Source organism: Thalia democratica, chromosome 3, assembly GCF_965202585.1.
Source record: "Thalia democratica chromosome 3, ktThaDemo2.hap1.1, whole genome shotgun sequence".
Lineage (NCBI taxonomy): Eukaryota > Metazoa > Chordata > Thaliacea > Salpida > Salpidae > Thalia > Thalia democratica.
In genome coordinates this window covers 230,034-302,122 of record NC_139167.1, presented here as the reverse complement: position 1 = coordinate 302,122, position 72,089 = coordinate 230,034, and the positions used below count along the sequence as shown (strand labels likewise).

General features: G+C 25.7%; 1 protein-coding gene across 2 annotated transcripts; it reads right to left on the bottom strand.

Annotated features, from left to right (window-relative positions):
• Nucleotides 1–15,566: 15,566 nt before the first annotated feature.
• LOC145831345 (uncharacterized) lies at nucleotides 15,567–40,984 on the bottom strand. Of its 2 annotated transcripts, XM_082938569.1 has the most exons (22): nucleotides 40,880–40,984; nucleotides 38,496–38,564; nucleotides 35,835–36,047; nucleotides 35,422–35,517; nucleotides 34,788–34,874; nucleotides 34,195–34,248; nucleotides 34,080–34,133; nucleotides 33,965–34,018; nucleotides 33,852–33,905; nucleotides 33,551–33,604; nucleotides 33,430–33,483; nucleotides 33,317–33,370; nucleotides 33,202–33,255; nucleotides 32,286–32,339; nucleotides 31,940–31,993; nucleotides 31,817–31,870; nucleotides 31,662–31,724; nucleotides 30,951–31,004; nucleotides 30,232–30,285; nucleotides 16,933–17,003; nucleotides 16,277–16,412; nucleotides 15,567–15,846 (listed from the first exon to the last, which is right to left on the bottom strand). In XM_082938569.1, exons 1-22 carry the CDS (start codon nucleotides 40,949–40,951, stop codon nucleotides 15,802–15,804), a joined length of 1,554 nt encoding a protein of 517 aa, XP_082794695.1. In that variant the 5' UTR covers nucleotides 40,952–40,984; the 3' UTR covers nucleotides 15,567–15,801. The 2 variants fall into 2 exon arrangements, with proteins under 2 accessions (XP_082794695.1, XP_082794696.1); XM_082938570.1 differs by lacking the exons at nucleotides 31,662–31,724; nucleotides 31,817–31,870; nucleotides 31,940–31,993; nucleotides 32,286–32,339.
• Nucleotides 40,985–72,089: the final 31,105 nt, after the last annotated feature.

The following is a 72,089-nucleotide window of genomic DNA, read 5'->3' as shown; positions in this document are numbered from 1 at the left end:
GTATTTCCTTTTTAAATTTGTTACTTCTATGTTCAAAATATTTATTTAACACTATATCCTTAGTAAGAAAACTTCGGTTAATTGATATTTGAAGCTTTTTGTATGGCTAACTTTTAAAAGCAAACTTTATGCCATATATACTTTGCAAAATTGAAAAAGTATATCACAAATACATTAACAACTTAGTGTTTTCCTTAAGGATTATTAATAGTATTGTTAGGTTACATTAAAAGTACAAATAAAATTAATATTTTTAATCTGTGAAGACAGTAGGTACATCTAAAAAAATTAGTAATTGAGATATTAAATTTCAATTGTGATTATGTAGCCAAGGAAATACAAAATCAGCTTAAAGGTAGATATATGTCTTATAATTCGTAATGAATTGAACATGTGAAAACTGATGTGTTAATTCACACTAACAGGTTTATTTCTTTTGTCAGAGTTTGGAACACTTTAAAAAGCTCCAAGTACAAAGTAAAGTGATTTTAAATTGCAAAAAGTTTTTGACAAGATTTGTATTTCTTGAAAGCTGTGATTTACTACAACTTAAATATTTTTAAGAACACATGTTGGTAAGGATTCTAAAATCAGTTCGGTTTGAGTTTAAAATTCTACTTGACGAGTTATGTTTCTTATACAGATGAAAAAACTGTGTGTAGTTGGTGTGTCAAATAAAAGGTTATTTTGTAGGGCAATGAGTTATTTGTGTTAGATTGATAAACTCTAGAATAGTTTAATATTGAAGATTTTTGTCAATATATTTAGTATTCTTGTACTATGAATAATATAGTACCAACCAACTTAAAGTGTTTGATAAAAAAAAGTTGTCAGACAAATAACAAAATCTGATATTACAAGTTGTTTCACAATTCAATATTCGGAGAGAAATAATGCCTTTCAAGTATACCACGCGACAAGTGATACTTTTAGTTTACTAACAATAGTTAATTGTTTCATGTTGTTTATGTAGAAGTATATAATCTTGAACATGTAATTTTAGTACTATGAAAGAGGCAAATAGAAAGTATTATATGAATTCTTGTAAACTATATGCAAGTGGACAATTGGGTATGTTGATAAAAGATGAACAAAATACGCATGCTTAACAATTTTAAAAGAACTGATTGAAAATGTCCGCATGTAGATATTACTTATTTCATATTATAATAAATTCAAAAATCACGATTTTGTAGACCGATATTATCTTACTATCTCGCTATGCGTTGTGTGTGAACAAGAGAAGATTGAAACTAGTTTCTCTGTTTAAAAAAAGAAACTTTTACATGAAGAATCATGGAACAAACTAGGTTTAAAATTGAGAAAACCAATTCTATTCAAAGGTACCCTGTTAGTTTAGCTACTGGTAAATTTAGTATATTTATATTTTTTATAAAAACTTGATAAATGTCGTTAACATTTCAATTTAGTTGTAATACCCTCTGCAAAAAAATAATGTTCCTAGTAAAAGATACTTTTGATTTGGACCATTACAAATTAGTTGCTCTAAGGTTTTGAACCAATTTAAGTTTTACAATCAGTTGAAGTGCTTCTTCAATAAATTAAATACCAAATTTGATTAAAATACCAAATTAAGAAATAGAAAAAAAATATCACTTAACAAAAGAAAGGCAACAAACCTGTTTTCACAACCAAACCATGTATTTAATAATTTAGAAAGCAATAACCATAAATGGTAACAATAGTATTCTCCATGACTTTTGAACATTTTTCAGAATTTAAACACAAACACTGATGAGAAAAACACTGTTTACGTGATAAAATTTAGAAAAATAAATTACTAAACTGGTTCAAACTACAATTTTGCTGTTATGTTGATTATCACCAATCGTTTTTATCCAAGTATATTGGATTCACTAAAGTACTTGTAAATCGTACTTGTTTACTGCTAGAAAACAAAAAATTACCCAAGCTTCATTCACAAATGGCACAAAGTAAATCACAAGTTTTAAAATCAAAATGTTGATTAAAGAAATAAAAGATTCCTACCGAGTCTAATCCACTAAAATGTAGCAGTTGGTTTTGTGAGCCAAACACTTAAAAGACAAAAATTATTATGCCCTCAAGTTTCAGACGATTGATATCAAGTAAGTTTACAAGTTTTAGTCAGAAATTTGAAGATAAAAAATTGTGTAAAATGCTGCAAACATTACACTAAGTATTAAACAAATGACAAGGTAGTAAGTTTACAGATCGAATTTTTTAACTGTAAACCACTAAAATAAAGTAAAAACTTAAGCAGAATTGTGCTGCTGATTTAAAAAGAAAAGTTTTATTTTATCTAGGCATTAACTAACGTACGAAAATACCTAGTAAGCGTTTTTACTTAAGCTACATAGCTTGTAAAAATAAAGCTACCAATAAAAATAGTACGAAGAAGATTATTCTAAATGCTCTTGTTTTATCTGCCCTTGAGCTAAATGACAAAGTATTTAAAACATTGATTAGTGAAATAAGAATCCTGCTGAGTGTAATCCACGGAAATGCAGCAGAATACAAGGAAAACATTAATTGTTTTATATGAAGTAAACAGAACAATGCGACTGTTTCAGAAAAAAATTCTAATGTTTCTTCACATATAGTTTTCCTGTTGATTGTATAAGAATACAATTGCGAAAAAACTGCTTTATAGTTAAATATACTCATGTTTATACTTCGCACAAAAAAGTTTTATTGTGAGTAACATTTCATACATGTGCTGTTGACTCAATAATAAAACAGTTGTTTTTGACCTGATTGATGAACAGACATGTTTTTAGTTTATCATAAGTTCGCTGAAAACTTTTGTCTGAAAGCGTTTAGAACTAAAGTTCATAAACTTGAAGATTTTCCAAACTATCGTTTGATTTTGAGAATGTTATATAAAATGGATAAAAAGGAAGTCTCTGTATGAGATTATTTGCTGAAAAGAAAATTCCTGTTACTTTTTGTTAAGCGTTAGTTAATATTTGTAAATAGAATAAGATATACAAAAATCTAATGTAGAAGTTGCGGTGGTCAAAGATCAGACAAACCATAAAATAAGGTTTATTAAAGTAATACATAAATGAAATTCTAAAGAATTATTTCAGTAAATAAAAAGTTGATATATTATATTGTTGATAGTTGATATATCTCAATTGAGAAGAAAGGAAAATTCTTTTATTCAGCAGAAAAATAAGGCACTAGAAAGATTTTCAGTTGCACCGTATAGAACAGGTTACCTGAAAATAAGTTCCATAGACAGAAGCGGGTAGAGGTAGCTTCAATGTGATGCTGAACTTAACTATTTTGTACCTTTCAAACCAAGTTGGCCAATTGAAACAGAATATATAAATTTAATGTTGTATATTATGGAGTGGAAAACGAGACAAATGATTACTTTTACGTCCTAACAGTGTATTTTAGCAGCACGATAATAAGCGAAGAAAGTTAAAGGAGGTGCTTCAGGTACCACAAGAGTTTTTGTTTGAAATTTTGTAATCATAGCATTGGAAAATCATGAGTAAACACTAGAAGTTCAATTTTTATGTTATTAGAAATCATTAGTAATAAAAAAATAATTGCAAATACAAAAATGCGTATATTTGAATACAGGACTTCAATATACTAGTTAAATCTTTAAAAGTATTTAATATATTTATGTTTGAACCACTACGGAGTAAATATTGTCCAAATTAAAATTAAAAAAGGTACAAAACTTCGGCAAGGAACTGTGCTACACCAAAGCATCGAGTTACAACAAGCCGTCCAAAACTAGCTGAATTTTTAAACTACGCAGTTTCGGCGGTGGTCGAAAGTTTCAAAGTGAGCAAATCGAACAAGCTTTTATAAGCCCAACAACTTTTAAAGAGCACATCAAATATGTTTAAAAATTCAGATACCTTTTTCACAATTAAAAGCTCCATGATGAAAGTTATAAAGAAGTATATAAGAATTTATAGCTAACAGATATAAAAAGTTCAGCTACAGACTTGGAACGGCAATATCCAGAGATCAAGGCTGTTCTGATGTTGTAGACATTAAATTGAACCACCAGTCTGAGCATTGTGCAACTAAAAGCGTAATTTTTCTCAGACGCAGAAGATTCAGATCGGAAGATGAGCTGACAAAAGCAGATTCATGCGCAAGGTACCAGGTCTTATTTTGATACCAAAGTAGCCGATTCAGCTACGTACAATCTGATCATGCTTTTATTTTGCACGATATTGTCTCTTCTCAGTGTTGCTAATATGTTGGTAGGTATTATCAGTACTAAAAAAGGAAAATGCTGTGTTTAAGCTTAAGAAACAGACAATTTGACTGAATAAAAACAGGACTTATAATTGAGTTTACAATTTATTCGAACTAAGGTGTAAAACGGTTTATTCTTATAGTTGTGTTTCATTGATTTAAAAATGTCACTATCAGAAAGATTGAAGATATTTAAGGACAGTGATGCGAACGAACGAATGAGGAGAATAGTCTCTGAAGAGATCGCAGGAACTAATGGTGCAATAGAAGGCATTAATGACCTGAATGTGGGAGAGGAAGACAAAAATGAGGAAAAGATTCAGCGTCCTGGACGGGGCCCGAGGTTTAGAGATGTGACAGCTCCTATGTTAGAGAAATTGAATGATAGTCTATTTACCAACTATAACTGGCTTTTTTGATAACAGAGTTCCTAATGAGCTTGACATTCGCTCTGTGGCTGATTATAGTGCAGATATGCAAAAGGAAGTTAACAGGAGGGTTAGTTCTCGAATTATTGACCAGTTTAATACAGAGAGAGCTGCTATGGGGTTGAGACCGCTGACTGTTGAATATCTAGAAATAGCTAATCTCAAGGGTATGGATAATTTCAATCTACCAGGCAAGCAGATAAATGATCTTGTGGTTGATAACTTTAAGATCAAAGACGTTGAGATCGTTAGAGCCGACGTTTATCGTGACGGAGGTATGAGGAAAACTAGTTTATTTAAGGCTAGCACAGTTCATGGCAAAGATCCACTCAAAGAAGTAATCGAATTAGGGACAGTGTCTGAATTATTAAAGCAAGATGAGCTAAAGGTAATTCATCATAATGACAACCCTCTGGTACTTTTGGTTCATAAAGATTATTTAACAGCGGGTGATGGCCAGGAAGATGATCCTGAGGTTGCTAAGGGTATCTCTGTGACATGGTGGAGAGAGTTAGAGCCATTTCTGTTAGAGTTAAATGATATTAAATTGACGAGTGACGAAAAGAAGTTATTTGATTTGTCAGATAAGGTTCCTTTGAGGCCATATACTTATAAGTTGATGAGGGAGAAGATAAAATGGAATCCGAGATTATTATTGCGAGACTATCCTTACGAGAACAGGAAAAGCTATATGTCATTCGGAAAAGGTATTGATTCTACATCCGATATATGGAGATTGAACTTCTCTGGTGAGTCAGCGAGGTTACCTAATGTGATTCTGTCAGATGTTCCTACAGACGTCGATGTTATGGATGAGTTTGAGGTCGAGTCTGACGAATCTGGGTTAGCTATTCAGAAAGCATATAGAGACGATAAGAGGCGTGACTCTGATTTAGTTGGTGTACTTAATGAAGTCGAACTCCAATACTTCAAATCTTCCAATTACAAGCTGAATTTAAGAAGAATGTTGATAAAACGTTTACCGGAGGAGCAATCTGTTCATGGAATGATGAAGTTAGAGGATCGGTTAAGGCATGTTGCGATAGTAGCTAGAGAGATTTTTCTAAGGTTGGACCTGTGGTGCCTGTCCTTCTTAAATTGTTGGGCATCGCCTATCATGAGGTCGGGAAGAAAGGTTGGTTTAATACTGCAATCAGAAGAGCGGGTGATATGTCTATTATAGTTAACGATTGCTTATTGTTTCATAAGACGGTTTCAGTCGTTTTAAATGCGATAGAGTTATATATCTGTTTTTCGTCTATTAAAAGAAGTGATTGGGCGGACAGGTTACTATCACTTTCGACTCTTTTTCTAATGGCTGATCCTATAATTAACACTGCTAAGCTGAAGAAGATCTTGACGGTTGGGAAACAGGGCTGTTTTTTAAGAGGTAGGAAAGCTGATGGAGTGCTATACCACAAATCTGATATGAAGGATTTTAACGTCAACATAAATATTGAAAGAGTTCTGAAGGGGGATGCGAAGGTGCCTATCCTGCTTTATAACAGATATCTTGATGAGGAAGTGTTGAAATTGCGAGAATCTTATGTTGCGGGTCCCAAATGGCAGAAAAAATTAACTGACGGGCTGCTAGATCTAATGATGGATATTGTCAATGAGGATGGCTTAGCATGCAACATGTGGAAGTACACTTTTTTGACTTCTGTCAATAGACTGTCGGGATTCGTAGCTTCGGATCAGTTGTCAGCTTATTTTGTTGCTAGTGATAAAGCGTATAGAATAGTTCCTCCAGAGCCCTTTAAAAAGAGATTATCTGAGACGTTTTATTCGGAGGCATTAAATGCATTCAAGGCCTTTCCCCCTGAGGATACTCCAAAGACGAAGGTGATAACTGATGAAGCAAGAAGAACAGCCTCTGCTTGGGAAGAAAGACAATCTGTAACTGTTAAGAAAAAAGCTCCTAGGATTCAGAAGGGGAAGTTGATTTTAGTAGACCAGAAAGTAGAGTTGAACACAGGAAAGAAAAATATCGCTCAAATGACCGCAAATAAGATGTTAAATGTTGATGTGACTGCCAATATAAATCCGAGAATTTCTTCGGGTTCGAGAATTGTTCCAGGTGGAAAGGAAAAAAGAACGGTCTATCCAGTTCCCTTCTGGTTTCAGGTGATTGAGTCTATTGGTAATCAAAGCTTTAATAGATATGTGAATCAAAGATTAAAAAGAGATGGTATTAATAGAAGCTATGGACAAGGGAAAGATTCAGCTCTCCCCCACGAAATTATAGGAGCTATTTTTTATGCTACAACACGGAACGTTCATATGATAGGGTTCGATACAACGGGATTTGATATCTCTCAGACTCCTTATAAGCTGTTAATTAGGAGAGCGTTTAGACAGGCAATTAAGGACTATTTCGAGGGTATCCCTAACGTTTTAAGTAATAAGAAGTTGAAAGATTTGACTCACGTAGAGACCATGTATATGGCATTTCAAGATAGTTTTCAAGCAACATACATTATTAGGACGCCGACTGGACACGTTGATGTTGTTCCGGAAGGGAACACTTCAGGGACGAAAAGAACAGCAGTTACTAATAATTTTGCCAATGTAGCCATACATAATGTAGTGTATGACACATTTTATCAAAAGATTTTGGAACGGAATAAGAAAGTAGTTGATAGAGTGACTTTTAAGGATAAATGGGTGACAGATATATTCGGTGACGATTCTAATGTGTACTTGGAGTATGAACAGTCAAAGATAGATGATAAGACGAAATACGATATTGCTGATTTGGCCGCGCAATCATATTCTGATGCTGTTAATGATGCCGGGTTTATATCGAATAAAATTAAAGGTAGAAATGGTTGGGGTTGCGCGGAATATATAAAGCTCAGTGTCTATAACGGTATGCTGCAACCTAATGCTCCAGGATCAGTCTTCGAAACTGAGAAGCAGCCTACTTTTTCATATGATATGACCATGAAAATTGCTATTATAAATGATGTTGTGAGCCTTGCTGTTAGTCGTGGATATGATTATAATATTCGAAACATTGATTAGTGAAATAAGAATCCTGCTGAGTGTAATCCACGGAAATGCAGCAGAACACAAGGAAAACATTAATTGTTTTATATGAAGTAAACAGAACAATGCGACTGTTTCAGAAATTCTTATGTTTCTTCACATATAGTTTTCCTGTTGATTGTATAAGAGTACAATTGTGAAAAACTGCTTTATAGTTAAATATACTCATGTTTATACTTCGTACAAAAAAGTTTTATTGCAAGTAACATTTCATAAATGTGCTGTTGACTCAATAATAAAACAGTTGTTTTTGACCTGATTGATGAACAGACATGTTTTTAGTTTATCATAAGTTCGCTGAAAACTTTTGTCTGAAAGCGTTTAGAACTAAAGTTCATAAACTTAAAGATTTTTCAAACTATCGTCTGATTTTGAGAATGTTATATAAAATGGATAAAAAGGAAGTCTCTGTATGAGATTATTTGCTGAAAAGAAAATTCATGGTGTTTAGGTTATTCAATAAGAGTTATAGTGTAAAATAGTATTTCCAAAAGCCAAATGCAAAAATTGCGGTAGTCTAAGATCAGACAAACCATAAAATAAGGTTTATTAAAGTAATACATAAATAAAATTCTAAAGAATTATTTCAGTAAAAAAGTTGATACATTTCTCAATTGAGAAGAAAGGAAAATTCTTTTATTCAGCAGAAAAATAAGGCACTAGAAATATTTTCAGTTGCACCGTATAGAACAGGTTACTTGAAAATGAGTTACATAAACAGAAGCGGGTAGAGGTAGCTTCAATGTGATGCTGAACTTAACTATTTTGTACCTTTCAAACCAAGTTGGCCAATTGAAACAGAATATATAAATTTAATGTTGTGTATTATGGAGTGGAAAACGAGACAAATGATTACTTTTACGTCCTAACAGTGTATTTTAGCAGCACGATAATAAGCGAAGAAAGTTGAAAGAGGTGCTTCAGGTACCACAAGATGTGCGTGATTTTAAGATCAAAATATCACTTGTTAGAGAAAGTATTGATAAACAGGAGAAAATATTTTTTTATGTAGATAAAAACATGCGACACTGAAAATACAAATGGCAAACATAAAAATGATAATAATAAATTCCATTTGTTTTAAAAAAGGACTTTTATAAACTAAATCTTAAGTTTATTAGAGTATCTGATAAAGATGTGTTTAAACTTATATGAAGTAAGAAAATATTCAATTTATAAAAAAAATAATAACAGATGAAGTTATGAGAGGCAATGTTATAGAAATATGGCTTCTACTTCACGTTGTGAACTTAAAGATGAAAAGTTAGATGACAGAATAACAATAAGATTCTTTTTGACTAGGGTTCACTTTACATTCTCAAATACATAAGGGCTCATCTTTAAATAAGACTTGACCTTAAATCAAAACTTGATATATGTTACTTTCAGAAGAGTGTCTTAAAGTAGCATATTGGTAAGTTAAATTATAATAAAAATTGAGTAAACATCGTCCGAGTGTGTTCAAAATCTTACAAAAGATTAAAAAGAAAATCTTCATGGCTTCTACAAAGATTGGACAACTTGTGAAGACTAAAAAAAAATTTAAAGAAGTAAAGTGACACTGGGTGCTTCCAATCAATATGAACGGAGATTTTACTCTTTTCAACAACACTTGAAATCAAGAATTTAAAACAGATGATGAAAAATAGTAGTTTAAGCTGGACGTTGCTTGGAAAAAGATTTGACTTGTTTCCAAACCGCTGTCAATCAACTTATAAGTTTATAATCTTGTAGTAACCTTGTAGTTGATGAGGGAAAATAAAATTATTCATTTTCTAACAACTTTAAATTGCCAGCGACAACAAATTTGAAAAGGAAATACAAAATTGCCTCCAAATCAAGGCTGTCTTTAGAATTACCAGTATAAAAGATCTCTGATATGTAAAGAATTTAGTGTTAAATAGAAGTAAAATCAATTATTGATGAGTTTATCAATAAATCTTCTCATGGACCTGACAATTTAGTTTTAACAGAAAACTCTTTAATTATTATCTTTGTAGTTTTGAAAGTTAACTAATAAGATAATAAGTAATAACAATTTCAATAATATATTTTTGACGAATTTGTGACTATGTGTTGATTTATTATACAGTTTACTCTCAGCTAATGTAAAGTTAACTACTATTTTGTTTCTTAAGTTACTACACTGTTGGTGTCTAAAAATTTTATGAGGTAAATGACAAGACTTTGTATCTTATGTAAACAACTTATCTTAGCCTACCAAAATACAAATGAAATATCGTTAAAAATATCCGCCAAATTTTGTCACATCTATAGTGTTACGTAATAATAGTTTTTGCACAATTTTGTTGTCTGTTGAAGATAAAAATCGCGTATGAATATTTCTTGCTACAGCTGGATTTAATAAAAATATTTGAAAGAAAATATCACAGGTTTTACTATTTGTTGAACGATAAAAAAATAGTCGGTTATAGAGTTGTACACCACATGCTTTTACAATCTATTACGAGCTAATAATTTATTTTTATAATCTTAAATTTTTAAGCTCAACAAATAAAACAAACGATTAAAAAAAGAAAAGGTAAATCAAACGGAAATTAACTGAATAATTTATTTACTTAAAAACTTGTTTAATAACATACAAATGAAAGTAGAGTCTAAGTCTAAAACTTTTAAAAAATAAAAAAAGTTGTAGAAAATATTTTTTAACCTAAAAATTAACTTTAAGCAACTCATAAAACGAAATCAACAATCTTTATAGCAAATATGAAAATACTTGAATCATGGGTAAATTACATATTTACTATTATTTTTTATACAATGATAAAGTTAAACTGAATTTTACAAAACAATCGTTTGTTAGTCTTTTGAGAACAAAGTTTAATTTTATATTAGTGGTTAAACAATTGAAGTTGTTAAAATAATATTATATGTATAAGTTAAAGAAGAAAAAAAAAACTTTTAATTTGTTATCAAAAAATAAGTCGTAAGAAACTTAGACATTATATTTTCAGCCCAAATGTTTGATTTTAATGCAAAACATTCTCAAACAAATTTTTCTGGATAATAAATTCGTTTAGAATTAGAGATTGTATTTATACAGTTAATTACCCAGACTAATTATTAAACAAGTACTTTAAATGTTTTTAAGTCAGAAAAAGCTAGATGTGTTTTTACAAAGCTTCCATTTTTAAATAAAAGGTTATAAAATTTGATAAGTAATAAGTTTATTTCAATAAAACTATCTATAAGAAAAAAGAGTGTTACAAATAGATCTTTTCTTCCTTTTTCATGATTTTTAAAGTTTACTCAATATTTTAATAAATTACAAAACTTTAAAGTAAAGCAATAAATTTTACTACTCAAAAATATTTTGTTATAAGTTTTAAACATGGTTTTGAAACCATTAAATCTAAGAATTATAAATTTTCGAAGTTTCTTTTGTTACCAAAATGTTGGTTCAGATTAATGCTTTCTTTTGATCGTTTTATTTAAAAACTATAAAGTATGAGAGTATGGCTTAATGACTGCTTTTAACACAAATATAAAAGATTGATAATTTGTTGTACCGAAAATGATGAATAATAAAAATATATTGCTATCGTAAGCGAACAAAGGCTTACACTGCTTTTAGTAGTTTTTAGCAAGTAAAAGGAAGTTAAATGTAAAAATTAAATTAAATTTCTGTAAACAAAGTGACTGAGTTTAAAGATGTAATACTAATTGGTTCAATTCTTTAGTATATGACTGTTTTGCTAATCAAGTTTAATAAATTACTTATAACAATCAGCCTGTATTTTTGGTTTTAGTTTTTACAAGAATCAAAAAAGTTTGAAATATGTGAACAAATGTTTAATTTAATTTTAAGATATTTAAAAATTTTTTTTTAATAACAGCTCATGTTTGTTATGTATGAAATAAAACTTTAATGTTTTTTTATTAAAATGATTTGAAACAAAATAATTTTAAAAGTTACCAAAGTAAAACTTATAAAAAACAATTACATATCAAAATATAAGTTCATTATTAGTTTTGTAAACAGTACCTAAATTCCTACCTATTAATACAAAAAAAGAAAAAGTCTTAACATACAAAAGTAATCTAGGAATGTATTAATTAAAAGAAGCTACAAGGCAAGTTAAGTTTTGGAAAAAGTTAAACTAAATCGTGAAGGTTTTAACGACTAAAATTTTTATCAGATTTTATCTGAATACTTAAAACTGGTAAACTGATGGTGATGACTGTAAATTCTGCAAGCAATATTATTACAAACAAGTTGCTTATGTGTATTCTTTTAAACAAGCAGTTGAATGTTTTGATTAATTTTCAAAAGACGTACTAGGGAAATTAGTTGAAGAAAGTTCATTTTGTCTTATTATCAAATAGTTAAATTATTCTCAAAAATCATTCTAATTATGTTTTGTAAGGTTGTAGATTACCAAAAAGCAAAGTTCTTAAAATCCTCCTTTATGAAATTTAGAATATCAAAAGCATTTAAAGTTTCAATATATACTCCACTACATGATTTACTTCTTTTGTATATTTAGATAGTAGAAAAATATGCAGCATTATTTAATACACTGTTTATATTTAAAATTGGAATAGTCTAACAGCAATGAAATAGTTTTTTGGAAGTAAGCTACACTAAGTAATAGGTTTTAGTACAAAAGAACTTTTGATGAGGATGATTCAATTTAGACATGAAAGACACACTTCTGTAAAAATAGAACTTTTTTGTAAGTTTAACTAAAAAAGTATAACATAAGTTTGTTATTCAATAATTTAGAAAAGATCAACATTTTAAGTTTCATAGAGAGTTTTAATAAATATTAAGCTTTCTTTAATTTTTATGTTATATTTTAATGAAACGAAATCTATTTTGATGCTTTATTTGGATTTCAAGTATCAGTTATAAAGTTAGATAAACAGTGAAATTATTTGTGTTTTTTTAAGCTTATTATTCTTATGTTTACAGTTAAATTTTATTAAAACTATTTTACATGTTAAAGTGCTATTGCTAATAAAAACTAAAACTGATAAATAATTATTATGAAACTTATGTTTTAATATAATTCAACTTCAGAAATGTTTTATAACTCAATTTTCAATAATTAAAGTTTTTTCATAAAACCTACCTGAAGTTACATTTTTTATACACTTTTTTAGGTTGTCTGATGATCGAAAAGGTATGGTTAAACCTTTAAGTTAGCCTAAAATTTTAAGAATAACTCTGTTTTACTTTTTAAAAAGAGTTATCTAAGTAATGAATAGATTTAACTTGAATCTTTGTAATCGTTTAAAGCTTTACGTAATAGTAATAAATAATAAAAATGTTTTAAATAATTTACCTTCCAAAAAAGTTTACAGCATAAGTATTATTATTGTTATGGTTTTATATAAAAAGCTGAAATTCTACAAATACAGAAGTTTTACAAAAAAAAAAGCTTATAGCCTAAATTCAAACTGATGAGCTCACTCTTATTTTAACTCATACGGTATGAAAATTTTACTACCAAGTAAATATTAAAAGTTTTAAAGACAACGTGTTTAAATCGTAACTTTAGGTAGATAGAAGTAGTTCTCGGTTAGAATGTTAAAGATGTTTTAAGCTTAAACTAAACTAAATTACATTTACACTGTTATTATCATTAATAATTAACATCAGAGTTCTGTTCTTTGAATAAAAAAATAAAGTTGAGTTTATTTGCTTTATATTTTTTATCTTAAATCTGAATTCTATCTAGTAGACATATCTTATGTAGAAATATGAGTTCTCTCTGGTTGCAATCATGAATTTAAGTTTCTTCTAAAAATATTCTACAGACATTATTTAATAAAGTAAACATGAATCTTATTTTTTAAGGCATGTTGTTAGGGCTTATATTAACTTTAAACTGTTGTAAAAATCACTTGAAGTACTTCTAATATTACAACTAAAATAGTAATTTGTACACAGTTGACCCAAATAGAGTGAGGGGTTTATAATATTTTTTTTAAATTAACATGCTAAAAAAGTTTTTCAAACTAATCAAAACCTTGATGAAAAAAAATTAAGCTTTTAAAGATTTTTTCGTCAGAAGCTATTTTTCTTTTAGAATGTTTTTAACTTTTAAAAAGTAAAAACCATACTTTAACTATTCCAGATAATTGTTAATTTAAAGTATTTGATTGTATAAAAAACGTTTGCTCGACTTACCTAATAAAGTCCTAAGATACTTTTTAAAATATTTATTGTTATCTTTAACTAAAAGTTTACAATTTGAAACCTATACATAGTTTCTCTTACCAATACTTTCAAAATCTTTAGAGGTTTACCACAGTAAAAACTTGATAAAAATTTTTAGGATAAAGTATGAAACTAAAAGCTGAGCTTAACAAGCAAAACATGTTTTTAAAACCATAAAAAAAATTATGGTAATATTTTTCAGTGTTGTCTTTCTTGTTTGTGATTGTTTATGCATGTGAAAAAAAATCAATATAATCTAACGTTAAATGGTTTAACATCCATAAAAATTGGGTTTATAATTTTGTTTAAAGCTTGCTAATCTTTATTTTTCAAAAGACATATTTAATACTCCCATCTGTGTGGCCTAGATACAAAAGTAAATAAAAATGTATTATATTGAAACTACAAATTTCTTTTGAAGAAATATTGTATAAAACTAATTTGTTTTCATTGTAAATAAATTATAATGATAGTCAAAGTTAGACATGATAACAAAATTCAAGTTTATAGAAATTCACATACAACTCATTACATTTAAATTTTTTTTTCACTTAACTTTCAATTCCAATCTTTATAGAACAAACTAAATGTGAATCCAAAATGTGTAGAAATTAGTTATATAAATTTTTGATTTAATGGCTGTTCGCAGTAGTATTATGGAAATTAGTTTATAGTGAGCCTGATCAAAAACTTTTGCTGACCGTAAACTTTAAGATAAAAGGACTTTTGTCGATTTTAAGAATTTTTTTTCACACTAATTCATTTGTTATGTATTACTTTAAAAAAAAACCTTTGTTTATTAATATGCAAATAATGTAAGACTTTCTAGATGACTAAGTCGGACTTTTAAATATCTTTAAAATGTTTAACATTTAAGTACCATACTAAACAGTTCTTTTCAATATTACTTAGTTACATGATTGCCAAATGTTTTTGAGAATTTTTTTCCAGGTTTTCGAAAGTACAAGTTTTTGTATAAAATTAAGTTTAAGGTAAAAATCTGTCTCAAATAGTATAACAACATTGAAAAGAAACTGTAAAGTTTGATAATGATAACAAAAAATTTTTGTCTGTATGAAAGACTTTTTTGTGTCAAATCAAAATTTCATTACTTTACAAGTAAGAATTGTTAATTTTTTTTTTCAAAATTTCTAACCTAAACTGTCACATTCCAGGTTTTTTGGAACGTTAGTCCTTTTTTGTAAAAACATTCTTAACCTAAATTTCTTTAACTTCAATGAAGTTAATACAAAAAATACAACAATAAGAAGTCATAATCTCCAAGTAGCGTAAAATATTACTTCTCTTTATATTATTAGGGTTGTCATTTTTCGGGCAAAAAGTCAGCCTGAGTGACCAAAAAATAGTTTGAGTACATCGAACTAGCATGAGGTGTTTGAGAAAAATATTCAAAACAACCTACATTTTGCAAAAAGAAATCAAGAGCATTTTCAAAAACTTCAAAACTAATCTGAGTTATCCTGAGTGTGTGGCAACCCTTTAGTATATTTAAGATATACTGTTATATTACATAATTACATATATACTGCTACTAAATATCTAAAACTAACTTAAAATCAAATAGTAAACTATATCTAAATATTCTTTTAAATTTAAGAATTTTTTTTTTCTTCAGCAATAATACCAGAAAACACATATTAATACAATAAAAACATAAGTTTTATTGTAAAAAACAACAATTGATACTAACATTTTAAATTGAAAATGTACTTTAAAAAATTTATAAACAAAAAGGAGTTAGCAAATTTATAATGAGAGTATAGCTTTAGTACCAGAGAACTAATAAAATAATTTCAGATGTTTTTAGTAAAGCAGCGAATAAATATATTTTTTTGAATTAATTTATTCAAAACATTTCTTCTCATTATAGCTTGTTTTTTTTTAAAGTTCTTCAGTTGTGGCAGCTTTTTCTTTTTCAAATAGTTTCTGTTTGTTAAAAACATCGAATAAATATTTGAGTTCCAAAATACTTTCAGATTATTTAATTACATAAAAATAGTTAGTTTTAACATTAATGAAAAACTTTTGTTTGAAAACGTTTTATATGTATCTTTAAATGTAACTAACCATTAACTTTCCTAACATATTTTTTAAGATCGTATATATAAAAAATATTGGTATTACCAGATAAGAAAAAACTATTCAAACCTTATATTTTTATAAGTTTTATAAAAAATGTTAATTTTCAATAAATTTCATTAACTATTATATAGTATTAACTGTTGAGACTTACTATAATTTTTTAAATACACCGTAAAAACTCCTTAGTTATAATTAATTCAAAAACTAACAATCAAAAAGACCTGCAATTTTAGTACCAGCTACACTTAAATTAAAATATTAAACAAGTACCAACCATTTTAGTATCAGCAACGCACTGTTTGAACTGATTCAACTGTTTGTAACAAGCTAATGGTTTACCAGGGTTGTCGTTGTAACAATCAACTAAACTGTTCTGTGCCGGCCTACACACTGATTCAAACCCTGATGGTCTGTATACATTTGTTTTAATTTAAATTGTTATCACTTATTTTTATTAGTTCATACTTTTTTATAACATTTATTTCTGTTGAGTAATTTTTAACATTGTTTTAAAATATAATACAAATTTTTTAAATTAAAAAAATGAAAACAAAAAATACATATATTTGTTCTCCTTTTACAAAGTAGAGACCTCTAGCTGTTTTTCAAGAACCAAACTTATATTATACTATTATAATTGAAGATATGTAGATGTATATAAAATTATTTCGACCAAACTTATAGAACTGCAGTAGTTTTATATTTTTTTACAACTTGAGTCTTGTGAAAAACACTCAAAAAGTTATTTAAAATGTTATTAAATGTGTTTGATCAGTATTTTACCTTAAAAAAATTATACAACTTCAAATAAAATACTGCTTTAAAATGTAACCATATGAAAATTTGTGGTCTCAATTTAATGAGTACTATTTAAATAAAAGAAATCACTAGCAGTTATAAAAGACTTATTATTAACATATTTTTTCAAACCTGAATTTTTTATCAACTCTTTTAGCAGCAGCTTCAAATTCTTCATGAGCAGTTTGAGAAATTCTTGCCAACTGTTTTAATTTATAACATAAATTAAATGAGTTATTTACAAAAAAATTACTTGAAATTTGACAAACAACTAATTGATTACATAGAAATTTAGAGAATTTTTTAAAGCATAGAATAAATTGCAACACTTTCTAGTCTTTTAAAACTATGACTTTTGAATAAAGTACCAGTTTAAATATCCATAAAAATATACCAATTTTTTTTATTCTATAAATGACATTTAATGTATGCAAATTGTAAATATAATATGCCACAAGTGTTGAATTAATTAAATATAATTAGTAAAAGTTTTTAATTAATATATAAAACAGTTATTTATATAAAATGTACCCGTTTTTCAAGTTCATAATATCTTAATCTCCACTTTTCATCAATATTTTGACCTGCCTTGAACTTAAAACTGTCTCCCTTTTCAACCTGAATTATTCAGGTATCTAAAATCTCAATTTCTAACTAAAACTGTCTAAACTTTTTAATCTAATCTCTCAACTACAACTGTCTAACTAATCTATCTAAAACTACCTTTCTGTTTTCTGAACTTTATTCAAACATTTGTAAGAATTACGACACCATAAACAAATCAAAATGTAAGTTGTGAAAAGCAAATATTTTAAAATTTATTTATGTTTTAATTTACAATTTTTTACAGAAAAAATCTTAATGTAATGATATTGCACATACTTGTTAAAATACAGTTACAGAATTGGTTTAGATATAAAAATTGCACAAAGTAATGTTTAAGACAATTAAAATATTGCACATATATATAAAGCAAGTTATTATTTGAAATCTGCACAATGTATTATGATGTCATAGTCTAACATCAAAGCTGCATTCTTTTGTCATCTTGATACTATTGCACTCTCCTTTTTGAAAGTTCTGTTTTAAAAATATTTTTTTATATTTTACACTACATTTTGTTATTTTGAAAAGTTCATTTACAAAAACTGAAAAGTTTTTACAGTCTATAGTTATTTTAAAAAACTTAAATAATTTATTAAAGTTATTTTCAATTTGTAAACATTACATACACAAATTAGGAAAAAAAATAATTGCAGCTATAAATTGTTTGATAATGTTATTAAATCAAACTACTAATTTTTTAATTCAAAATAAATGTGGTCAATGGTTCATAAAACAGAATACCATAAAATATTATCTTGTCCAATAGTTTTTTAAAGATTGTTTACAACTTTAAATAATAGATTTTTAATAAAACAAAAACCTTATTATATGGAAAAGGGTATTTTCTTCTGTGCTTGTCATTTAAATCATAGTATTCATCTTCATTTTCGAAATCCCTAGTGTCATCCGATTGTATTTCAGCCAGGTATTTATCCCCAAAGAAGGGTTGAATCGGGTCTACATCAGGTAGAACATCTACGTCATCATCGCACTCTGTTGTTGGCTGTTATGACGTAATAACGATAAGGAATGCAGTAAACTAGTTATTAGTAGACTATAAACTTAAACTTTATTTAAAAAAAATTCAATGCATTTTAACTTGAGTACATATTATTTTAACATTTGGAAAAAATCAAGTATGTAATTGTGTTTTGAATAAACTATTTTTCAGAGAGTGATCAGTGTATAAATTTGTTATAAGGACTTAACAAAACTCACTTTACATTTAACAGAAGATTCTTCAGCTTCTGATAAGTCTTCACATGGATCTCTCTTACCAAAATTTGCCTTTGAGTTTTAATAACATATGTTAACTATTTATATTAAATATGTATGTATTAATATATCATAATGCATAACAAAGTTATTAAAGAAAAAAGAAATATAAAAATTGTAAACAAGACTTCGATTTTTCTATTATTTTAACATTCAAATTTTGTCAAAAAACCTTGACTCCCCAATAACCATAGTAATACAACACACTTTAAACACCAAAATCTATAACACAAAACTATTTATTTTAGAATTACTCCATAAGTACAACAATTAAACTTAGTAAACTATAAATGAACAAACTAACTATTGGACAACGTAGTATTTTCTTTCCATTTAAAGATTCATTGGAGACAGATTTATTAACAGGTTTCTTGTTACAACCGGGTAGAATTTCTTCCTGAGATTCACAACTGATCTGATTCCATTCACTAACTCCGTTCAATCCTTCATTTTCAAAAGAACATTCCTCTAACTTCGCCTTCAGACTCTTGAAAGAGATCATGTGTACTGAAGTTTCAGCACTATTTCCTCCCATATTTACTTCTTCAACATAGTTACACTCATCAAGCTCGAAATCTTCACTGCTGACATCTTCTATCTTTTCAACCTCATTTTCTTCAAACTTTTCTGTTTCAACATCTCCAAACTGTTCTATTTCGACATCTTCAAAATTTTCAATTTCAACTTCATCTTCTTCCTGAACTAACCGAACTCCCCGGCTTTCTTTGGAAGTCAACTGCCAGCCAGTCAAGTCCTCATCAAGTAAATCTTTCTCTTCGAAGGAGCAGCTTTCAACGACCAGGTTCTTACTGACGAGAGCGTTTTCTCTCGCGATGTCTTCAATACTCACGCCGTAATCTTGCAAATGCTGAGCCCAGCCGGAAATTTCTTCCTCACAAACTACAGCTTCTTCAACACCTTCTTGCTCCAAAGACAAGGTAGTCAGCTTCAGTTTGCCTTCTATGGTGGGTGGATCGAGCTTAGGGAGCTGGTAAGGTTTCGGGGACTCCATGAAAGTGTGGATGAGACTTTCCTCCTTGACAACGAAGGTGGTCTCTTCCACATCAACGTTTTTGGACATTTTCCTCTCACAAACTTCAGGTATGTCTTTGAACAGGAGCTGCTTCATTTCTTCGTACTTGCTTTCAACTTTCGCTTGCTTCGACTTCTTGTAGACTTGCTGCGGAGTGCAAGCTTCTTTTTCGGGCTCTGGCTGAAGGATCTTCTTTGTCAGCTCCTTGTAAAGCCTGTCCTTTGCTCTTTTATCGTCTTCTTTACTCACAACTTTTGGAACAACACAAGATCTTGTTCTTTTAACTCTTGGTTGAACAATTTGAGACTCAGTGTTTTTACTTGGTGGCTTTAACGACTTCACATGCTTCGGTTGAGTTCTAGCCTTTTCTTTCGCTTCTCGAATAATTTTATTCACATCTTGTGTAGCGAATTCACAGTCTTCCTTTTTCTCAACTTTATTGTTTTTCTTATAACTTTGCACAGCTTTAACTTGGTTCCAAGAAATGCTTTGCGGCTTCGGTGGTTTTGCCTTTGTTTTCTTGGGAGGACAGACAACTTTGGGTGGACATTTCTGTGGGTTGTGTGGTGAAAAAATGCTTTTATTTTGAACAAAAGTCTTTGGCCTAACATTTACTTCTTTCGGATTCAGAGTGTTACGATTACAGTTTGGTTTGAACGGAACTGCTTTGTCATTTGGTGGAACTTTTGAAAAAGTGAACACCTTTTTATTAGTCGGACCACAAGGAGCTTTTTTAGTCTGTTTTCCAACATAGTTCATGGACGGACTTGTTTTGTAACTTTCATTGCTTCTTGAGCGAGGTTTTGGTTTTACACTGTTGTTCACAGGTTTTGTTGGACTTTTTGACTCAGGAGGACAATTTGGTTGCTTCTCAAAGCTAAAAGTTGGTTTTGGCGGACATTTACTTGTCGGTTTTGGTTGGCTCTTTTTGATAAACTTTGGTGCACAACTAACTTTGGGTTTTTGTGGTGAGAACTTGACTGGGATATGAGTTTTATCACCAGCCTTTTTACTGGTCTCAAACTTAAAAGATGACTTTGGTGGACACTTTCCTATGGGAGGACAGTTACCCTTGGGTTTTGGTGGAGCTTCGTCAAATTTAGAATAATTCTTTACCTTAGAAGGTTCTGCACCAATATCTTCCCACTTATTCAGAGAACTTGGTTTTGGCGGACATTTATTAACTGATTTTGGTGGGAATTTAACATTAACTGGACCACTAGTTTTACCACAACTTGGCATATCCTCAGCAGGTCTCGGCTTGGTAGTAAACCTCGGCACAGGACAATTAGACTTGGACTTCAATTTCCTGTCCAGCATCTTGGAGTTGAAATTGTCCGTTTCTTCTTTGGTGGGCGGGAGTTTCGGCGGTTTGGGACAAACTTTGTGCTTCTCCGACAAAAGATCAGATTTTTTGATCTCCGGAACTTCAACAGGTTTTTTCTCCGGTATTTTCGGAGGCTGACAGACTGGCTTGGGATCTTCGATTTCAGGGTCTTCAACTACTTCTTCGAGATGGTCTTCTGACAATCTGGTGCCTGGCAGATATTCGTCTTTTGGAGGTTTGTGGAAACAGAAAGGAGTGTTGAATATGGTTGGACTGTCGTCACAGGGTTTTTGGGGGGACTTTTTGGGTTGCTGGAGTCCTTCACAAGGTGGGGTTGACTGTTATTGAGTTATTAGTAAATTGATTATACAAACATTGAAGAACTGGATTACGTTTTGATTGAGTAAAAAACGATTAATTTTACAATTCATTATATTACTACAATACAAAATACAAGTTGTGGAACTAAACATTTCTAATATTACAAATTTTGTTTTTATTAGAAAATATAAACATAACTTTTACAAGACATATTTTATTAAAATATTTTTATCTATACATACATGACAATAAATATCTGTAAGATCTGCACAATTTTTACAAAATATAATAAAAAAAAAATACTAAGTTATAAATAATAAAACCTTTTCAGATTCTGTATCATCTCTTATAAATAAGTAAACTATCAACTCTTTATACTACAAATCAAGTATAATTACCCTATTGGGATGTTTATTTTTTGGTTGTTTTTCAAAGATAACTTTTGGATCTTGGCAGAAATCAACAATTACTGGATCGTTTCTTACAGGGGCCGCATCAAATCTGTGATAAATTGAAAATTAATATTTTAATAAATTTTAAAATGGTTTTATCTTAACACAATTTGCTATTTTATAAGACAATTTCCAAAATATTCAAACTAAGAAAAATTTAAACTATAATAGCTTAACAAAATTTACTTCATTTAAACAATAGTGAGATTTTAGTAGAAAATTATAAACAGTTTGATATTAAGTAACAAACCGGTTGATACAGCTGGGAGGTTTCGGAATATTAGGAAGTTTAGAAACTGTATATTGATCATCTACAATTGTTTCCACGTATTGTGGTGCATGTTTCTACAAAAAAAATATTTGTTACTCATCAATATCATATTATAGGAATACCAAGGGATTTTCAACACTTAGAGTTTTTTATTTTAATTCACAACTCTTAGTATAGAAATGTGTTAAGTATTTATCATCGTCTAATTTGTTATAAAAACTAGAAATAAATTTAAACTGAGGATACATAAATTACATTTAGTTTTTAATATTTTTAATGTGATATATGTATAATTTGAATAATTGTTAGATTTTAGATTTCAAATATATGTGACTAACTTTCTGATTATGTCTGGCCTTATTAATTTTCTTGATCGCAATAATATCCATATCTACATCATTTTGTGATCTTCCATGAAAATCAAAATGAATGACTCCATTGTAATGATCTTTAAAACTCATCACTGGCTGTTTATTAAATCAAAGTTATAAAAACTATAAACATTAGTACAAGCTAACTTTTAAAAAGCTGTTTTAGTTTTTAAAATATATAAAAAAATGAACAAATAACAGCTTTGTTAAAAGTATTTAAAAAAAGTAGATAACTTTTTGCTTTAGAAATTAGTTTATAATTATTTTTTAGAAACAGTAATATATAAATTTTTGCATAAAAATCTAAGTTTTTATTCAGTGAAATTATCAAGTATATCTAAAGTTTTAGTAACTAACCTTTTTTCTTCCGTCTAACATATCTTCGTCAAATGATGCATCTATTGTCCTGTAGTTTTCCTGAAATATAATTTATACCAGTAAGTATATGAAACAATAAATAGTAATTTCTTATAGTTAAAAAAGAAAACATTATATAAACATAAAATAAGTTCTGTTTCAATTTAACACTTAATTACTATTGCCTTCTTTATATAAAATACCAGTGTAACTAACGTTTTAATAATACTAACATTGGCTTGTTGAAAAATCTATATAATCTTATAAAATAAATTCTTACCCTTCTTTTAATTCTGTTTTTAATGCGCAAGTCATTGTTAGGTATTGGAATCTGTAAAATATATTTAGATTTAGAAAATAATAAATTTACTAAAAAAACAAATCAAACAAACTTTAGGTTTTTTTGGTTGCTCTTCATAGCAACTGTCAACAAGTTTTTCGTTTCTGTAATACTTTGCGAAAACACTTTGAGGCTTGGGCTGAAAAAATATTATAAAAGTTTATATAAATTTTGACATTATTTAAATAACTCCATAATGTATAACAAAAATTGTATTTATTGTCTTAAAATATTAGATTTTAAAACTAAAAACTTTTGGGAGTGCTTTAAAGTATAAACTGTTAAATGCGTGAATTTTTTGACAAGTTTATATGTACTTGTAAAACAAAAAAATTAAAAAACTTTACCTTGTTTCTTATATCTTCTTCTTTATCAGAATCAAATTCTTCCATGTCAGTCTGAAAAGTTCAGTATAATAAAATACAAATTCTACTAAAATTTGTTTTATAAAAATATCCTTGAATAAAATACTGTTATAGCTTGTAACAAAAAACTTATATTTACAAACCGTTATAGAGGTCCTTGGTTTTTTAGGGACATTTGTTGTTTTAATTACTGGAATACTTGATTCAATTGGTTGACTTTGTTCTTGTGACTCTTCAGGTAAGTTTTCTATCTGTTATATAAATTTATAATTTCAACATCAGTTTTTGAAAGTATTAAAGTTATAAGATAAGTGCATAAGTTTTTTATGATCAGGAAAAACAATAAGTATATTGAAGCTTTTGTCTGTAAACAATACTGGATAAAGTATCACAGAAAACAATATTAAATTTATCAATATGACAGAAAACATGCTTACAAGTTTTGATTGGTGGATTATATTCACATAATTTTGATAAGTATGCTAAGATAATCTGTTGATAGATGCATGAATACTGGTACACAATATTTATATGAAGTTAATACGAAGAACTCAGTTGTAAACCGAAATTAAAAGATAAAAGATGCTTAACAAAGACATACAGTCGCGTAAAACAATTTGTGAGTTAAACTTTATTTTTTTTGAAATAAATGGACTAATATTATAAACTTTTTGTGTTTAATTATTAGATTTCCAAGCTAAAATAGTAACGTTGTTAAAATTCATGTTCAGTTTAAATAAGCATTTGCTGTAAAATTAAATATAGTTCAATAGTGAACTAAGTTAATTGTAAAATTTTAGTTTTTTTGTACTTTGGAGTAACTTTATCGAACTGAAAAGTTTATCTAAACTTAAAACAGGCTTTTTTGCTAAGTCATGGATCGTTTTATATTTCTTGTAGATAAACATATGGGGGAGATGTATAAGTATTGGCCTAGCTATATGTACTAAACTAAAGTATACAATTTTAATTTTTGTGTTTTTTTTTGTTTACAGATATTGATTATTCTAATCTATTAAATAAAATATTATCAAAAAATATTTTTATTTAAAAGTTTAGTAATAAAAAAATTACTGATGTTGGTAAACATACAAAAAACAGCTTATAAACTTAAATTTATATATAACAAATTTTTGATTATTTTTGCTTTTATTGCATAGAACTAACTTTTTTATAGCATGAACTATTTGTTTCGTCATCAAATAAATCTTCTTCTAGATCACCTTCAAATTCTTCCATATCTCTCTGCAATTATTTATTAGACATTTTCACATCTTGATAGTTAACTTTAAAGTTTCAAAATAAAAGTTTAAGTTTTGCATGTTATAACATTAAGCAAGTAAAACTTTCAATATCATATAGTAAAAAGGTAAATAAAAAAATATAAAATTATTAAAACTTATCAAACTTTACATTATATTTAAGTAATATTACAATTAAGCATTCTTAAAAAAAATTAAATTTAAAATGATGGAATTTAAACTAATTGATTGCATAAAAATCTTTTAGGATCAACTAAGTGAACAAAAACTAAACTTTTTGTACAACTTACAGTATAACTGGTTCTATTTCTCCTTGAAAAACTATGAGACTTATTAACATTAGTTTGTTTAGCTGGCGAGCATTTTGGTTTTTGTGAGGAAGATTTTGGTGGAGGACACTTTTTTGAAGGACATTTTGGTATAATTTCTTCATCAGTTATTTCATCCTATAAATTTATTTATAAAAAACTGACTTTTCAACTTATAGTTTATAACAATGAGTTCTAAAACTTGACTTTTATTTTAAAATAAGAACTTATTCATATTTCAGTAAAAACTAAAAGACTAATAAACACAAAAGTATTTATTAAACCTGTAAATCTTCTTCAAAATCACCTTCAAATTCTTCCATATCTCTCTGTTATTATCGTATTACTTAAAATCAAGTTTAATAAATTATTTAATTATTTGGTATTATCATATTACTCTAACTTAAAAAAAAGTTTTTTACTAGTATGAATATTATACACAGAAAAAAAAATCTTGAAATACTCATGTTAGTATTCTAAAAAGAATAACAATTTAATTTGATTAATCTAGCTTAAAAGTTAAAAAAAAAACATTTTTTTATAAAACAACTTACAGTATAATTAGTTCTATTTTTCCTTGAAAATTTGTGAGATTTTTCATCATTATTTAGTTTAGCTGGGGGGCATTTCGTTTTTTGTGGAGGATTTTTTGGTTTTGGCTTAGTAGATTTTGGTTTTGTTTGAAGAATTTTTGGTATAAGTTCTTCATCAGTGGTTTCATCCTATAAGTTTTTTAATTTCTAAAAAGCTGACTTTTCAAATTATAGAGTATAAAAATAAATTCAAAAAATTAAACTTGATTTTGAAATAACAACTTATTTATTAATTAGTAAAAATGAACAGTCTAAAAAAACACAAAAGTATTTATTTTACCTGTAAATCTTCTTCAAGATCACCTTCAAATTCTTCCATATCTCTCTGTTATTATCGTATTATTTATAATCAAGTTTAATAAACTGTTTGGTATTATCATATTAATCTAATTTAAAAAAAGGTTTTTTACTAGTATGAATATTATAGACAAAAAAAAAATATAGTCTTAAAATATTTATGTTAATATTCGAAAAAGAACAACAATTTAATTCGATTAATCTAGCTTAAAAGTTAAAAAAAAAACATTTTTTTATAAAACAACTTACAGTATAATTAGTTCTATTTTTCCTTGAAAATTTGTGAGATTTTTCATCATTATTTAGTTTAGCTGGGGGGCATTTCGTTTTTTGTGGAGGATTTTTTGGTTTTGGCTTAGTAGATTTTGGTTTTGTTTGAGGAATTTTTGGTATAAGTTCTTCATCAGTGGTTTCATTCTATAAGTTTTTTAATTTCTAAAAAGCTGACTTTTCAAATTATAGAGTATAAAAATAAATTCAAAAACTTAAACTTGATTTTGAAATAACAACTTATTTATTTATCAGTAAAAATGAACAGTCTAAAAAATACAAAAGTATTTATTCTACCTGTAAATCTTCTTCAAGATCACCTTCAAATTCTTCCATATCTCTCTGTAATTATCATACTATTTAAAATCAAGATTAATAAATCAGGGTTGCCACTCGTTTTTTCAATTTTTTTCCAGGTTTTCCAATTTTTTTCCAGGTTTTTAAAAGTACACATTTTGGGTCTATTTTTACTTAAAAATTAAGTTTAAGGTAAGAAACTGTGTTAAATAGAATAAACACATTGAAAAGATACTGTAAAGCTACTTCAAATGTGTTTTTTAAGAAAAAAATTTTTGATGATGACAAAAGTTTTTTATTTATATGATAGATTTTTTGAGTCAAATCGAAAATTACAACTGAACATGTTAAAATTCCAGGTTTTTCTAGTGATTTTTGTTAAAAATTGCAGGCTATTCAAAGTTTTTTTTTTTTCAAAATTTCTCTAATTCCAGGTAAAGTGGCAACCCTTAAAATGTTTGATAATACTAAAATTAAGATAATTTTTTTTTAGTATGAATATCATACACCGAGAAATATTTATACTCATGATAATAGAAGTAAAAATGATCAATAGACAAAATAATTCTTAAAAGAATAACAATTTAATTTGATTAAACTAGCCTGAAATTTTATTCAAATATAAAATTAAGAAGCTACACTAAAATTTAAAAAATTAATATTCATAAATTATAAAACAACTTACAGTATAATTGGTTCTATCCCTTCTTGAAAATCTGTGAGACTTTTCATCATTATTTTGTTTAGGTGGGGGGCATTTCGTTTTTTGTGGAGGACTTTTTGGTTTTGGTTTGGGACATTTTGATTTTGGTGGAGGACATTTTGGTTCCTTTGGAACAAAATAAAACCCTTTATTCTTACTACCTTCCTATAAATCAAGTATATTATATTAATTTAATATTTAAAAACTTTTTATTAAAAAGAAGAGTTTGTAAAAGGATACTACCTCTTCACAGAGATCATTTAAATCTTCCTCAAGATCTGGTTCGAATTCTTCCATATCATTCTGTATTTTAACAAAAATAATTTATACAAGAGTCCTATATTAATTTGCTAAGCATAAAGTTTTTTACACAAGTTTTATTTATTTCCTGTTTAGTAAAATGATCAAATGTTTTAAATAATAAAAAACATGTAAATTTAACAAATTTTAAACATAAAATAACTAGCTATAAAATTTATCTAAACAGCGAAAAAATTAACTTTTGTTCTATTTAATTTAAATAAAACTTTTCAGATCTTCAAAATCTAACAACTTACAGTATAATTTGTCCTATCCTTCCTTGAAAAACTGTGAGACTTATTAACATTAGCTTGTTTATTTGGAGGACATTTTGATTTTGGTGGGGGACATTTTAATTTTTGTAGAGGAGTTTTTGGTTTTTGCGGAGGACATACAATTTCTTTATCCGTGGTTTTTTCCTATGATTTAATAAAACTATTTCACTTAAAAAATAACCTTTTTTGGATAAAAACTCAAATATTATCAAAAATATTATTTACAAAAGCATTATGTAAACATTTTTTAAGTTAAAAGAAACAAAAATGTATGTATTGGAGCATTAAAACAAGTTTAAGGACTAGACCAGGGTTGCTAAGTGTTTTTGGAAAATTTTCTCCAGGTTTTTGAAAGTACACATTTTAGTCTATTTTTACTTAAAAATTAAGTTTAAGGTAAAAAACTGTGTGAAATAGTATGAAAACATTGAAAAGATACTAAAAAGCTACTTCAAATGTGTTTTTCAACTAAAAAATTTTTTGACGATCACATAATTTTTTAATTTATTTGATAGACTTTTTGTGTCAAATCGAAATTTTTCTATTGAACATTTTAAAATTGATAAAATTTCCAGGTTTTTTAGTGATTTTTGTTCAAAATTCCAGTTTTTTTTTTCAAAATTTCTCAAATTCCTGGTTTTTTAGCCTAAATTGTCAAATTCCTGGTTTTTTGGCAACCCTGACTAGATTTTCAGCGAGTTTTTTAAACAAATTTTTAGCTTTGCGAAACTAACCTTTTAAAAAAGGTTTTAAGTTAACACTACTAAATATGTTTAAAATGTTTGTCACTAAACGATTATATTTCGAATATAATTTTATAAGGTACAAAATTAAGTATTTTATATACCTGTTCATAAATATCAATTAAGTCTTCTTCCAAATCTGGTTCAAATTCTTCCATATCATTCTGTAATGATTTAATTTTTTTTCTAAGTTCAAGCTTATTTGAAATTTTATGTTTAAATAAAACTTATCTAAAACATGAAGTATCACAGATTTAGGTAAGTTATTTCAATTTAAGATAAAATTTTTTTAAAGACAATACAAACGCTTTTACTGATTTTATAAATCAGATAAATTATTTTAACTACAATAAGAGTTTAGATGGTTGTAAACTAGAACAAGATACCATAAAATTAACAACTAACAGTATAATTGGTTCTATTTCTCCTTATACTTTTTGAATTTTTATCAGTATCTTGGTTACTTGGTGGACACATAAGCTGTGGTACAGGACAACTTGGTTCGTCAATTTGAGGTACAGTTGGGGGTGGTTTGATGACCAGTAGATCCTGATTTGTTTGAGGTTCAAACAAGGTGGGCCTTCTTCTTTGTTGTGGGTTGGCATGGATTGATGGATGCTCCTCAAAAAATGGTTCACCCTACAAGCAGAAAATATATGTGCATGATAAAATTATCCGAGAGAATTTAAATCGTACAAATAAAGCAAACAATTTTCTTTACAACCTCAAATGATAAAAAGAATTTGTCTTTTAAAACAAACAAAATCAATAACTACTTGGAAATTTATTTAAAGTTTAATAGTTTAATTTTTAATTACAATAAATGTTATTTATAAATAAATAAAATACCTCCATAGAATCCGGATCAATATATTCTTCCATATCTTCTAAGTCATTTCTTAGTTCACTGGGCTGTGACGTAAATAAAAAATAAAACAAAACATTAACAAACAAGTTTGAAATAAAACAAAAAACAGCTTTTATGTAAAAAAAAAAAATCTAGCTTTTTACTTGTAGTAAAACTTTATTTTAGATATAGACTGAAGTTTTAGTACACATAATATTAACCAACATTGAGAATCAAACAAAACAACTAACTTGTTGATTTTTGGTGTAAGGAACTGGTACATCATAATCTCCCGTTGCAACCTTTTAAAAAACAGCAGAAAAAAGGTTAACCTGAATCTAAATACCTCAACTACTACTGTCTACTACGCAACTATCTAAATTATATGTGGGCAAGTGTGTTTGACTTTCTGCGCTATCTAATACTAACTACATACTTTTGTACAGTCTACTTTCTATACTATCTAATACTAACTATATACCTGACTCTCAACTATCACTGTACTACTAGCTAACTCTTTTCTTACTGCATCTAAACTAATAAAGCTCAACACTTTCTTTCAAACTCACTAAAATTTCTGTATTTTTTTCTGTTCTTTCTTTTCATTCTTTGATTTTATTAGTACACTTTGAATTATCTACAACTTTTGATGATTTTTAGACATACTAGAACAATATCACTCAATGTTTATAATACATTATTCACAGGTACATTTCATAAATAAAACTAAAATACTTATATAATTTATCAACATAGTATATATATAAATATTTAAATTTACACAAAAATGACATTATATTTTTTACTGATAAAATAACCTTGTCTTGCTCATTTTTGATTTGTTGTGTGAGGCTCTCTGTAACTTCTACCAACTGTAATTGTAAAAAAAAACATTTATTATTTTGAAACTTTATGAAAACTAAATAAAAAACGTATTTTAAAACAATATACAATAAGTTTATTTAGGTCCATTGAGAATAAGTTGAATTATTTTAAGTTTATTCAAAGTTGCCAAATGTTTTTGGCAAATTTCTCCAGACTTTCAAAATTTCCTCAAGGTTTTTAAAAGTACACATTTTTAAGTCTATATTTAGCTTAAAGTTAAGTTTAAGGTAAAACAATGTGTAAAATAGTATAAAAAATTGAAAAGATGCTGTATAGCCACTTTAAATGTGTTTTTTAATAAATAAAATTGTAATGATGGCAAATTTTTTTTAAATTGATATGGTAGATTTTTTGTGTCAAATCACAATTTTATTACTTAACATGTAAAAATTGTTTAAAATTCCAGGTTTTCAAGCTTTTTGGCGATCCTGGTTATTACAAATATTTTTAAATTGCCAAGTAATTCTTAAACTTCACCAATTAAAAAGCACTAATACCAACACACTTAAAACAGTAAAGAAAAACGCAATAAATAAGCTGAAACACAAATTTAATGAAAAATTACTTAAAAGTTAACTTAGCAAAAACAAGTTTATTATTAAAAATTGATACTATTTATTTTAGAACGTTTTATATTTTATGCTTATTTTACCTTGTTCTGCTCAGTAGAAATTTGTTCGGAAAGATCAGAAGCGATTGCAGTGAACTGTTGATAATGACGTCATAATGATAAAAAAAGAGCACAAATATGTTTTGATAAAATTTTAAAATATCAGTTGAATTGTTTGCTACATTGGTAGACCATGCTAATAGTTATAAAATAAAAGAGTAAATGCACTACAAGTTAGAAATTAGTAAACCCATGCATTCATGCAAACTATTTATTATATAAATACAGACTACAAACTAACATTTTATTTAAATTATTTTTTATTAGCAACAGGCATTAACAGATGTTTAATATTATTTTCAATCATGTCTAGAGTTTCAAACTATTATTATAAACTCTACCTCTTGTGTAGGCGTATGTAAGCGTTTACTTAGTTTTTACTGTAATAAAATATAAAAAACATGGTTAGTTTGTAAGAATTAATATTAAGGAAGTGTAGATTAGTACCTGAAATTTAAAGTACAGAAGCCATGACATTTAGAAAGTATATTAGTAATAGGTAGTACTTCCATTCTAAATGAGTAATTATTCCTAAGACGTCAAACTAGTTTCGTCCATAGAATATAGGTAAGCAAAACATTATTTTGCAAACTTTTTCAAATATTTTCCAGATAAATGCAATTTAAAGACAAGAAGTTTTTAAGTATAAGTAGCAATGCTGACTATTAATTCTTTGGATTCACATTAAGTTACCTTATCTTCTTGCATTCTGAGATTTTCTACTAAACAATCACCACTTTTTGCCACATTTTCCAACTTTAAACATTTTACAGTTAGTTTTTATTGATATGTACTTTTGATGTGGCAAAGTAGAATTTTAATAAAAATACTATAAAAAAAATGAGCACCTCAGATTTGACGGAATCAGATTCATTTTTCACTGAAGATGCCACCAAAAGAAGCTGAATTTTTAGAAACAAAATAATAAATAATATTATTTCTTAACAAACAGTTTTATAAATAATTAAAACCTGATTTTCTTGAGCAGTGATTTTATTGCTTAACTCATCAACTACACTTTCCAGCTAAAAGTAATTAAAGAAAGTATCATTAGAATTGTATGTTTACATTTTTTCATTTGACTTTCAGGTTACAAGCATTATCAATCTATAAATTTAGATATTTATGAATACTATTATGATTAGATAACTTTAAACACCTGTAAATTTCGATATTGAGCTTTAACTTTAAATGTGCTTGTATGGTTATTTGTTCAAATATCATTGGAATTCTAGTTTAAATTTAGAATTTTAACTGTACATAGAGTTAATGTTTTTATAAAAGTTATTATTGGTAAGTTTAATTACAAAATAATACCTTTTCAGACTGAGATTCAACTTTTGATTCAAATGATTTGGTAACTTCATTCAGCTAAGTAACAAAATACTATTACATCTAATATTATATATCATAATTATATAGAGCTGAAATAGCATTCTAAAATTTCAACAAAATACTTAGTAATGTAAACTTATGATGTAAAATATACTTGGTAGTTAGCAGTCAATGTATATAAGTTTACTGCATTTAACGAACTTTTTTTTATGTTTTATAGAACTTTATTTTGAATGTTTACATACTTACCTTTTTTAGTTAATATAGTGGTTTAAACACAAATAATACACTCAAATTAATTGACTATGGAATTTATTAGCATTTTCTAAAGCAAATCCAACCTAAATTGTTAGTTTGAGTGCATTTCTTGTATATTTATTAATATTGCACTTAATACAAGTTTCAGAATCTTATTTATAAGCAATTCTTTACATGCTTGAAATTCATGTTTGAAAGTACTTTTTCTAAGTAATCTGTTTATACAGTCAGTGGTAATAAAGGAGGGATTTAAGGATATTCAGCAGTTTTTGATGCATTTATAGTAAATGTCAGTACTTAAGAATATATATTAGTCAAGTTGTAGTTATTAGCATTATATTAGCTGTGTGTTATTTATAGATATTAAAAATTCATAAAAAAGTGTCAAAAGTTCAGTAAGTAGTGGCGTTCAAATTTAGTGTATTTTCAAAAAGACATGCTAGTTAAGCCTTATAAGAGCAAAAAAAAAGTTTTAAAAATATCAACATCCACTAATTTTTAGAAAGTAAAAAAAAAGTTAAGTTAAAAGTCAGGTTATAACTTGAGTAAGTAGATTTAAATGTGCATTTCAAGAAGATATCATGTTAGTTATAAAGCTTATAGAGTAAGAGTGACTCTTTTCAAGCAAGTTTTTGGCAACCTTTTGTTCATTTTCTCCAACTTTTGTAGCAATTTGGTCCATGTAACTTTCAAGCTACAAATATTTTATAAATGTAAATATTTTTATACCTTTTAGTATTTATGTTTTGTTATACCTTTGATTTTTCAGCTTCCATTTTATCAGTAAACCCATCAAATTTGTATTGATACTAAAAAAAATTCTTTTTAGTTAAAATATATTCAAATATTACTTAACTTTTTATAGTACCTTAGATTCTTGCTCTTCAACTTTAGAAGTAAATTGATCCAGTGAATTTTGAAACTAAAAATGTCAAAATTTTATCATTTTAGTTATAAAACTTGAAGAAACTTATATAACTGATAGATACCTTAGACTTTTCATTTTCCAATTGACTTGAAAAGTTTTCCAATTTGCTTTGATACTGAAATTTACGAATAAGACTTATATAGATTAAGTATGTATATTGTAATCTTTTTATAATGTACTAAAAAGTTTGAGAAAAAACAAAAAATTGTACTTTAAGTACTTAAAATAGAAGTTTTTATTCCAAGATTTGCTAAAGACATATTTTGAAACTTTTAAGTTTTTCAGTATATATGTTACACTTTTTGTTAATGCAACTGTAAATCAAAATGTTGCAACATAGTTTTAAAGATCAACATAGCAACCTTTTCTTCTTGATCAATTACTTTTGAAGCAAACTGTTCCAAATATCCTTCAAACTAAACAAATACATTATTTAGCATTCCTATTGTTACCGAATTTAAATACTAATTTTTACCTTATTTTTTTCATTATCTAGATTTCCAGCAAACCCTTGGAACTCAGTAGAAAACTGTTTGATTTTAATAATGTAAATATTCAAATGACATAGGAGATTTCAATATAAATAAAACCTGTTTTTGATAATGCTGTAGTTCGCCTACAACTGAATCAACAGCAAATTTGAACTGAAATTATTTAACCAATTAGATATATTGCTTTAGTATTAATAAAAAATAACAAACTAACTTGATCTTCGACAAGTCGAACTCGTTCATTAAATATTTCCCGGTATTCAGATAACTATGATGTCATAATAACATAAAACAACAAGCATGCTAAGTTTTTAAAATAACATACAACTTATAATATTTATTATTTTGATTGTTTGGTTTGTATTGATTAGGTTAGAAGTATACTATGTTAATTTTAGAATAATTTCTAAATGTTTGTTTTATGATTATTTTGTAACCAAATCTAACACAAAATAAAATCAAACATAAAATCTAAACAAGCTGAATTTTGATCATGACTGAAAACAAAAAATGAATAATTCTAAGAGAACTACAAAAACAAAATAAAATGACCAACAACAAATATCCTTTATGTTCATGGTCAAACTTTTAGTCTAAAACTTTATCCATTATATGCGATTTTAGAATTACTTTTCATTTTATGACAAAACAGTACTTACAAATTACATATATTATACATTTAAATTGTGTATAGAACTATAAAATCATCGTTTTAAATTTAAAATCACTTTTTTCAACAAAATTTGACCAGAAATAAAAGATTTTGGAACAAGCAAATTGTACATGCAAATTAAATAATATTTTTACTTTATCTTTTTCTTGTTGTATTTGTGAGTTCATGTTGTTTGTCACATTAGTCAATTCATTCTCCTTTTCTGCTAGGCGATCTTGTAACTTTAATAAAAAAAGTAAATTATTATGACTGTTTCACAAAGTTTTAAGATTGATAACTTTATCATTGTTAGTTAAAAAAAGTGTGTTTTATGATGAAAAACAACAAATAAATTTAATCAAAACAGCCATTGTACAATATAAACTTAATTGTGAAACTATACAATTTTTAATTTATGTAATCTCATTTTATGAAGAAATCTAAAACTAAAACACATTTAAGGCAAAAAGAAGAATCCATTTTTTTTTTTACAAGTTGATCGTTAAAAAATAAAAAAATTGGTAGACTTTTATATTTACAAGAAATGCAATAAAAAAAAGTATGATTCATAATCTTCTATTGGAAACTTTTTACAGAAATGACTATATCTTAAAAATTAATGAAAATCTTTGTATTCAATACAAAATGACTAATAATTATAACCTTAAGTTTTCTTGTAAGACCAAATAGTTTTTTTAATGCCCTCACCACATATGCCCTTTATAAAGATTCAACAACCATTTGTTAAAATATATATTTATGTTAAAATGTATATCAATATAAACGTACTTGCTGAAATTCACACTCTTTTACTTCAAGTTTTCCAGTCCAATTATCACAGACTTGAGATATTTTTTCATCCCTATTCTTTACTGCATCCATGTACTAAACACAATTAGCTCATTGCAATCAATTAATGAACACATATTGCAAGTTCAATTACTTTCATAAAGAATTACTTTAAAACATTGTACAATTACTTATGTATTTGAAGATTGCAACATAAATAAATTGGATACCAAAAAAAGCTAATTGTTGAGTTGTATTATTAATAAAACAAGCAGTGAATTCATTGCAAAAAAAAAGTATAAAAATAATAATTTTTTTGTGGATTAGCAAACTATATAACGTAAAAAATATTTTTTTAAATTTGAGAAACATCACATGTAAATTATATTTTCAAAAAAAAATTGATTACAAACTTTAGCTCTTTCATTATCAAGGTCGGTGATGAGATGTTGAATTTGTTTTTCCCTGCTGTTGATCATCATGTCGTAGTCTGACATGATCTTTTCACGTTGCTTCTCCATCTCCAACTTCTGATTGAGGTGGGCATCTTCCATCTCTTGCAACTTTTCACTCATTAATTGCTTCAATGCGAGATCTCTCTCCATGTCTTTCAACCTCATCTCTTCCTACAATATCATACAAATTTAAAAGAAAACATGTTGTAAAAAGTCTTTAATATGATGGGAATGTGTCATAACTGCACAGCAACTTTCTAACAAAACTTTCACAAAATGTAATTTCAGGGTTACTTCATCTACTAATCAAATGGTAGGTCTACTTTATTTAAAAAAAAAATTAAGCAAGCTTTCCTATAGTGGGTCATATGCAGGGTTGCCACTCTTTGAGTCAAAAAACTGTCCAGAGTCATCCTGAGCTTTTTCAATTCTTTATAAAAAATTTAACTTTTTTAAATTAATAAAAATCAAGTTCTTCAACCAAGTTGCTTACAAAATATAAAAATATTGAAACTAAATTATCTAAATCTCATTCAAAATCTAGAAAAATTTTGTCATAAAAACAAATTATACAGTATCCTTCTTTTATTGTACCTACATATGTTTCTGTGTGTTAATGGATTAACACACTTCAACTGTGTTCTGTAAAAAATAAATACTGTAAGGAAAGAATAGAAGCTAAAGTAGGTGTATACATGTGTTAATTAAAATAAAATTAATTTCTACAAATTTTTAGAGGTCAATAGTTAATAATAGTATTAATTTTTTTTACAGAACCCAGTTGAAGTGTGTTAATCCAAACACACAGAAACATTTGTCGGTACAATAAAAGAGGGATACTGTATAAATTGTTTTTATTATATATTCCAATAAACTTGTTTTACTAGGATCTTTTGTTAAGAAACACTTAAATTTATATTTTGAATAGTTAAAAAAATTTGTCCTGAGATTATCAAATAAACCTCATACTATCATAAAAAACAAAACTATTTTGAGTCAACCTGAGTTTTTAAGTAAAATATAATGAATCCTGATATTTTCAACAACTTCAGAATATCCTGAGTTTGTGGCAACCCTGCAGATTTTCCCCCTTGGGGGCCATAAGCTGCAAAGGGGGATGGGGCATGACTGGTGACAGTGCCAATAGTCATAATTTAAAACTTACACTAAATATTCTGGAGTTGATGATAAATAACAAAAAAAAAACATTTTTAAGGAAGGATTTGAAACATATAATAAATATTACAGGAGAATATCATGTTATTGGAAGGGGGACACTGCTTTTTCAATTTTTTGTAAGAAGCCATTACAGAAAAAAAAATTGGGAAACCTCAATGTAAAGTAATTCACTAATACTTTATTTTATTCTTTGGTTTCTTTGTGATATTTATTTTTACACACTGAATGATACTTTCTAGCAAATAAATGAAGTTATTTAGTCCAAAAACAAAAACTTAACCATAATTTTACTCTATTAACAGAATTCAAAACCAAACTTTTTATTTTTAATTCATAATCAGGTTACTTTTATAGTATATGTCATTTTAGTATTTTATGATCAAATGTAATATTTAGGAATAATGTTATACATGGTCTAAAAACTTAAACTGACTATTCAAACTTAAGTCTTTTTTATTGCAAAACAATCTATTCAAAAAAAAAAAATTTTTACTTAAAGAAGAAATGCTTATCAACATTTATGTAAAATTACTTAATGATTTATAAGCTAACAACTCTAATTAGAGCTTGATGCAAAAGCATCAAGTTTGAAGCACATATAAAATAATGTTGATTTATCTAATATATTATATCACTACTACTTTCAAACAAATAAAAATCTGATAAGCTGTGCTATAAAATTATTAATCTAAAACTACAAAACTAACATGCAGTACTTGCTGTCTGAAACTATCTAAAGCTAGCCAGTCACCTTGGGCATTAAACTCTTCACCATAACTAACTTTATTTTTGTATTCATCTTCAAGGTAGTAGTCACCATGTTCATACTCATCAGGTTGGTAGTTATTACTATTATCTTGATCATTTAAAACTTCTTCTCTACACTTTTTAACCCTTATTCCTGTTATCTTTGAACAACTTTACTACTTAACTATTTTATTCTTTTTATCACCACTATACATATAAAACATAAATTTCCAAGCTTTATTTAATTTGTATCTGGTCTAAAAAAACTTTTACTTACTTAAGAATAACTCTATTCAACCTTTCATTCTTTTTCAAAACTAAGATACTTTTGACGCTAATTACTTTTATATATAGTTTATTGTTTCAAAAATCTAGATATAGAGAAATAATAGAAATAATAAAAATAATAAAAATATAGAGAAAGTTACAATATAAACAGAAGGAAACTTGTAATGTTTTTTGGATATCTTTATTTCAATCTATTAATTTAACTATGTCTAAGAATACAACCTAGCATAACGATAACAGAAAGTCAAACACACTTGCCTGACTACTTTAAATATAAGTAACATTATTTTACTAGTACCATTAACATACAAAAAAGTAAACTATAAAACATTTTTATACAAACATTATTTATAAACCTAATTTTAATAAAAGATTGAATGAAAAAGAGATAATAAATTAACTTACTACAGTATCTGCAATGGGAACTTTAGGTTCAGGTTCATCTGAAAGTCTCTGGAGGACTTGAGAAGAAAGCTGAAAAAAAAATCAATCATAAATATTCCAAAATTTACAGTTCTTTAACAATAGAGCTTTGTTTATAAACTATTATTAAATACTGCAGTTCACAAAAATCATAAATAGATTTAGAAACTATTAAGTCCATTTTATATTAAGGCCATAGGGGGGTTCCGACTTTTTTTTTACAAAAATTAACTTTGGCTTTTATATGAAAGCTTTAAATACAAACTACAAGCCTGTTTTTATAAAATTCAAAAATATAATTTAAGTTTTGGGATATTTTATTTTTTGTAAAAAGTTTCCGATACAAACGTATGGACTGCAAATTTTTTGGGGTCAATTTTCTTGGAAATTTTAAAATTCACTGAAAATCTATCTCCTCCTTCATTTTTCAAGCAATCTTCTTCAAATTTTCAGGAAATGTTCCTTAGATTAAAAAGAAAAAACGTTACTTTAGAATTTTAATAAAATAAAAATTTTATAACAAATATTAAAAAAAAAGTGTTTTTTTTTCAAAAAAATTATATTTGTACATTTTTTTTTATAAATTCAAAAGTAAGGTTTTTTGTTATTGTATAAACATTAGACTGTGAAAGTTTGAAGAAGATTGCTTAAAAAATGTAGGAGGAGATAGATTTTAAATGAAAAAGTCTTTTTTTGCTGTTTTAGTTTTCCCTTTCCATAGGGAACCTTTTATGCGGCCCGACTTTGACTAGTCATATCTCAAAAAATAGTTTGAATTTTTTAAAACAATAAAAAGCATCTTGAAGCTTAGAAATTTTTTTTTTAAATAAGATCAACTTGTAAAAGACATGTTTTACCCCCCCCCCTATGGCCTTAATTGTACTAATTATTTAATATAAATTTTTTATCAAAATTATAATTATTTTTTAGATTCTTTTTAACTAAGCAAAAATACATCCAAATCATATTTACTTTACATTTAGGGTGATTATGACGTCATAATAGATCAAAAGCAGTTAATATGTCTTTAAATAAGTGTCAATAAGTATAAGTTTTCATTTAGTACATAAATTATAAGTCTATGACATGTATAAGTGATTTTATTACTGCAGTCAAAAAATCAAAAAGTATGTGATTGATGGGATTGGAATTAGTTTTTTAGGCTTTTTTTCTTTGATTTTTATTCAGATTCTTCTTAATGAAGAAAAAACACATCCAAATCATATGGACTTGAATGAATATAACAATATGACAAAAAAAATGTGCTGTACTCCCTACCCCTAGTTTGTATCAACAACTTTTTACAAAAAATGACTTCTGGTATTTTACAAAAACTGACAACAATTCATACTTGAAGCTTTCATTAAAAATGCAAATGTTAGTATTTCTAAAAAGTGTTTGAATTAGACTCCTTATTGGAGGACAGGTATAGTTCTGAATAAGAACCTTTTTTTTTTGAAATCACTACAGATGTTGATGTAGTTAATAAATTGTATATATGCTATTAAAGACCATTACATTATGTTATTTGAATTTCAAGTCAATTCACACAATAAACAAGGTGTAACTTTTACCATTTTATTCATTATTGTTAGGAATTCATAATTGCTAAATATATTTACTTATAACTTAAAATAATGGTTTTGATTAATATGTATATAGAAACTTTGTATTAAAATGTACAGAAAGTTTTTCAAAAATAAGGTTTTGAAGTTTAATTATAAATCTGATAATGAGTCTATTTTTCAGGGTTGCCAACTGTTTTTTGAAAAATATTTCCAGGTTTTCTAGCTTTCTTCCAGGTTTTTTAAAGATCAAATGTTTTGGTCTATTTTTATTATAAAATTAAAAACTGTCATAAATAGTATAACAATATTGAAAGGATACTGCAAAAAAAGTAAAATAGTTTTTTAATATGTAACAAGAAAAAAATTATGAAAGTTATTTTTCACCCTAGTTTTTTAGTATACTATTCTTTATTAAACGACAAAAAAAGTGCTCAACATTTTTGGTCCTAGGACCTGATGCAAAATAAACCTTTTGGTTATTGAGTCACACACCACAGATACCTTTTAATGCCTTGCCCAGGACAGTATCTATTCAAAATTTCATTACTTAACATGTAAAAGTTCTTGATATGATGCTTAACTAGTTAAAATTTTCAAAGTATCATGTTTTTCCAGGATTCCAGGTTTTTTACAACCCTGCTATTTGTAAAATTTCTCTAAATATGTTATTATAACACTTAATAAACCATAACACTATTAAGAAAATAATTTTTTAGAAACAGAAATTTTTAAGACCCAATTTAAAGTTAACTTTCATTTAAATTTTACTTTAATAAACCACATTGTAAAGTAAATAACCTTTATTCCATCTCCAGTAGTGAAGTATTTTCCTTCAAAATCATCATCCAACTTTGACTGTCCAGCTCCCATAATTTAAGTGCAATAAGTTTATTAAGAGCTGCTGAAACAACACACAGATAAACAATAATTATAATTAATTAAAATTTTGACAAACAATTAATTGCCTACAAATGCTTTTTATAAATGCAGATTTAAATTTTATGCTAAAATTTCAACTATGACTTATGTGACTTAACAACACGTTTTTGGACAATTTCGCCCAATTGCTAAGCAATTTTTTGTGTAAAAATTGTATAATTTCAGAGAAGTCATAATTGTGAAACGTTGATGTATTTTTGATACTGACTTTGCAGGGTCTGTTTACATAGCAAAACTTTGAAGTCAAGCAATTTTTTTTCAAGGATCTTATATTCAAACTAAAATTTAGTTTGAACAAAACTCTTCTTTTAAATATAATAATATTTTTACTTAAAATTTAGAAACTTGTTTTAAAACAATTTATTTCATATTTTAAGTAAAAGTTGAATTGATTAACATCTGTGTGTCTATTTAAAAAAAAAACTTTGAAGCTTTTTCTATTGGTTTTAGTTAACTAATTAAAATACCCTTTTAAATTATTTAGGAGAAAATTATCAACAAAACTTTAAGCTGATATTATTCATTAAAATATATTATTTGAAAACGAAAAAAAAGTTTATAAATATATTATCAATGTTTTTTTATAAGTATGCTTGAAAAAAAAAGCTCGTTTGTTTAGTCTTTTATGTTTGTTAGCTACTATCAATAAAACTACTAGGACTAAAACTATTTAAAAACATTGTTTGTTAACAAACTATACATTACTAAATGGACTAGTACAGTTAAAAAGAGTTTAATTTTCTATAGATAGTTTCTAAATACCCTTGAATGACTTCTTTAAAATTACAAAATGTAATGTTAAACCATATTAACTTATTGACAAACCTGAAAATATGGTATGCAGTTATTTTAGTTTGTAATTTTAAAGATTATTTCAGTGAATTGAAAATAAGTTTTAATACGATATATTTCAACTTAACGTTTCATTATTACTTAAAATGTTTAAATGATAAAAAATAAATAAAAAAGTTTTTTGTTTTTTTCGGTCGACTTTTTTATGTACTTTGAGCGGTCTAAACTTTTTTGTATTGATTTGTATATTTTAGTTACTTTAGGTGTTTAAAAAACTGTACATTAAAATTACATCAACTTCAAGTTTGTCCTGTCTTTTATTCGTCCTGTAGTTTAAGAAATGAAAGGATCATTTTCATTCTCTAAACTTTTATTTAATAAATTTTAAGTTTTTTGAGGCTTTATTTTGCGTTTTGTTAATAGTAGTACAGCAAATTGTAAATATTCTGAACATTTTTGTAACTAACTATGTACATACTTTTAAAAATTTATTTCAGTTTATATAACATTGCTAGTTTGACTGTAAATTTAATGTCAATTTAAACTAACAAAATCGTACTATTAAGTCGTTGTGTTACATATAAACCAATAACTTAAACTAGTTAAATCTAGTTAATTAAAAACTTGGTAGAAACTAATTTAAGAAACTCAAAGCGAAATTTGATTTTAAGTTTGATGTGTGGTTTTATTAATTTATTTTTTTTGTATTTTATCTTATCTAGCAGATAGTTGTAGGTTTTATACTAAACAACTTAGGTTTATTTGTGCACAATAAGTTAGTTCTTAGCTTTCTTTTAACAAGTTTGTAGTTAGAAAAACATATTAATTTTAAAGTAAAGCTTTAAAAGGTTTATTCAATAATTCAATGTTTATTGATGCAAAAAGATAAATAAGTGAGCTATTTGTATAGAAGTTAATAACTGGTCTGGTACTTACCTTATTTTGAAAGGTAATGCTTATAATTTCAATAAAAAAGTTTAGTAAACAACAATAACAAGAAGAGAGAAATGTCTTCTTAATAAAAATTACAGTTCTAAAAAGTAGACAAAATGTTCCAGAAACTGTTTTCAAAAATTGTTTGAAGTTAATTTGACAAATGTTTTAATTTAGAAAATAAAATGTTTAAGCTTTGAATTTTACATTTACAACCTAAGTTTTAAATTAATAACAATAACAACATGAAACATCATTAAATTTTTTAACTTTATTTCAAAGCTACCATTTAAGTTTACCAAATGTTTGAAAGAAATTTTTATTAATGCAGAGACCAAAATTACGGCTTATAAAAATTGAAAAAAAAAAATTTAAAACCAAAGTGTTTAGACGCTTTAATATAAAAAACAAATATTAAATTACAACAGCTTTCATACATATGTAAAATATACAAAAGATTTAAATATTTTGATAAAAAAAAAACACAACAGCGAAGAACAGTAGTATTTCTTAGGTTTAAAGAATAAAACAATAGCTTATAGACAATAGCAAAGTTCTTAACGTTTTAATGTTTGTATTAATTATTAAAAAAAATAGTAAGTATAAAACTCTGTATCACTGCACCAAGAGTTGAAGTTAGATTAAAAAGTCAATTTAAAATTAATTTGTCAATGGGAATTTTAAAAGTAAACCAAACAAACAAAAATATTGAACCGAATATAAAAACTTTAAGTCCCTCTACATCATTAGTTTCCAACATAAGTTTATTCTAATCAAACAAAAATAAGTAAAAATAAATCTCACAATGTTTTTTGTAAGCTTACTAATGGAAATCACAAAAATCTTAACATTTTAATCAAAATATTTTTCTACATAAGCTGGTACTAATTAGACTTACACTTTAGTACTATTTAATTTTTTTTTATATAAAATACTTTTTAGCTTTTTGGTATTTTATTTTAGAAAGTTGTTTTAATTATTTTTAAGTTGTTAAACTGTTTTCAAGCTGACACGCAAAACTACGTTTTTAAGAAATTTTAACAAGAAATTATGCTTAAAAAGTTAATAAAGCTAATTACTAACGTTTTTTTTAATTAAAAAGATCAAATAGTAAAAGAATATTAAATGTTTTAGTAGAGTGAAGTTTCAGTTAAACAAATAGAAAGTCTGAAGTTTCTCCAAAAACTTGAAAAAAAAACTATCAAAACTTTAAGTTTTTTTTCTATTTCGTTAAGAACTGATTTTAATTTCTAAGAAGTCATGCCTAAAGTTGTATAACACCTAAATAATTTAGTTATACAAACGAGCAAGATAACAAGTCTATGCATATTTTGCAAAGTATATAGAGTATTGAAACATCAAGCTTATGTTTAGTTTAGTTTGTTGAACTACAATATTAAAAAAACGTTTAAATACTTGGTCTTGGGACCTGGTGCACGTAAAAAGAAAAACTTTTGGTTATTGAGTCGTACACCACGGGTACCTTTTAAGGTCTTGTCTTGGACAAAGTGTTTATGGTTGTGTTAACAACTTTTGTAAATATAAGCTTATCACAGTAAGCAGTTTAATTTAATTTTTTTAAGTAGAGCAGAAGTTTGTAGCTGTTGTAAACCTTACCCACCTACAGTAATGCTCAAAGTATAAACGTTGTTTAATAAACAGTTTTTTAATCTCAAAAATCTTTAAATGGATAGGAATTTGAACACTTTGTAGTTTTTGTGGCAATATATCTGAAAGTTAGTTTGTAAGTTTTGTTTTCTTCTTATAACAAAACAAGTATTGAGTTCAGAGTTTCACCATAGTTGCCAGATTTCGGTGAAAAAAAGCCACAAAAGTTAAAGTGAGCAACTTAATAAATCGGACAAATTTACCAGTTTTTTTTTTCGCTGGGAGGAATTACATAAACAATAAAAAATACATAAAATAAAAACTTATCAATCATCTTTTAAATAAAACTGTAATTTGAAAATTATTTTGAAACACTACTTTTAATATTTAGTTGAATGTGAATCGTGTTTTTTTCGGAAATATTTGGGTTCACGAAATTATTCGAAATAATTTATAAGTTGAAATTGAAACATACAAACGTATATTAGTATTAAGTATTCTTAATTTCTTACAACCCTGCTAAATATTTTTATTAACTTAAAAACTTATTACAAAAACACTGAAAAATATAACTTTCTTTAGTTTGCCTAAGCTGTTTTCAAACTAAAAATGCTTTGCAGGTTTAAGATTTCTGCTCGACGAACGAATTCTGCCCACGCAGAACAAAACACAAAAACATTTTTCAATCATCAAAATTTCAACAAAGCATCGTACTGCATACAAAAAAAAACTTTCCGACGATATTTTTTTTCTGAGCTCTTAGGGTTTAAAATTTAAATACTAACTACGATATATCTGATAAAATCAAAACTAAGTTTTGTTATAACAATCTATATATTTTTTTAATGATGCTTTAATAGTTGTTTATGTATGTGAAGTTTATGAAAGCATATGTTTGATAAAAAGTTTTCAAATGTTTCCGGTTCATATATTAAAATTAAAAAGGAGATTTTTCATACTTTGTTTTTGATAATAACATTGAATTATAATCTATAAAGACTGAGCTAAATTTAAGATATAATAGCGTTACTCAAAGTTAAAAGAGAATTTTAGAAAGATGACTTATATTTAAAAACTAAGCTTGTAACTTGTAAAATTGAACAATTTTTATATTGTATTTAAAAAAAATCGAGGATTTTTCTAAAACCAATTGTTTTAATCATAACAAACGCTTTAGTTTATTTTTATACAAGCTTTATCTAAATAATTTTTTTTATAAACTTAAGGGTTTATTGTTTTTATACATATTTATACATAAAATTTCCTTTAGTAAAAACTTAAAACAGTTTGTAAGTATGTATATTTGTATTCAAAACTACATATTTCCTTCGATTAAAGTAATTTTAGCTTATTTTATAGTAATAAGTTGTGTTTAAATTAAAAAATTTAACCAATGAACATATAGACATCGATTTATAAGTACTTAAAAATTCATAACAGTGTTTTATGATTTACAATGTTTAAAGTAAGTTGATTAGCTAGGTCTTTCAAATCTATATACTTTAACAATTTTATGAACCTTTTTTGGTAAAGGCGTTTATAAACTGTTGGTCATTACAAGTTTAAAGCTTGATAGCTGCTCTTCAAAAAAAAAATTTCTTTTTAGACTTTCATGAAAATTTTTTATATAAAATTTTTTATTCATAAATTCGAAAACATTAATGTTAGGAAAAATTTCTAGTACGTTTTTATAGTACTAGGTTTTTTATTTCTGACTTTAGTGCAATACCATATATTGCAATAAATTATGAAAAAATAAAATTTGTTCATAATCTCCTTAAATTTTAATTTGATTAAAAACCAAAAATATTAAAACATATTTTTAAATTGTTTTTATGTTTAAACTTCTAAAGTTATAACCTTTTTTTTGTTCAGTTTAAAGACAAAATTTTATAAAATGTGTGGTGAATAAAACGACATTGCAAAATTTTTTCTTAATGAAAAAGCTAATCACGAATTTTGAAAAAAAAATGTCATCTAAGTTCAAAGCAAGTGTAAAAGTGTAAATTCAAATCTTACACTGTCGATTTAGAGCTTGTAGCTGTTGATTAGAGCTTTTGAAAGTTTTGTTGATGGTAATACAGTCTGCATTATTTTGTTACTTTTTATAAGGTTATAACTCATCCCTGTTTAAAGAAAGTTTTGTATTGAGTTTTTTTTTGCAAAGTTACGCAATAGTTGTTGAGACTTGTAGTAGTATTGAAACTTGTAGCAGAAGTAAAAGCTATAAGTTTTATATTTCGTTTAATACTTTCAGATTTTAGTTATAATTTAATTTAAAAAATAATTTTTTTTAATCGTTATAATGAAGAAAATCAGAACAAAGTAAAAAATTGTTTTAATTATAAACTTTTTGCTAATGTTTTTAAACTCCAAAAATTTTAAAAGTAGAACCTTTAACAGTTTATATTTTTATGTGATATGTAAGTATGTTGTGATTTATATGGTTAGAGTTTTACTAAACTGTTGATAACTTTATAAATACTTGAAAGGTTTGAAATTTAATAGATATGCTGTATTAAGGAAACATTGTTTCATGTAAATCTAAAAAAAGATTGTTGTTGTTATATAGAAACTTCAGTTAGAAACGAATTTTGTATATTCAAATAGTTTTAAAAGTAAGTAATTTTTTTTAAAAGCAATAAAGTTTTCGATATGTTCCCATAAACTTGATAAGTTAAACTATTTTTACTTATCTTATATATGCTAGTACGTATTTTTTTTGTAAATAATACTGAATACAATTTAACTTGATAGATTATCAATACACATTAATACGTAAAAAATGTAGAAATAGAAACTGTTATTTAAAACTAAATTAAAAGCTTAGTCATTAGTAAAATAATACCTACCGGATTTGTAGTATAAGTACAACTAAAACTTGATAATATTTTATATTTTCTATAAAGTTTTTTCCATTCTCAAGCGCTTGAGTAGGATTGATATAATTATTAAAATCTTTATTTACGAAAACAAACACTTAAAATGTAGCAATGACTATTTTGGTTATTAATGATGACTTAAAAGCCGTCTTTAAAAAAAATACTGTTGTTTCTAAAAACTAAGCTTTTTACTACTTATATGTTTATAAAGGTAAAACTTTTACAGCATTAAGTGATAGTTTCAACTCCTTAATTTATTAAGCATTGTTAATAAGTGATCGTTAAACAACTTAATTAAATTTCAGTTTATTTTCTTTACGATTTAAACAAATTAGTTCAGATATTTAGTATTGAAGCTTTAAAGTACTGTTGATTTCACTAATGTTTTAACGGTCAACAAAATTTAAAATTTTTATAAAGCTTAAATTTTTATTAAATATAAATCAAAAAATAAATTTCAAAACTAAGAATACAACTTTTAACAATTTCTTTATTGCTAGTTTTTATTTATTTATTTTACTGTTCTGAGTTGTTTATAGAAAAAAAAAACAAGTTTATGTAGCTTTGGAAAAACTGTTACTAAAAATAAACTGAAAGTTTCTAAAAATAAATTAAGAATTTACTAAACAATCTGCTTAAATCTAGTAAAAATAAACTTGCAACTTTAAACAAATACACATAAATGTATATTAAAAACACAGAAGATGACAGTAGCTGTTTTTGGTAGATTCCAAAAATTTCAAGTTATGAAACAATTACAATATTTTTACCAAAATAAATTTCTAAAAATAAATTGTCAGCTAAACTTACAAACATTACTTGATTTAACTTTGCATGAAATTAATTAAACGCGAGCGACTGATGAAATTTACATGTAAACAAAAAATATTTGTTATGTATTCGACAAAGTTTATCTATTTATAAATCTGTGGGTTTGAAAGTTTAAATTGTTTTAAACCGGGTTTTGTTGGGGAGAAAATTTTGGAAAAATGTCAATGTGTTTTGATGAAAATATTTTTTCACCTTGGAAAAAAAGTTTAGTCGTATATAAACTTTTGTTTTCATCTATTTGAATTAATTGTTCTTCGAAGTTGAAGCTGTAACAATTATATAACATTATAATTCTGTTCATTACAAAATTTATTTTTAGTAGTATAAATAAAATCAAATTAAAAAATTAAAAAAGTTGCAAAATATAAACTTTTAACAAGAATTACTAATGAAATGTGGAAATTCATAACATTCATGAAAAGTCATGTGTTGATACAAATTTTTATTTGAAAACCTATGTTTTGTTATTCATCAGATAGAGACTGCTAAAAATAGTTCTAAAAAAATAAAACTCAATAAAAATCATTTCACTAGATAAACACGTATTTGAAACTCTTTATCAAGAACTTTTAAATAATGTACAAATAGATCAAAACATTCAATAAAAATTTTTCTACCAGCAAACTAATAAACAATGTATTTGAAACTCGCAATCCTTCTAGTAGCATCAACTAATGCAATGAATAGTTGCATCAAAAACAATGGTGTGTATGATGATTACGGAAATTGCGATTGTACTCCTTTTCTTACTAATTTGGAATCTATATTGCAAGATAATCAACCTGATTTTACTGAATACTGTTACAAGGATGACCCGTTAGTTGTGTTTCATTAATTATTAAGATTAAATTAAGTCTAATTACAAAGTATGAAGTACTTTAAATTTGTAAATTAAGTTTCTTATATCAATATAAAGTAAGCGAAGACAAAGTTAAAATTACTTTGAATAGTTTTAATTACTACTGTCATTTATTTTGATTTAGTCTAGAATTTTTTTTCAATACAAAAAAGTTATAAAAAAATATTTCAGCTTGTAATATGAATAAAAATAAGTTTTAAATTTCAGTATGTTGGCCCTGTAAACTGATAAGGTTTTATTAAGTTGTTATAACCAAACTACAAACTTAAAACAAAAAGTTTTGGAATACATACTAAAGTTATAAAGTTTTTTTTTAAAATTCTACGTAGAATTTAAGTCATGCAATATTAAAAACTGTCAGTTTGATTTATGCTGTGTTTTTAAAACTTTAAAATTAACAATTTAAAGCAAGTTTAACAAAAACACACAAAAACAAATATTTTTTCAGAGAGTTCAAGTTGAGTATATTCGACGTTTTCACTGAGAGATGCGACTTTCAAGTTAAAGAAATTGCTACACCATACCATTGTGATAATTCTGTTGGAAAGCATGGTATGTTTATTTTAAAATATATGTAAGGTATAATAAAATATTAAAAACAAAACCTAAACTATATTAAACTGTGAAATTTATGAGCGTAAAAAAATCAAAACTTCTTATTTAGAGTGTGAATTTAATTTGTATATAAAACAAACATTTATACAACTTATTACAACCATAACATACAAAAGTTGGTCTACTTACATAAGAATAAAACAATAAAAAAAATTTCGCATGTATAAGGGCTTTTTATTAACTAGGGTTAAACTTGATTAGTTTGTAGTAGGTTATTTTAAGTTTAAACTTAGAAAAATTGTGACACTGTAAATTGAAAAATTAATTAAATTGAATACATTTTGCAGCTTAAACTTAAAAACGGAAAAACTAAAACAAACACTTTTTGATGTAGATTATATATAATATGGTTTTTGTACTGTTTTTTTGATCTTTAAAGATTAATTAAGAATGTAGCGTATTTAAACTATTGAATTGTGCCATTATATACAAAACAAATTTTTGTTTAGATTAGTTATAGTAGTTATAAGGAAATTTTATAACTCACTTAATGGGTTTAATACGTCTGATACGTTTTTAGTAACATGTATAATTTCATATAAAACTTTAAACTAATGCTTGATTTCCGTTAAACTATTAAGTTAAAAACACTATTAGAAATATTTATAACTTTGTTTTTAGCTTTTTACTAAACTTTTTTGTATATTTTTTTTTTTTTTATATGTTTTGAAAAGATAAGTTTGTAATTTTTTTCCTCATACCCTTAACAATGGTATTTGAGAAATCATTCTTACAAAAAAACCTTTAAAAAATTTAAAGTCCAAACAAAGTTAGTTTAGTAATTTACTTGACACAAACATATTTTATAAAAATTAGTTTTTGTTTTTAAATAAAATGTTTCTAAACTATTTATTTTCACAGTTCACAAAGAAATAAAGAAATGCTTCCGCAGGAACGGTCACCAGGGCAACAGTGGGGTCTATTTGTACAAAAATGGACTTTGCACCCTTTTCTGCAAGCGTGGTTACTATGGTAGCAAGTGTCAGTATTTCACGGGTTACTAAGAGTTATGAATTCAAATATTTCAAATCATGTTCCACACTGAGATTAAAGACAAAATAGTTTTATTTAAACTATTTAAAGTTTCTAAAACTTAAACAAAAATTTTGAAGTATATTAGCAAAAGTATGAATTTTTACAAAACTGTTTTTATTCAATATTGCTTTAATTTTTCTTCTAAACAAACCTATATATAGATAGTTTCTAAATTTAGAAAATATTTTTAAAGCTTTGATTAGCTGATATATTTTTTAAGTATACAACATTTGTATGTAATATTTTATAAACATTTTCGTATATTGAGCTTTTTTTTACTAGTTTTGTTGTATTTAGTTTATTATTTTATTTATTTTTTTATTGAACTTTCATGCTGCTATACGTATACTTTTTAGAAAATCCTGATAGATTATTTTTAAATTATTAAATACTTTGAAAACTATGTTTTATGTGTCGACTCGAACTAAAAGCTTTTAGGGAGCAGAAAAACTATTACACTTATTATTTAAAAAAAACAAGTATTTTTAAATTGTTTAAAAAAGTATCTTTTGAGAATTTAACTACTGTATTTCAAAAAAAAAAAAAACTTCTTGTTAAGTTTGATTATTTTAATTTTAATTAAAAACATTGCTTTTTAATTGATTCATATTAGTTTTTGCTTTTTACTTGAAATAAAATTTTCATCTAATGTGAGATTTTGTTTAAAGCTTAAGTTTTGATAGTAAAAAAAAAAGATTGTAATGGAGTAGTTTAAGAATATTTCAAAACTAGTTTTTGATATTAAAAGGTACTTATAAATTATCAAAAGGTACTAATACCTTTTAAAATGTTTTACAACTATATCAAAAGAATATCATCGTTTATGATTTTCATTTATACATTTAGTACCTTTTTATTTGTCGCTTTCAATATACTAAACTTATTGAACTTATTTTGGTATCAGTCGCAAATTGATAAAGTAATGAGATTATTATTCTATTAATTAACAAAAAAGCTTTAAAGTTTTAGTTTCGTCAAGTTTAAACTGTTACTTAAAAGAATTTAATAAGTATAAAGTGGCACTTAATACTAAGTAAGTCACAAAACTATGTTACAATGCTTAAATAAAAACACTTTCTTGCTCTAGAGAGTTATGTTTTTAAAATAAACTATTATAGTTTATTCAACGACAATAAAAAGACGCTCAAAATATTTGGTCTTAGGACCTGGTGCAAAAAGAAACTTTCGGTTATCGAATCATACACCACGGATACCTTTTAACTTCTTGTCAAGAAAACATATATAAAACTTAATATCTTTACAAATTTCTATTTTTTTTTATTTTTAAAGTGTTTTTTAGTTAAAAAAAACTCAGACTACGAAATCTTATATACACTACATAGTAGTCGGATGGATTAAATAAGAAAAAAAAAAACGCTTAAGTTTTCCACTTAGTTTATTTCGAAAACAGAAATATAGTTGACTTTCTACATTCATTACATTTAAATAAAAATTTAGTAATAGTTTTGATTTTGATCCTAAATACTTTGTATAGCTTATCTACAACTAATGTTAAAAATAAAAATTTGCTACAGAATAAAAAGGTTTAACTTATATAAGAAATTTATGGTTTTTAAAGCTGTTCATACTTTATAATTAGCGAAACGTTGTCAGTCTAATAAACTATTTACGTACAAAAACTGTTTTCTTTAAATATTTTTATAAATATTTAAACAAAAGGCTAAAAATTTACTGAAATTAGTTCAATTTAATTTTTATTGAGTTTAAAACATTATCGTGCTTTCTAATTACGTTATATTTTGAAATGCATGAACTTAAAATCAATTTAACATCAAAAGATATTAAAACATTAACTGTTAAAATACAATTATCATAGAATAAAAGCACAAAATATCTTTTAGATAGTTTCTAAACGTTTTTAAAAAGTGTTTAGAATACTTTATTAACGTAAGAAAAGTAAAATTTTATCACAATAAAGGTTGAACAATAGTAGATATTAAAAAAATAAATATAATTTCTAAAAATGATAGTCATAAGACAGTTTTAGCAAATATTGATGTTATAAAACTTTTATACATCAGACAAAAACAGCATAATACCAGAAGTTTTAAAATTATGAGTCTTTTAAACAACTAAAACAAATATTGATATTATGCAAGTTTTATCTATAAGAAAACTTAAACAAATTTCAATGTTACAAAACTTTACCACAAATGAAAAGTTACTCAATTACTATTATAAAAAAACTTTTATACAATACATTGACAAACTAATATTGTACTTAGACAAATTTTATTATAAGACAGCCTAAACAAATATTTATGTTATGAAACTTTAGGTTTTAAGACAGTTTAGTTAAACATTGATATTGTATAATTCTACCTATAAGAAAGCTTAGAAGTTATATAAGAATAACGACTTAACAAACAAACTTTTGTATAAATATGGAGGTAGAAATTGAAATTTTCAAAAATGTACAGACGTTTATAAAAGTATACATAGAGACTGTTTTTTCTAAAATTTCTAAAAAACCAATTATAAGATTTTAAACTACTTTTCTTGCACTTTTTAAAAGATGCTTTTGATATCAAAATTTGTTTAAATATATTTTTAACTTTTAAAAGCAAATAAGCATAGTGAAAGTATTAAAAAAAAAAAGCTATTTGTTTCCGTAATCAATTATTAAACTCTACCGAAGAAAGCTTTTAGATCCATCGTTATGAAATGTTAAACAAAAAAACTTGTATGTGTTTTTGCAAAAAAAAGTTTTCAAAGTTATGATAATATTATCTAGTAATGAGTTTTTTTATACAAGATAGTAGTTTTCAACAGAAAACACACAAAATCATTGATTAGAATAGAGTTATGTAAACAAAAAATGATTTTAATTTGTAATGTATTTTTTAGATTGTTGCAATTTTCAAAATGAAATATACTTTTTTCTTACTTTTGTTTTTATTTTCACCTTCTCTTGAAAAAAGTTTTGAAACACAACCAATTGAAAGTCTTCAAGGTTCTTTACATAATTATAAATTTAAAAATTCGGTATCATAAATTAATTATTGTCAAAGTCTATGAAATAATTTTTTAAATCACAAAAGTTTTAAACTAAAAATTTTAAGCTTTGAGCAAAAACTGTTTACTTAAGTTTTTACATAATTTTATACGTAAGCTATTTGAAAACTTTTAATTAAAGAGTCACAAAATTTGCTTTTTATTATTCTGATAAAAAAGTCTAGGTAGTAGTTTTTAGTCAATGTTTTTGTTAAGCTCTAAAATTAAGAAAAAACTATTTGGAAGAAAATTATGTTAAAATTAGAATGCTTTACTGGATAAAATAAGTAATCTAAGCTTTCGAGAAATTCCTTCTTACATATTAGAAAAAGTAGTTTATAGTTTGCTTTTAAAAACAGTATTTAAATAAAAGAATTTATCATAAAAAGATAGATCAGAACAAAGATTAGAGATTTAAATTTTAGAACTCAAACTTTTTTAGGTAGCTTTTCTGCTAATCTCGATGACAGCCAAAAGAATGAAAGTGTAAATTCTGTGGCAGGTATATTATATTACATTTTATAATTTGCAAACTTCTTAAAAACTTATTTTATATTAAACACTTACGGTTTCTTAATTCGAAAAAAGAGTTAAAAAGGAAAAATAAATTCTATAGCACCGGTCACACCACATTGCACTAGTTATATATTCAGAAAAACACCGAGCCAAGGAAGTTTTAGTGAGGTAAATTACTAAAATTGTTTTAATAAACTTTATACAATTGATTAAATTTTATGGTTTTGTATTAGTTTATACTAAGTTTATGTATTTATACCTGTAAAGACTTAATGGTTAGCTTTCGTTCAGTTTTTACTAGTTTATTTCTTTAGAAGTAAATGTTTTACAAACATGATTAGTATTTACAATAAGTATTTATAATAAACCATGAAAAAATATTTAATTATCAATATATGTGACTTATTTTTTATTAATAGTCGTTAATATTTCTATCAAAGTGACGCTTGTTTTTTATATTAACCGCCACTTAATAGTTTAAAAATTAAGATGTCTTAATTTAGTCATATTTTACTAACTTCAAAAAAGTTTTTACTTAACTTAACTTAGTATAATTTATACATAAAAATTTTGTTGTTTAGAAATTTATATATCGTAAAAACAGTTTTTAAATTAATGTAAGTATTTCTTTTGATGTATATTTTGAGCTCTTACATGTAGAACTTCTAAAAATCTAATTAAAATATATCTAAGTACTTAAAATATGAGAGCTGTTACTAACAAAAGATAATTCAAATTTTTTTTTTTTAATTAGTTATTTATATTTTCAAGGCACGAACAATGTGTTTAACAATAGGAGGCGATCTTTTATCTAAGAATATTGGTCCAAATGGTGCTCAATACCATGCGTTAGTTTGTTGTAAGGTTGTTAACATTTCTAAATGTTTTGGTATCAAAATAAATATATATTTATGCTCATAAACCAGAAAAAAAAACTGAAAAGTTTTATAATTTTTATTCTCAAATACTTATTGTTTCTTAAAGTTTATTTCTTTAAATGCAATAAAAATAAAGTCAATTATATTTCTAATAATTAGTTTTTTCTAAACCTTTTAACATTTTACTAAACACTAATGACTAACTAAACATATGACATAACAGAATACTGAGGAGACTTATCGAAGATCACACGGCTCATTACTGGATTGGGTTGACGGATATTGAAAACAATAGTAAATTTCATCTATTAGATGGAAGTAGTTATGATCCTTCTGATATGACCCAACCAGCTCTTTATTATTGGTATCCCGGTCAACCTAATATAGAAGTTGATGACCGTTGTGGTCAAATTTGGTTCCAAAAAGATACTTTAGCATACGGACTTGGTGATTATTACTGTGATTATAATGTTTTAAATGATATACCGATAAAAGGAATCTGTGAAATCTGTGAATCCTGGACGCTTTAAACATTATCAAGACATTTTAAAAATCTCTTTTATAAATATGTTTTCTATTTGTTTAATCAAAATTGTTTTGTTATATTAAATGTGAAACTTCTTTTTTATTTGCTGGATACCTTATTTAATTTATTTTTATAAATCAAATAATTTTGGCTTCATTATAATGTTTGTTTTTGTACTACCATATCTTAATTAAATTTCATACATGATTTTTAGTAAAAATGAGTTGCGTAAAAACAACGTAAAATATACCTCTAGAAAAAGATCTTCAATTACTAAAGAAAGTTAATACGTTTGAAATGAGCTACTAATGCTTCAATTATAATGCTCTAATACGAAAGTTTTATAAGTAAACTATTTCTTCAGCCTTTCTTAAACTAAATAAAGTTAAACGAAATTTACAAACATAAGCTAACAAAAAAGCACAACTTTTATTCATATTATTTGTAAAACAGAGGTTGGTTTACTATTTGTATTTGAAAATCTCTGCTCAATAAAGTTAAAAAAACTTTATCAAGTTATCGTAGTTGAGTTAAAAAGCTTTTTTTTGACTTTGATATATAATTTCGAAATATTTTTCATGAACAAAAACCGCAATAAATTATTTTAAACTTGTTTTATATAAAGTTTAAGCTTTGTAGGTATTTAAATAGTTTATATTATAATTTAAACTTATTGCAGCGCACGAGAAAAATAAAAATTATATTACCAATAATCAATTTTATGCATTATTTAACTTTTGACAAATTCCTTAGATGAAAGTTGAAAACTTTGACTGTTACTTTTAAATTAAAACTATATAATTTATAAGCTCATATTTTTTCTGATTCTTTTAGTTTTCGTTTTGCTTAAATATTCTGCAAAAAAAAATCTATTTAAAGTATAAAAATTTTGGATTACTACCTTCAAGTAATTCTTTATTTTAAAGAAAAACAGCATTTTGAACACAACGTCATTTGGCTAAAAAAGTAAGTACTTTACCGGAAGTGCGTACTCAACTGGCAGTGCGTACTTTAGATGTTCGTACTTAAGATGTGCGTACTTAAGATGTGCGTCTTTAAGCGACAGGTAACTGTATTTAGAAGTATATTGCTGTTTTTTTATTAATTTTAAATAATCCGTCTATTTATACATTTTGTTAAAACAAACCTTTTTCTTCTGATTTCTCATACACATACTATAACTTAACACGATAATTTGTATATTTTTTAAAACGTCTTTAAGCGCAGGTAACTGTATTTACAAGTGTATTAATATTTTTTTATTAAATTTATTAAATTTGTCTATGACTAGTAATTTTGTTTATATAAGTTGTTAAGCTAAACCTTAATTTTTATTATTATTTCTCATACACATACTATAACTTAACACAGTAATTTGTATATTTTTTGAAACAAAACAGTGTTAAGAACACTATAATTCTTTCTTTAATTATTAATCTTAAGTTAACATAAGGTTTGATCATACCACTTCGATCATCCGACCACAAGCATCCGGTAGACTGAGGCTCGGGTTTCGTTTTTTCTTTCTTTAATTTAAAAGTTAGCCGCAACCGAAAAATACTTGCAGTCGTCAATCTACAACCAATTTATCATGTTTTACCATAAATATTATGGAAAATATGATAAACTGTTCTGTCAGTAAACTAGAGTGTAAATTTTTATACGGCAAACACTATGATAGAGCTTAAGATTTAAGTATATAATGTTAAACTAAAGTACAATTCAGTTTTGATGTAGATATATAACATATATATAATAAAAGTTCTAAAAACATTTTAGAATTTTGAAATATTTAATACACTTTATTTTAGAAGATTGTTCTTAGTAAGTTGTAATATTTTGCTAAGTTTACTGTACAAAATCTTTAGTTTGTTTCTTAAAACGTTTTATTTTAAAATAGATTAAAATAATTATAAAATAACAAAATTTGAAAACTCGCCTAATACTGTTAGATAAAATTAGCCATAAAATGACTTTGGAATTAAGTAGTAAAGTTAAATAAAATAACATTATCAATTATATTTGTTATAATTATTATCAAGCAAGCCGTAAAATACTGGTCAAAAAAATCCAATTTCCAATATTTCAGACAGTTTTACCTAATAATTTATTTCAAAATTGCTTTAGAGGCTTAAAAACAAACTGTATAACATAGTTTGGTACATTTAGATTAGAAAATTTATATAAATCTCTTCTAGAGTAATTTTGAACTGTATTTGTTATATACTTTTAGCATTAAACATAAAATTTTTAGTGTGTACATGATAGATTATAAAACTTGGTATTGTATTATTTGAATCTCACGTAGATTTATAAAAAACGATTAGAAAAGGTGGTTTGTTAGATATTTAAGCAATAATTTAAAAAAAATTAAAAATTATGCTGAGCATAGACTAATTTTGGTTATCTACATTTTAAGTATTAACTAAATTTTAAAATGTGTAAACATTTCAAGTTTAGATTAGGTTAAAGACTAATTTATATTTCTCTGACTAATATTTACTAAGATGTATTACGTAGCTTTATTTACTTTAAATTACGCTTAAATTTATGAAGTTTACAAATAAGGTGTGGCTATATAAAAACAAACATCAAATTGAAGCACAATTTATTAGAATTACAAAACGCTGAGTAAAATAAGGTGCTCATTTATTTAAAAAAATCATTTTCACGTTTAGTTTAAAAAATAATTAGTTTCAGTTATGTAAAAACAGTATTACTGCAAAACACCTTTTTATAAAAAGATCATCGTAATTTTTAAAGGGTCCAAGATTCACAGATTTCACAAACTCCTTTTATCGGTTTGTAACTTAATTCAGTATGATCACAATAAAAATTACCAAGCCCGTATGCTAAAGTATCTTTTTGGAACCAAATTTGACCACAACGATGGTCAACATCTACATCAGGTTGACCAGGATACCAGTAATAAAGAGCTGGTTGGGTCATATCAGAAGGGTCATAACTACTTCCATCTAATAGATGAAATTTACTATTGTCTTCAATATCCGTCAATCCAATCCAGTAATGAGCTGAGTGATCTTCGATAAGTCTTCTAAGTATTCTGTGACGTCATATGTTTAGTTAGTCACGTGTGTTTAAAAAAAGAACTTAACAGTATAAGAATAACTTACACATGAAGAGTGTTATTTAATAAAAAGAAACCAAAAATTAGCTTTAAATGACAATAAAAGTTTAGAAAATTAATTACAAAATGTTTTTCAGCTTTTTCGTTTGTTTTATGAGCACAAAAGCAAAATAAAAAACGATTGATTTCTGAACTAGCACATTTTTAAATCTTACATAAAAAATTTCAGTAATTTACAGCTTTGAGCTATAAAAAAGTAATGTTTTCTTTTAAAAACTGTGTGTGTTTATAGAAGAGAAAATGAGGTTAAGTTAAATATATGTAAATTTTTATATAAACTATCAAAATGTATATTGAAGATAGTGCCATTAAACTAAAAAATAATCAGTTTTTTAGACAAGTATTAAGCTTATTAAAAGTTTTAGAAAATTTTATAAATAATTAAAACTAACGCATGATATTGAGCCCCATTTGGACCAATATTTTTAGATAGAAGATCGCCTCCTAGTGATAAACACATTGTTCGTGCCTTGAAAATAAAAAATAGTTATACCAAGTAGAAATTAAAAAGGTTTTAAAGTTTAAAATGTTTAAACACTTGCAATCAAAAGAACCTAAAAAAAATTTTTGTTTAGTGAAGTGTTGCCAAGTAGTCGCTGAAAATCACCTTGTCAAAAAAAAAAAAATTGATCAAAAAGTTTTTAAAAGCAATGCAATATCTTATATTATGTTATTAATTAATTTTACAAGGTTTTAGGTATTTTATATAAATTTATAAAAAACAAGTACTCACCTCACTATAAGTACCCGGGTTAGGAGTTGTTCTGAATTTATACTTTGTACAAGTTGGAGTTTTAGAAGCTAAAAAATAAATAAGTTTTTTCGATTTAATTTGAAATCAAAAGGTCGTGTAAACTTGATAAAATAACCTACTTATTTGTTTTAGAATTAATACAAATTGTAATATTAGCAGCTATAAACAAACCAATTGTATTTTAATATGATAAGGTGACGATTTATTAGATTAACAAAGTATAATAGTTCATAAAATACATAAAGTTTTATTGAATCTTTGTTAAGAAAATAGAATTTAAAGCTTGAATTTACCTGCGAAAAAATTCTCTTTTTTAACTTTTGAAACTTGTTTTAGGTATTCTGTTTCTGATCTCTGTATATCTGTAAAACATTAACTTTAAAAGTTGCATAAACTAATTAATGAACAAAACTATTAGCTTTTCTAGATTTTATTACTATTTGTAAATCTTAAGCAGTTGTTTGACTTCTTATTAATACTAAACAGAATCATACTTAAGTTATTAAACTAAACTTTTACTTCAATCATCTTTATTTCTAAACATATTTACATTAAAAACTGTTTTATTTATTTTTGTTAATTACAAAACATTTTTTTAAAATAAATTGTAAATGACTGTATTAAAATACCTTCTACAGTCCTATCTAATCTTGGCCGGATGCCGTAAACAGATCTTGCTTTAGATGCTCTAATATCTGAACATATGTTTAAATTATAAAATTACATAAAAATACTTTTAAAGTGTAACAACTAAGTTTTTTTTTCTTAAAAAATTAAATTTACCTCCAATAGTTCTATCAAGTCTTGGTCTTGGAACATAAGCAGATCTAGCTTTTGATGCTCTAATATCTAAAAAAATATGTTTATTGTGTATCAGTACCAAGCAGAGATATTAGAATGTTAGAAAAACAGAGTTATCAATACTTAATAAACTTGTTTGTCTTAAATAAAATTTGGATCGAATAATTGTATGACAATTTTTTCTTTGAAATCTCTTGACTACGATACCAAGTGTTTTAATTTTATTAGTTACATATGTTGTTTGTTTTATTTTTATGTACTTTATTTTTAAGAATATAAGTTTAAAAAATAAATAAGCAAGTTATACCTTCAGTAGTTCTATCAAGTCTTGGTCTTAGCACAAAAGTAGATCTTACTTTTGAAGCTCTTATATCTGTAAAATATAGGGTGTTTTATAAAGGTATATCAGTTATGATTGATAAAGGACAATGTACAAAGGCAATGTAAAGTATTAAACAAAGTAAATGTTCTTGTTAAAATTTTTTGAATAACTTACATTACTTATAAAAAAATAACGAGTTTTTGTACTTTAATAAACGAATATTTAATTAGTTTTTAGTATAAGCATGTATACAACTTTACAACCTTTATCAAAAACTTCCAATAAGTAATAAGTTATAGAAATTATGCAAAAACAATACAATTTCATACATTATAGATATTAATATATTTTAAACAAAACTTTTTTATTATTAACCACCTTCAACAGTCCTATCTAATCTTGGAGATGGGTTGGCAGATTTCGATGTGTAAATATCTGTTATGAGTTTTAATGTTGAACAATAAAACTATTCAGCAAAAAAGATTAAAAGTACAATTTATAAATTATTAATAGGTTTAGAAATTACTTTTGTACTTTTTACAACAAAAAGATAGCATTACTGTTTAAAGATTAAAAAGTCGTAGTTAAATTAAAACTTATAGACTATTTTCTTACACAAATTTTAAAGTAAAGGTATAAATTTATACAGATTTTACAGTTATTAGATAATAGTTTATGTATTCAAGAATAAAAAGATACCTAGAGGGCTTCTATCTAACCGCGGAGATGGATTTAAAGATTTTTCAACAAAACTATCTGGAAAATATTAATCAACTTAAAACGTTTTAATTATAGTTATAATGCTGCTTTAAAAAAACAGTTAATAAACTTGTTAGTTTTTTGTCTTCTATCTTATCAACTTTAATTTGAAAAATGTTAGTGTTTTAGAAAAAGTTGTGCTTGATTATTTTAATATAATCAATTATACGCTTAAAATAAACATTCTGTTTAATTAGGGCTAAATTGTATTATTATTACAAAATTTTCAAATTTATTTATAAACTTACTTTGATTACTTTTGTCCAAAAGTGGAGACGCATTGTAAGAATCAAAGAACTCTGTTTAAAATGTTTTTAATTAAAAAAATTATTCAAGAAAAAGTTATAAAGTTTATCAACTACTAAAACAAACGTTGCAAGCTCTTTTCTGGTTTTTCTGGTTGTTCTGGTTGTTCTAAACTTCTTTTGGCAATAACTATTTGATCTAAACAAAAAATTGTCTAAAATTTGTTTTTCTTTGAGAAATAAATAAGTTAAAAAATTTTTTAGCAAAATTTGGTTTTCAAATTGTTTTTTCTAACTAATGTATTTAAGTTTTAAACTATCTTGTCTTAAAAAACTAAATTATACAGTACAGATTGTTTAATAAACAAATAAATTTTTTGCTATTTTTTTTTATGCAAAAAAATATTTGTTTGAATACTTTTGGTTCTAAGTTAATCTTTGTCAATTTTTAGTATAAAATTGTTTAAACTATTCAAATTATATTATTTTTCGTACAAAGGAGTTAAGATATAGTAACTTTCGAAAGTTGACAAAAAATAATACTTTATAACAGTATGTTGTTCCTAAGTTTTTATATTTTTTAAGTTTGTATATTCATGAAAATAAAATAGTAGTTCAAAATACTGCAAGTTACGTTTAAATGCTTCACTAACTACTTATAATGAAACTACCTTGAACTTTTACATCCAATTGCTTTTGGTTGCTAAGAGCCTTTGCCTCAGAAGCTCGAACGTCTGAATTAACATATGAATATTTAAAAAAAGTACTTCTTCTTAAGTTTGACAGTTATTATTATTTGCTATTACAAAAACAAAGGTTTTACTGTACTTGTTAATAGTGGAGTAAAAAATTACTTAACTTTTGAAACGGCTTTTTAGTTACGTTTATTAATGTTGAATAATTTTACCTTCAGTAGTTCTATCAAGTCTTGGTCTTAGAACATACATAGATTTTGCTTTAGATGCTCTTATATCTGAAAGATGTTTTCTTTTAGAAGTATAAGTTTGTATCTTATCAATTTTATTTTACACAAGTTTAAAACCAAACTCTATTAACTTATTATTTACTTTTGTTACTGTTTTGTTTTTAATAACAACTTAAATAAAACATTTGCACAATACTAAAAACAAACTATTACTACTCGTATAAAAAGAATCAATCAATGTATTTTACTATAATAAAACAACAATAAATTGATTGAATTAAATTACCTTCAGTAGTTCTATCAAGTCTAGGTCTTGGAATAAAAGCAGATCTAGCTTTGGATGCTCTTATATCTGTAAAAAAAATTATTAATAAGCACTAAGATAACATTTAAAAGTTTCATCAACTAATCGCAATGTTTACTTTATTTGTATAAAGTTAAACTAAATTTTTGAAACATTTTACGGAGTGTTAAAATAGTGAACGGTGTTTTGTAAAACTTTAATTTTAAAGATTCATGTTAATATACAAACAAATAAATTAACCTTCTACAGTCCTGTCAAGTCTTGGTGGCGGAACATAAAAAGATCTTGCTTTAGAAGCTCGAATATCTGAAATTTTTGTTATTATAATTTGATTTCCTTAAAACTTTTTTTTTTTTTCAAAGTCAACTAAAGCTATAAAACTATCAATATAAAGTAGAAATTCTTGTGAAATGAGTAATTATAAAAAATAATACGATAAAATTGTACACTTTAGTAAACACACAAGAGCTTATAAATTTTTTATTTTTATACCTTCAAAAGTTCTGTCTACTCTCGGTGGAGGATTTATTGACCTTGCGACGAAAATGTCTAAAATATAATTTTCAGTATAGTTTAACTAAATTAATCAAAAAGAAACTATTTTGTTTTCAGTATTAGCTTTATTTTGTAAAAGAAAATACGTTATGGAGATTTATAAACAAACTAAAGTTTTGTAGTTCTGATATTAATTAATATTGAAAATATTACATTTTTTATGCAAACGAAAGTAAATTATAACAATTAACGCTAAAAAAATTAAATTTATTGTAAGTTTATGAAAAGATGTAAGTTTTATGTACTTAAGAAAATCGAAAATACCAATACGGTATATTATTTCTTTAAACTAAGTTATAAACAAACTTTCTATTAGGAGCTTCAAAATGCATGAAGTTAAATTTCAAAGAATAAAATAATTACTTTCAATAAAAAATATTAAAAATAAACACAGACCTTGAGAAGTTCTATCTAAACGAGGGGGAGGATTGTAAGATTTGAAATCAAAAATATCTAAAAAAAAATCATAGAAATATAATACTTTCTAAGTTTTAAGCATACAAAACTTAGTCAATATAATTTTAAAGATAGTTATTAGTTAAACCAAGGCTTCTGTTTTATATTTAACCAATAGTTCTAGCAAAATTGACGAAGAGCTAAATAATGTAAACACTTTTTATAAAAAACATTATTCTGCAACACTTTATTAATTTGACGCATGTTTAAATATAATTTTATTTAAAAATTATAATTTTAATCCATCAAGTTAATGCTTATAGCTTGAAACAAAAATTTTAAGGTAAGGGTATATTTTAGATAAAATACTAATAGTTTTCATCTTATCACATAGAAAAATGTCACAATACAAAACAAACTTTGTTTGTCAATATCCAATTTAGGTGGTTGTTCTAAGCTTCTTTTGAATATAACCGATCCAAAAGTAGATGAAAGCAATAACAAAACTATGAAACTAGTTTCTTTCATTTTGATTGCTTTAAAAATCTAAAAAAGTTGAGAAATTTAGTTTGTTTTAAAGCATCAATTAACTGCATTAAAGTACTCATTAGACTCATAAACATATAAACATATTTAATCATCCAACTTTAAAAACTTTGCAGCTACAAATAAATAACGTATGCTATTTAAAAAAAATTAATACTTTGACTAAGAAGAAGATTAAACGTTTTTCAGTTTAAATTTTAAGCGTTGATGACAAGCTTTGAAAGTCTACTTAATATGAACAATATTTTATAGCGTGATAAGTTTTATCACGAAAAATGTTTTATAACATCAATATTTGTTTTGTTGTTCCGATAAAATCGTATGACAGTTTTAATAAAAAGTTTTGTTTGAGCAAGATTTCTTATATTTCGAAGATACAAAGCTTGATTTATGATTGTTTAATGTCAATTTTGATTTATTAGTATTGTTTGTTTTATAAGATACAAGCGTCGTGAAGATTAATCAAACAACTATTTGTACTTTTATGTGCTTAAAAAGTTGTAAACACAATTTCTTTTAAATTTTATTACATTAAATAATTTTTCATTTATTGTATTCTTGAAAACAATTATGTGAAGTTTATGGACAACTAACTAATTGAAAGAAATTTTAAAAGTTTAATTAATGCTTCGGAAACTAACTGTATGAATACAACAATTTTATTGGTAAATTTTAAATAATAAGTTTTAGAGTTTTTATTAATTTATGACACATCAAAAAATTATTTAAAAACTTATTTCAAAAATAGAAGAGATGGACTGATGTTTTTCTACCAGAAAAAAGTCAATAAATTTCAGTATTTAAAACTGTCTGTAACAAAAATTTCAGAATTTAGCTAAATTTACGGACAAATTTGTAACGCAACTGTCTTTAACAAAGTTGTTGCAGTTTTCTTATTGAATTTTCAAAAATGTTAGATAGTTTAAAAAACAAGTTTTGGTTAACTATAATTTACTGATCAAAAAGTCATATCTCTAGAATAAAGACTTAGTTAAAACTTAAAAAAGTTGTTACTAAAATACAAATCAAATTTTTAACATATCTGTTGAAGTTTTTCAATTTTTGCAATTTTAGTTAATTTCTTTTTGCTGTTTAACATTGAAGAGCACAAACTTAACTGTCAAGTTTTTATAAAAGATAAAAAAAAAAGTTGTTGGTTATTATTTGAACTTTATTAGAAAACAAAAATTTGATAAATTAGTTTCATGTTAAATTTAGATTTAAGTAGCTATAAAACTTTAATCTATAATCGAATTTTTTAGCATGTACTTTGATCATGTTTTGCAATATTTTAATTATAAAAACAAAGAAAGTATACAATTAATTCCTGAACATGACATTAAACTGTTTTGGTGTTTGACTCGATAACCAAATGGTTTTTTCGTACACTTAGGGCCTGACTATGGACCAAACTTTTTGACTGTCGTTCAATAAACGATATTCCTTAGTTTTGCTTGTTTTGCATGCATATATGCACTATTTGAAAATAAAAATATTTTACATACTCTTATCTTTTAAGTAAGCGTAGTAAAGGTGTACTAGTAGTTTATGATTGAATATTTTACACTTTACGTTTTTATCAATTGTACTAAAACCTATTAATAGTGTTTATTGACTTTTTGCTTACCAATTAAACAAACTAGCTATTTATAGTTCTATTATTCATAAATTTCTGCAAACTTTGAACTAGCTTTTTGCGATTTTGCTAAAAATGTTTTAGCTTTTTAGGATTTTGTCTAGAACTTTTAACTTTAAAAATATTTTTTTAAATGGATAACAAGTTATAAAAAAGTAGATTAAGTAACTATATAGAATATACTCTTATATTCTTATAAAAGAGGTTAAAATGTATTCTTGGTATAACGACTTAACGGTTCTTCGTTCACGAGCACCACATATTTTGAGCCCCTTTTTTCTTGTTCAATATTAAGCAAACAGTATGTTTAAACTAGTTTTACTACCCTTTGTCAAAAGCTTAATGTAACTTTTAAAGTTTTAAAGTGTCAAATCAAAGTTACTTTACTTCAGTTGTTTAATCATTACAGTTTATAGCAAAATTTTGTGTTACTTAAAGTTTTTTCATTGTTTCGATTAAATTTTTAACTTTCTTTGTAATTATTAAATCTTAAGTTAAGCAATTTACAAGCTAATGAGTTAATAAAATACAATCGGGTGTGTAATTGAAATAGTTTTAATCTAATATAGTTAACCAAAAACTAATTTTAACTAATAGTTTTATTAGCTCTAACTAAGGAGAGTAACCTAAAGGTTGCACTTGCTAGTGACAACTAGAGGATAATCTTGACAAAAAATAAATGTAAATGAAATTGTTAATCTTATTTTAAAATGCCTTATTACTGCTTTAAAATATTTTTCTTAAAAGGGTATATTAAAAAAGTTATTTTAAGTCTGCTAGTTGAAATAAATCTCAATAAAGTAAAAAAAAAATTCACACTTTTGTTTACACATTTTATTGAGTGGCTAGTTTTATGCATAAAACAGACTATTGTTGTCAAAGTTTGAGAATGCTGTAAATTTAGGATGGTAAACTTAAACTAAGATAATAGTCCAGTCTTGACAGTAAAGGTCAAAAACTTATAAGTACAAAATAAATACTAAATTGATCTTAAACTCCTTTGGATGTGCTTTTAAAAGAGTTAGGATAAAGTTTTAGAACCAATTAAGAATAATACGTTCTGGTAAGTGGCAAGTTTAAAATAGTAAATTGTACTTCACAATATACGATAATTCGGTGGAAACAAAGCTAACTTGTAACCGTTTTTATAACTTTTTTTATTAAACAAAAAAAAAGCTCATGATCTTTGGTCTTAGGACCTAGTGCACGAAAAAACCTGTCGGTTATAGAGTTGTAAACCACTTGGATAGTACTTGAATAGAGTTGCATTTTAAAGTCATGTCCAGCACATGCTTGAACAACTTAATTTTTGTTTATTGTATTAGATCTATAATTGTTTTTCTAATAGTCTATAATCAAAACTTGTAAGTTTATTAAGAAAAAAAATTATGATATGTTTTTTTATTTTAAGACTGATGTTTTCGTTTAGTTTATTTTCAGTAAGTATAAGTGGTTTATTGAACAAAAACAAAAAATTGCTCAAAATGTTTTGGTTCAAGGATTTGGATACGCTAAAAAACGTCTAGGTCATCGAGTTGCATACCCAAAACAATACGATAAGTACCTTATAAACAAAAAAAATTTTAAAGATATCTTTTTTTTTTTCAGTTTTAAATTTTTTTAGTTTAATAGTTAAAATTTAGAACAAAGGTACAGTTAGTTAGCTTTTTTGCCCTGGTACTATGACATTTAAAAAGTTATATTTTGCAGACTGAAACTGTTGTTATAATTTTTGTTGTGTTACCTTTACATCACAACAACAAAAGCTAAAACTTCAGCATTATAAATATGTGTACTATTTAATAATCTAATAATATAGTTTTATAATTACACTGCCTTTACCATATTTGTTACTTTTGGCTGAACTTTTCATGTTGTTTGTGCTATATGGACTAAAAATCAAATAATTTTATGTTTGATAAAGGCCTCTCAAGCAAAAAATTCTGGTCAAGTGACATAGAAGAAAAAAGTGAACGCTCACAACTATGGTCAATGGATTGGTGTGGAGAAAGATCTTTCGGTCATTGAGCCTCACACCATATATGTATAAATAACTTTGATAAGTTTTATTTAAAACTTTGATAAAATCTAATTTTAAGTTAAATACGATTTTTTTTAACTTAAACTAATTAAAGAAATTAATTCTTAAAGGAAAAAAAAATGGTATGCACTCTTTTTTAAAACCCATTACTGCCAATATTAACCATGAAAATCATAGTCTACCATGGGCACCACACCGTCTCCTCCCAAAGATTTCAATTTTTATGATCATGTACGTTCACATTTTTCTTGTTGCCCTCTCTACAAGAGCAACCCTGAAAAATGCAATAAAAAGGTCAATAATAGAACAAAAGGGAGAAGTTGTGAAAATGCTATAACTAACATATTTTCTTTTTCTAAAACTAAATGTGTTTAAAAAAGAAAACAAAAATAAGAAAAAAGACTTAAGAACTACTTAAGTAAATAAAAAATTAATTAAAAAATCTCACTTAGAAAAAAAATAAACAAAGTAAGTTTCAACTATACCTGTTCAAAAACCCTGTTACTCTAAAACAAACTCAACAATTATTTTTTAAAATTAAAAAAATTAATAATAACTAAATAAAAATAATAATAATTTTTAATTATAAACTCACATAAAAAAAAAATTAAGTTAGTAAATAAAAACTGCTTGTTCAAAAACTATACCCAAGACCAAATCAACTCTGCTCACACCCAGCCAACACAGCTGCCATTGATTTTTCTCAAAAAAAATAAAAAATAAATAGAAAAAATATACCTAATAACTAAGAAATCACTTAATGAGATACTCTTTAAAACTGAAAATTAAGATTGACTTTTGTCTGATTGATTTCTGAGCAATACATTTTTCAGTCCAGATTGAAATGCTATAAGATAGTTGTGTTCTTTTAAGCTTTTTGGAATTTCCTCCCATATCTTACATCCAAGATATGACAAGGACTTAGAACCGTAAAGACTATTAACTGGAGGAAAAAAGTAATTTGTCTTTGAAAATCTCGTTGAATGGTTGTGAATCTTGTTTATACTTGTAAAGTAAGGATTGAAATTAACAGGCAACATGCTTTTTTTGAATTTGTACATAAATACTCCTAACTCATACCAAAACATGTTTTCAACATCTAAAATTTTTTTTGATATTTTTATACTACTAATGTTTTCCTTCCAACTTTTAAAATGTATGCACCTTACAGCTCTATTTACAAGTTTATTGATCTCAGAAATTTTGGTTCTGCTTGCTCTACCCCAACAAAGTAATCCATATCTAACATGGCTCATAAGAAGTGAGTTAAAAATGTAATACAAAGAGTTTTGATTTAAATAGTACTGTGTTTTGTATAAAATACCAATTGTCTTTAATAATTTTGTTTTTAATGTTTCAATATGGTTAGACCAATTAAGATTACTGTCAATTGTAACACCCAAATATTTATAATTATTTACCTTTGATATAGTTGAATTACCAATTTTTATATCTAAGTTTATGTTTTTCCAAATATCAATCTTGCCGGAGTGAAAGAGCATGTATCTTGTTTTATTTACATTTAGTCTAAGCCTGTTGTCCATTAACCATCTTGATACGTTTTTTAATTGGGAGTTTAGGTATTCATTATCTTTTTTATAGGTGTTTTTCTTAAATGTTGTATATAATAAAGTATCATCAGCAAAGTTTATGATTTTTAGTGTTGTATTATTCTGTAAGTTATTGATGTACACCAGAAAGAACAAGGGTCCTAAAACCGAGCCTTGTGGCACTCCTGCTTTGATACTTTCACAAGTTGATGTGTGCCCTGCAAAATCTACAAATTGTTTTCTTTCAGTGAGATACCATTCTAAAAATTTAAACATTTTCCCCCTAACTCCATAAAATTCCAACTTGTTTAATAAAATTTCTCTGTCTACACAGTCAAATGCCTTACTTAGATCTAACAACACTCCACAAACAGCATTACCTTTATCAAAAGAAGTTAGTGTAAACTCCACAAATTCTGATAAGGCTAGAGTAGTAAAATGTCCTTCTCTGAAACCAAACTGGGAGCTATTGAGTATACTATATTTACTAAAAAATCCATACAGACGACTATATATAGCCTTTTCAATGATCTTATTGATATTTGATAGGAGTGAAATAGGTCTGTAATTACCTGGAACTGTTTTTGAACCTGATTTAAATATTGGTAATACTTTGGCCAATTTTAAACAACTAGGATATACACCTTCTTCAAATGCCAAATTTATTAGTTTACTAATTATTGGAGCTATATGAGAGTTCATCAGTTTTAGCATTTTAACAGAGATATTGTCAGCACCATTTGCTTTATTTAAATCTAAACTTTTAATTATATCATATATTTCTTTTTCATGAATCTCAAACCAGACAAAACTCTTATAGTTACTTCTTGGGCCATTTATAGAAAATTTTTGGTTGTTTATGGAATTTAGACAAGTTTGTTTTCCAATATTTGAAAAATATAGGTTTAAATTATTTACAATCTCAACTGGGTTAGATAAGGATTTGTCATTAATTTCAAGTTTGTGGGGAAATTCATAGCTTTTCTTTTGTCTGTTAGTAATTTCATTAATAACCTTCCAAGTATCTGCTGAACTTTTATTACAGTTTTGTAATCTTTTTTCAAAGTATTTTTTTTTTGAAATAGTTTTAATTTTAGTTAATTTGTTTCTATATGTTTTGTACTCTTTTACTTTCTGTGTATTACTAAAATGATTTTTGCACAGCATTCTATACAGTCTATTTTTATACCTAATAGATTTCAATATACCTTTAGTTATCCAGGGTTTCAACATTAATTTTTGTTTGGATTTTGACAGCTTTTTTGTAGGAATATTTTTTTCAATTATTTCCTTAAGTTTTTCTAACAAACGTTCAAACTTAAAGTCTATAGAATCCTTGGAGTTAATTATCTTATATATTTGGAATTTATTAAGAATATTAGAACTATCAGTTGAGAGTTTGTTATTGTTAATTTTAGAATAATCCTGGTAAAGTTGAGTTTTAACATTTTTTTGAGATTTTGAAAAGTTACAATTTTTAAGTCTTACATATAATGGAAAATGGTCAGAAATATCAGATAAAAAAACTTGGGTATCTAGAACTCTTTGAGGATTAGTATAATAAAAGTGGTCAATTAGTGTTCCTCCTTGTTGGGTTACTCTAGTTGGGACATTAATCAAGTTTGTAAGGCCAAAACTAACAATTTCATTAAAATAGTTTCTGATTGATGATTCTTTATCTTTCTTAAGTGAATTTATGTTAATGTCACCAAATATGCAAATTTCCTTATTTTGAAGTATATTGTTCATTAGTAAAAAATCTGAGAACTCTTTAGTAAAGTCACTTATTGAATTTCCTGGATGGCAATAGTTTAATCCAACTAAAACATTTTCATTATTTTTTCCTATTAATATCTCTAACCAGACAGATTCATAATTTTCACTAGTGAAAATAAGATCTGTTCTTAGTGTATATGTTACAGAGTCACTAACATATATACCAACTCCTCCTGCTTTTGATAATGAATTTGTGCAATGAAATGTGTATTTGTTTAAAAGTATAGAGTCCAGATCAACATTCTTATTTAACTTTGTCTCACAGACCCCTATTATGGATGGTGAAATTTTATAAGATAATATTAATTCTTCTAGTAGAGCTATGTTTTTGGATAAGCTTCTTATGTTTAAATGTAAAAAACTAAAGTCATTATCAATTTTTTTAGTATCTAATTTGTCTGCAGAGGTGTACTGGGTATAAGCAGAATGTGGTTCAGTACAGGTATCTGTAATAATATTTTTAAAAGCAAGATTATAATTTAACAGCATTAATTCTGTATTGTTTATTTTGTTAAAGGGAAACATGGCATTATAACAAAGTTTACAAAAAAAAAGTATCATTCTCATTTAGTACATGGTTTTCAAATTGTTTTGATGTTAAGGCTGAACATTTAAAATGAGTCCATACATTACATAAGTTACACTGGATACAGTTTTGAGATATTTTGCATGCATTATTGCATACTTGACATGGATATTTTAACTTTTTATTATCATTTTTATTGCAAACATAAAGATCATTAAACTCTTTTTTATTTACTAAACTAAAAGGTATTACCTGCATTAAACAACTATAACAAAAATAGGGTTCGTTAGATTGG

Bases quoted from the DNA above. Each gene is read 5' to 3' on its own strand.
- LOC145831345 (XM_082938569.1), bottom strand. From the start codon at position 40,951: ATGGGAGCTGGACAGTCAAAGTTGGATGATGATTTTGAAGGAAAATAC. The intron at 33,605-33,851 runs GTTGCTATGTTG...CGTAAATTTCAG, and splicing joins TAATTGATCAAGAAGAAAAG to TATCAAAGCAAATTGGAAAA. The intron at 31,725-31,816 runs GTGCTCATTTTT...AAATGTTTAAAG, and splicing joins CTGATTCCGTCAAATCTGAG to TTGGAAAATGTGGCAAAAAG.